We start from the raw sequence: 69,427 nt of genomic DNA on the forward strand, positions 1-69,427 counted from the left end.
TAAATTTATCGATCGTTAAATTTATTGTAGCTCCAACACTACTTTTTGATCGGATAAATTTGAATTACAATTGTTAAATTTAGTAGCGCTGACAAGAATTGGGCTAATAATTTCTTATGCTATGCGGTTAAATTTATCGATCGTTAAATTTATTGTAGCTCCAACACTACTTTTTGATCGGATAAATTTGAATTACAATTGTTAAATTAGTAGCGCTGACAAGAATTGGGCTAATAATTTCTTATGCTATGCACCGGTTTAGTTGCTTCCATATCATCATGTTGGATATATAAAATAGAGTTGCAATCGATCTACTGTGCGATCAGTATAAATATGATATGCATGCATGTCTATAGTTACACACACGGTCTATACATACGTACATGCATATCATAGTTATACTGATCGCAAATTTGATCGATTGTTCTGAAAATTATGAACTAATGAGGTATTTCAGTTGAGATTATTATAGTGCATTTGATAAGGACCAAAACGTTTACACTTTGCGTAGAGATAAATTGGTTTGTAACTCCTAATTTTTTTTCGGGAATGCTAAGGAGGAGCTCTTCTACCTTATAGTCTTTTCAAGAAAATCTCCCTCCTTAACGCACTGAAAAAAAGTTGTTTTAAGAGATACGAATTAATTTATCTGTACCCAAAATGTAAACGATCGATGATTTTTTATGTGCTAAAATGTGATTAGAATCCAATGCTGAAAAATAAATTGTTATTTTTTGGTCTTTACAAAGCTTCGGTCTTTATAAACAAAACTATCTTCAATATAAAATAATCTGAGGCGCAGTTATTAAATGTAATTGATACTGGAATCGATATTACAAATTTGATTTTCTATGAGTCTTTTAACTTTGCAAATCTGGTTTAAAACACGTTGAAGTTAATTGCGGCTTGTCAACTTTCGGCACCCTGGGCTTTACTTAAATCGTCGAGGAATGCCTCCAAATCAATTTCTAAAAATCTAGAATTCCGTTTTGGATTTTTAGAAATTTATTTGGAGGCATTCCTCGACGATTTAAGTAAAGTCCAGGGTGCCAAAAGTTGTCAAGCCGCACATAACTTCAACGTGGGCCAGGTTATGGTCTCATATATCGCACAGATGTAAGGGACCATAACCTGGCCTTAAGAACGATTATTCAATTAAGGATTAAAAATTTAAAAGAATGTTTTAGTTTAGATGCTGTTGAAATTCGGACATAATTCATTTTCAAGGTAAAAATTGTTTGTACTCGCCTATGCTATTTCATAATGTAAATAAATCATTCTAATTTTTGAAAATTAAAATAATTCCGACTTAGAAATTAGTGCGCAAATTGTGCACACATACAATATCATGTGTACAATATGTTTAGTTTTTGCGTACAAAATGTGCACAATTTCTATTGGCGCTTAAACAATGTGTATACTTCTGACAAAAACTTTGCACACAATCTGTATATTATGCGCGTACCGATTGGCAATAGGGACTATGCTTTTTTAAAAATGTTAAACCTTTTACCAAACGGGAAGTAGATATCCAAATAAACGCCAAACGGTCACACACGAAACAATTTCATCATTCTCTCAGAAGTAGGTCTTCAGTTTTGGATTCTTGCAAACCTGAACACTGAAATTTATACAATTAATCGGCGTCGTCTTCATTCGCAAAAATTCACACAATCGATTGAGTCCATTGTCCAATTGATATTTTTATCTTCTTCAAGATGTATAAAATGGTATAAATTTCACGTGAAAATGGAGGCTGGTCGCTACATTTAGGGAAATCAAAATGTGGTTTCTTTAGGGAAGTTGTGTCATATTAAATACGAAACAATAATTTAAAAAGAAATTTTTATTTTAAAATTCGTTTGTAGAAGTTATCTTTAAACTTAAATTTAAATTCTACAGTCCCTAAACTTTAAAAATATTTGATTTCAGTATATTTAGCTAATCCTTCTGTCACATCTTTTGACAGCTTTTTACGTTTTAGTACGTTTTCTCTCCCAGCAGCAAAAACCCTATCCCAGTACAAAAAGTATATCGAATGCCGCAAATGCATTTAAAAACGAACATTCGTTGAAATACTTTTTTATCACACCAAATCTTTATCATTTTATACAAATATGTTCATCTTTATAATAACACAACATCGGTGATTTGCATGCAATTTAAACAAAACCAAATCAATTGTTCATGTGTTACATTTACATTATGGAAGAGGAATGTCTTATTCTTTATCCAAATTTGTGCACAGCTAACTGTGTTTTTCTTTCTTTGTTTAACAAGTGTAACTTTCTGCAATAAGTCACTAAATAAACATTTCGATAAACTACAAAATAATTCAAAAATATTGTATTGTGGCTTGCCTACGTCTACGATATGCAAATTTATTAAATTTTTGTGGACGAAAGAGCGACCGCAATCTCAATAAACTAAACAGACATCTGAAACAAATTATGATCGGATCTACTACCCTCTCGTTTTCATACGTTTTGTTCATTATTTCATTATTGTTCCTTGACATTAGAGATTTTTTTTTTTTTTCATTGTGCAAAAGTCAAACCGACAAGAGGACAGCGAATTATAAAACTTGTTCTTCAATTTGTAAATTTTAATTTAATTTTTGTGCTTTATTGTGACTTTGATATCAATTTCTATCAGTATTTTCGAAATTAGTTCAGCTAAATGCAAAGGAGGTTGCGTGTTCAAATGTTGGATTTGTTGTATTAAATCAGTAAAAATGTTTTCTGTTTTGATCGTCTACAATCATTGTTTGGAATATTCTGTTTCGAATAGTTAAACAATATTATTAACCAAGATGGCTCAGTATGTTCTCAATTCGTCGGTCCGAAAATCAATAAATTGAAACAACTTTAAACATTTTGTGACCTTAACGCCATAATATCAGCTGTGGCTCAAAATATAAATACAAAAATCAAATTAGAATTTCTTACGTGTAGTCGAATTGACTTCAGACATAATTTTGTCATTTCGCTTGCACGTAAGGTGCGAGTTTTTTTAAAAGGAATTTTAACGTGATCTTATGTGTTTAAAGATTGAATTAATAGCTGATGTGTTATGTGACAATAAAGTCACGAAGCGTCGGAAAATGTTTCAATTTTGGATATTTTTGATCGACAAATCGAGAGACATGAAACCTCTAAAATGTGCAATAACTATTCGGTATAAGTATTACCGCTGTGCATTTTATATGTGATTATGATGGCCAATAATATTGATGATGTCTCTAATATCTGCAAGTTCGAACAAAACGCCTTTACGTTGCAGTTTGTAAATGGATGAATTCCCTAAGATGAAACAACACGCCTTTACGTTTCTCTTCGTAAATGGAATTGTACAAACGCCTTTATGTTACATTTCGTATAAGGATGAATTCCCAAGGATTGTACAAAAATACTTTACAGTAAAGGCTTTACGTTACATTTCGTAAAAGGATAAATTACTAATTGATAAGATTAACAATAAACAGATTATCATTAAGAAAAAAAAATTAACAAAATGTTTGTTAATCCTAGCGATTTTTTGATTTTGATTTTTTGGTGAGATTTGGTGACATCACAAAAATTCGCATCACAAAGATCCGCACTGACTTAAACACCTCTTTGTCTTATTTTGTCATAAATTGTTCACTCCTTTTATTGATTGCAAAGAAATTTTCAGAACAAACAGAAAGATGCTTTAAAGAGGAGGTATTTCTTGTCTACCTCTTGAATAAAATTTAAACTCATGTGAATACGGCCGCAAAGCTCACAGTAGTTGAAATTTTCTAGATTAAAAGACTTTTTTAGCAAATAAATCTACTGAATTGACCCGATTTGCTCATCAATAAGGTATGCAACTAGTGTGTTTACGGCCCTCGCTTCGCTCTGGCCGCAAAGTTCACACTCGTTGATTTTTTTTTCTAGCATAGACAGCAAGAAATCACTCATAGAAGTCTTTTCAGAACAAATCATAGATTATTGATCCATCATTTTCCATTAACGTTAACTTCGTTAGTAATTTCAGTTCTGTCGAAATTACTCCGTATGATAAGGAGACAGAGCCATCACAAATTTCATTCTTAGTCGAATAATTTTTTTTGTTGAGGATTATTCAAGCTATCGAGCAACAAGCAAGTCGAACTTTGATGTGAGACAAAATATTGCGTTGCGTGTTTCTGTCTTTTTTACCTATGCATAAAAAATGCATATAAATCGACGACATATTTTCATGGTCGGCAATTTTGTCAATTTTAATTTTGTTTACGAGATCCCAAAATTGTTTCTTCCCCCGAAGTAATCCATGAATCGTCTGTATTCAATTCTATTTGCATTCAATGCAACACTTTCAAAATGGATCTTATCGATATAATTTTAACATTTAATGAATTTTGTAGGCGGATTAGCTCAAAAAAGACAATTTTTCTTTTAAATAATTGCGCCAATATATTTCGTCTTTAGTTCAAACATTAAAAAAAAAGTCAAAAATGTAAAAACAACTGATTTTGTCATGCAAAAATATAGATAAAAATTGACAAAATTGCCGACCACGAAAATATGTCGTCGATTTATATGCATTTTTTATGCATAGGTAAAAAAGACAGAAACACGCAACGCAATATTTGTCTTACAAGCAAGTCGAACTTTGATGTGAGACAAAATATTGCGTTGCGTGTTTCTGTTTTTTTTTACCTATGCATAAAAAATGCATGTAAATCGACGACATATTTTCATGGTCGGCAATTTTGTCAATTTTAATTTTGTTTACGAGATCCCAAAATTGTTTCTTCCCCCGAAGTAATCCATGAATCGTCTGTATTCAATTCTATTTGCATTCAATGCAACACTTTCAAAATGGATCTTATCGATATAATTTTAACATTTAATGAATTTTGTAGGCGGATTAGCTCAAAAAAGACAATTTTTCTTTTAAATAATTGCGCCAATATATTTCGTCTTTAGTTCAAACATTTAAAAAAAAGTCAAAAATGTAAAAACAACTGATTTTGTCATGCAAAAATATAGATAAAAATTGACAAAATTGCCAACCACGAAAATATGTCGTCGATTTATATGCATTTTTTATGCATAGGTAAAAAAGACAGAAACACGCAACGCAATATTTGTCTTACAAGCAAGTCGAACTTTGATGTGAGACAAAATATTGCGTTGCGTGTTTCTGTTTTTTTTTTACCTATGCATAAAAAATGCATGTAAATCGACGACATATTTTCATGGTCGGCAATTTTGTCAATTTTAATTTTGTTTACGAGATCCCAAAATTGTTTCTTCCCCGAAGTAATCCATGAATCGTCTGTATTCAATTCTATTTGCATTCAATGCAACACTTTCAAAATGGATCTTATCGATGTAATTTTAACATTTAATGAATTTTGTAGGCGGATTAGCTCAAAAAAGACAATTTTTCTTTTAAATAATTGCGCCAATATATTTCGTCTTTAGTTCAAACATTTAAAAAAAAGTCAAAAATGTAAAAACAACTGATTTTGTCATGCAAAAATATAGATAAAAATTGACAAAATTGCCGACCACGAAAATATGTCGTCGATTTATATGCATTTTTTATGCATAGGTAAAAAAGACAGAAACACGCAACGCAATATTTGTCTTACAAGCAAGTCGAACTTTGATGTGAGACAAAATATTGCGTTGCGTGTTTCTGTTTTTTTTTACCTATGCATAAAAAATGCATGTAAATCGACGACATATTTTCATGGTCGGCAATTTTGTCAATTTTAATTTTGTTTACGAGATCCCAAAATTGTTTCTTCCCCGAAGTAATCCATGAATCGTCTGTATTCAATTCTATTTGCATTCAATGCAACACTTTCAAAATGGATCTTATCGATATAATTTTAACATTTAATGAATTTTGTAGGCGGATTAGCTCAAAAAAGACAATTTTTCTTTTAAATAATTGCGCCAATATATTTCGTCTTTAGTTCAAACATTTAAAAAAAAGTCAAAAATGTAAAAACAACTGATTTTGTCATGCAAAAATATAGATAAAAATTGACAAAATTGCCGACCACGAAAATATGTCGTCGATTTATATGCATTTTTTATGCATAGGTAAAAAAGACAGAAACACGCAACGCAATATTTGTCTTACAAGCAAGTCGAACTTTGATGTGAGACAAAATATTGCGTTGCCTGTTTCTGTCTTTTTTACCTATGCATAAAAATAGTCATTTGTGTACCTGTTTTGGACGATTGATTTTAGGCAATTTCGCGGATTGTAGGCCGAACGAAGTGAGGTCTACAAGCGAAAGTGCCTTAAATCAACCGTCCCAAACAGGTGCACATGTGAGTTTTCATGCAGAGGGCCGGAAACCCGAGAAAATTCGAAAAATTGCCCTCATTTTCGGCCCCGAAGCATGAAAATGCATATAAATCGACGACATATTTTCATGGTCGGCAATTTTGTCAATTTTAATTTTGTTTACGAGATCCCAAAATTGTTTCTTCCCCCGAAGTAATCCATGAATCGTCTGTATTCAATTCTATTTGCATTCAATGCAACACTTTCAAAATGGATCTTATCGATATAATTTTAACATTTAATGAATTTTGTAGGCGGATTAGCTCAAAAAAGACAATTTTTCTTTTAAATAATTGCGCCAATATATTTCGTCTTTAGTTCAAACATTTAAAAAAAAGTCAAAAATGTAAAAACAACTGATTTTGTCATGCAAAAATATAGATAAAAATTGACAAAATTGCCGACCACGAAAGTATGTCGTCGATTTATATGCATTTTTTATGCATAGGTAAAAAAGACAGAAACACGCAACGCAATATTTGTCTTACAAGCAAGTCGAACTTTGATGTGAGACAAAATATTGCGTTGCGTGTTTCTGTCTTTTTTACCTATGCATAAAAAATGCATATAAATCGACGACATATTTTCATGGTCGGCAATTTTGTCAATTTTAATTTTGTTTACGAGATCCCAAAATTGTTTCTTCCCCCGAAGTAATCCATGAATCGTCTGTATTCAATTCTATTTGCATTCAATGCAACACTTTCAAAATGGATCTTATCGATATAATTTTAACATTTAATGAATTTTGTAGGCGGATTAGCTCAAAAAAGACAATTTTTCTTTTAAATAATTGCGCCAATATATTTCGTCTTTAGTTCAAACATTTAAAAAAAAGTCAAAAATGTAAAAACAACTGATTTTGTCATGCAAAAATATAGATAAAAATTGACAAAATTGCCGACCACGAAAATATGTCGTCGATTTATATGCATTTTTTATGCATAGGTAAAAAAGACAGAAACACGCAACGCAATATTTGTCTTACAAGCAAGTCGAACTTTGATGTGAGACAAAATATTGCGTTGCGTGTTTCTGTCTTTTTTACCTATGCATAAAAAATGCATATAAATCGACGACATATTTTAGTGGTCGTCAATTTTGTCAATTTTTATCTATATTTTTGCATGACAAAATCAGTTGTTTTTACATTTTGACTTTTTTTTTAAATGTTTGAACTAAAGACGAAATATATATTGGCATTTATTCCCTTGACTGAAAGTCATGGGTCTTACGGATGATAAACACTCTAAAATGTTTGTCACAAAATGTTCACTATGATTGAAAATACATGAATGTATGACCAAAAATCTTAAATACAGAAAATGTTTGTCACACTTTGTTCATTCTTTGATAACACGATAACTCGAGTAATTCTCAATGGATTTCCAATTTTTTTTTTATTCGACGGGGAATTAAATTCCTGAGGTTAAGTTCGAAGATGGGCTATGATGTACCGATGATCTTAAAGATATTCCCAAAAGAATTTTTGTCTCATTGCTTGATAACACGATAACTTGAGCAATCTTCAACTGAGTTCCAAATTATTTTTTTTATTTGACGAGGAATTAAATTCTTTAGGTTAAGTTCGAAGATAGGCTATAACAGACTGGGGAGCTCGGAGATATTCTCGAAAGAATTTTTGTCTTGTCTCTTGATAACAAGATAACTCGAGTAATTCTTAGTGGATTTCCAAAAACTTTTTTTTATCGAAGAGGAATTCAATTCCTCAGGTCAAGTTTGAAGATGGGCTATAACGGACCGGTGATCTTAAAGATATTCTTAATAGAATTTTTGGCTCGTCGCTTGATTCCACGATAACTTGAATAATCCTAAACGGATTTCCAAAAACTTCTTTTTAATCGACGGGGAATTCAATTCCTCACGTTAAGTTCAAAGATGGGCTATAATAGACCGGAGATCTCTGAGATATTCCCAAAAGAATTTTTGGGTCAACGTTTGATAACTTGAGTATTTCTCAACAGATTTCCAAAACTTTTTTTTAATCGAGAGGAATTAAATTCCTGAGGTTAAGTTTTGAAGATGGCCAATAACGGACGAGTCACCTTAGAGCAGGTCTTAGAGATATTCCCAAAAGAATTTTCGTCTCGTCGGTCGCTTGATAGCACGATAGCTTGAATAATCCTCAACAAAAAAAATTATTCGACTAAGAATGAAATTTGTGATGGCTCTGTCTCCTTATCATACGGAGTAATTTCGACAGAACTGAAATTACTAACGAAGTTAACGTTAATGGAAAATGATGGATCAATAATCTATGATTTGTTCTGAAAAGACTTCTATGAGTGATTTCTTGCTGTCTATGCTAGAAAAAAAATCAACGAGTGTGAACTTTGCGGCCAGAGCGAAGCGAGGGCCGTAAACACACTAGTTGCATACCTTATTGATGAGCAAATCGGGTCAATTCAGTAGATTTATTTGCTAAAAAAGTCTTTTAATCTAGAAAATTTCAACTACTGTGAGCTTTGCGGCCGTATTCACATGAGTTTAAATTTTATTCAAGAGGTAGACAAGAAATACCTCCTCTTTAAAGCATCTTTCTGTTTGTTCTGAAAATTTCTTTGCAATCAAATAAAAGGAGTGAACAATTTATGACAAAATAAGACAAAGAGGTGTTTTAAGTCAGTGCGGATCTTTGTGATGCGAATTTTTGTGATGTCACCAAATCTCACCAAAAAATCAAAATCAAAAAATCGCTAGGATTTAACAAACATTTTGTTAATTTTTTTTTCTTAATGATAATCTGTTTATTGTTAATCTTATCAATTAGTAATTTATCCTTTTACGAAATGTAACGTAAAGCCTTTACTGTAAAGTATTTTTGTACAATCCTTGGGAATTCATCCTTATACGAAATGTAACATAAAGGCGTTTGTACAATTCCATTTACGAAGAGAAACGTAAAGGCGTGTTGTTTCATCTTAGGGAATTCATCCATTTACAAACTGCAACGTAAAGGCGTTTTGTTCGAACTTGCAGATATTAGAGACATCATCAATATTATTGGCCATCATAATCACATATAAAATGCACAGCGGTAATACTTATACCGAATAGTTATTGCACATTTTAGAGGTTTCATGTCTCTCGATTTGTCGATCAAAAATATCCAAAATTGAAACATTTTCCGACGCTTCGTGACTTTATTGTCACATAACACATCAGCTATTAATTCAATCTTTAAACACATAAGATCACGTTAAAATTCCTTTTAAAAAAACTCGCACCTTACGTGCAAGCGAAATGACAAAATTATGTCTGAAGTCAATTCGACTACACGTAAGAAATTCTAATTTGATTTTTGTATTTATATTTTGAGCCACAGCTGATATTATGGCGTTAAGGTCACAAAATGTTTAAAGTTGTTTCAATTTATTGATTTTCGGACCGACGAATTGAGAAACATACTGAGCCATCTTGGTTAATAATATTGTTAACTATTCGAAACAGAATATTCCAAACAATGATTGTAGACGATCAAAACAGAAAACATTTTTACTGATTTAATACAACAAATCCAACATTTGAACACGCAACTCCTTTGCATTTAGCTGAACTAATTTCGAAAATACTGATAGAAATTGATATCAAAGTCACAATAAAGCACAAAAATTAAATTAAAATTTACAAATTGAAGAACAAGTTTTATAATTCGCTGTCCTCTTGTCGGTTGACTTTTGCACAATGAAAAAAAAAAAAAAATCTCTAATGTCAAGGAACAATAATGAAATAATGAACAAAACGTATGAAAACGAGAGGGTAGTAGATCCGATCATAATTTGTTTCAGATGTCTGTTTAGTTTATTGAGATTGCGTCGCTCTTTCGTCCACAAAAATTTAATAAATTTGCATATCGTAGACGTAGGCAAGCCACAATACAATATTTTTGAATTATTTTGTAGTTTATCGAAATGTTTATTTAGTGACTTATTGCAGAAAGTTACACTTGTTAAACAAAGAAAGAAAAACACAGTTAGCTGTGCACAAATTTGGATAAAGAATAAGACATTCCTCTTCCATAATGTAAATGTAACACATGAACAATTGATTTGGTTTTGTTTAAATTGCATGCAAATCACCGATGTTGTGTTATTATAAAGATGAACATATTTGTATAAAATGATAAAGATTTGGTGTGATAAAAAAGTATTTCAACGAATGTTCGTTTTTAAATGCATTTGCGGCATTCGATATACTTTTTGTACTGGGATAGGGTTTTTGCTGCTGGGAGAGAAAACGTACTAAAACGTAAAAAGCTGTCAAAAGATGTGACAGAAGGATTAGCTAAATATACTGAAACCAAATATTTTTAAAGTTTATGGACTGTACCCTTAAATTTGACAATGAAAATAGAAAACGTAATAATGTGAATGGTCTGGCCGATTTTAAGTAAATTTTGCTAAATAAACAAAACAGTATAGTAGAAACTTTATGGCAATTATCGAGGGGGAACTACATTTTGTTTGAATCAAATTATGTATTACACGAAATGCCAAACAAGACAAATTTTCAAGATTAAATTTATTGTAAATGAATCGGTGATAGAATACACAACAAAATCCACCCGCCTGAAGTAGTTGCAAAAGAAGTTGCAAAATTCGTAAAAGGAAAATGTTTTTTGCGACAACTTTTGCAACTACTTCAAACGACTGGGAGCAACCTGAAGTAGTTGTGAAAGTAGTTGCAAAATTTGTAAAAGGAAAATATTTTTTGCGACAAGTTTTGCAACTACTTCAAAAGGCTACAAAATCCTGAGACTGGTGTGTACACATCCTTAATGATTGTCCTTTCTACACCCACCAGTCTTAGGTTTTGCACATACGGGTATTACTGAAAACTTCGAAATTCCCCTGCAAGCTGAAGCAAGGCCAGGGAGTAGCGAACAAAGGACTTTCGATCTGGTTTTATGTCACTCACGATAAATTGATTGGGTTGATAAAAAAAAGGAATTTAAACTACGAAACCACGAAAAAAAAATTACATTGGATTTGTTGTATCCGGGGACTGCTCGGGCTCGGAGACTGTACGGTCTGACGAATCACTGCTGCTGCGTTCCTGTTAACGATAGATAATTTGTTAGTCTAATCTTAGGATATTGCAACCCAAACCCAAACATGTTAAACCAAAACGTAAAACGAAGTTACCTTTGATCCCACGCTTGCAAGCATTCCTTTTCACCTAAACGAAACGAACTATTAACATTTAGACTTTCTTTGAAACGCAGACGTGCTTTGACATGCACAGACCACACACATATACCAAATCATGCAAGATACATACCAAATCGGAAACACGTTCGGCTAGCTCGTCTACACGTCTCGCTAAGTCGGTATTCTGCTGGACCAACCGCCGCACCAATGCATAAATGTCGCCTCCACCTTGTGCGGCCATTCGGTCTATGTCCTCAACGGTGAGATCCATTATTATTCTACAAAATAAGACGGAACACCAAAAACTACTGAAAAGTGTGTTACACAAATTTTTCTTGTTAACACGATAACTTGAGTAAATCTGAACCGATTTTTGTCAAAGTATCGATTGAATAATATAGACAGTTTGATAGCTGACCGTGGGTGGAGTTGGACATTAAAATTTTTCTCTCTCTGTGGCTGAAAACCGTTCAAGTGATCTTCGCCATCAAACAAAGTAACAACAGCCACAGCATTAAAGTGTTCCGGCTAGAGTTGCATCGACAAATTCTGAAGATTTTTACAATCTTTCGTCGAGTGGGTTTTCGGAGCCGACAAGAAAAGGAAACTGTTAAGGAATGGATGTTAAAATGGTTCTATTCGATTTATTTTGCTGTAAATGATAAGACGAACGATAAAATATTTTCTGCTCAAGTTGCTGCAATGGCCATTGTTGGCTCGTTAAAACTGTTGCATATACTTTGGAGGAAACAGGAAACACTGGAGCTAATGAATGAAATTTGTGATTATTGTTTTGAAAGATTTACGTGTCCAATAAACTTAAAATTGAAAAGGAGAAAATAGACATTTCGTTGCTGTTGAGTAGCCTGGTAGGACTGTGGATAGTATCAACTTCTTGCAGTACAAAATTACGATTCCTGTTAGTAAACATAGTGCTATAATGTTGATGGACAATTGGCCAGACGGAGTTCGAATACGTGACTTTGTTCATAAGCATAAGCAGAAGAGTGTGAATATTGTTTCGAGCGATAAGTTCTTTTTATGAACTGGATTGATGAATTGATACTGAGATGAATTGTGTCGACGCTTCTGAATTTTATGATGGAACTTGTTTTCTTTTAAATGCTTCGTGGATTTGTCCAATCTTGAGAACTGTGCTATTATTGTCATGATTGATTTGTTGTGTTTCAATTGACTTGTCCAAAATTGAGTACTCTCAGTTCTAATTGTTGTCGACCAACTTTTGATATTTTGTTTGTTGAACTCGTTATTGTAACATTGACAACTGTAATTTCTTGTACGCCAGTAGGGGTTTGACCCCGTTGGTGGTAATAAAATAAAATACTTACATTTTTTATCGAGCGGATCTGTGGGAAATGGAAAGAAATTGGGGAAGCCTACATCCAGCAGTGGATAGAAACAGTCTGAAAAAGAAGAAGAAGAAGGGTCTGTGTGAATCGACAAGATAAGTGGGACAATAGAGGAATAGAGATCTATTTTTTCCGATATGTCATTGGAGCTGCTGTTTAAGTCAATCAAATATTTTCTGTTTAAATAAATAGCTTTAGTTAATGGTTTTGAAAAGGTCTATCCACTCAAATTGCAAACATATTGACCTTAAAATAGGGCTTAAACTGGAAGCAAATTTAGTAACTCATTAAGACTTTGAAACTTCGATTTTAGTCCCATCGTTAAGGGGCGTGATTAGGTGACCTTCCATTTAAATTCACAATTGTCACTTTCCACAGTAAAAGTTGCACAATGTTTTCACGAAGATTTAAACATTTCAATAATTGATAATGGCGTAATAAACACAATTAGAACAAAATTTGTTCTTTACTCTACCAAACTGTAGCAATTTTTAACGAAAATCGATAGATCTTTATTATGTAAAATGCAACTAAATATGAGCGGTTTGCGAAGTATATGACCACACATTTCGCTTTATTTGTGATAAAATGGTCAAAATTAACAAAATATGACTAATGTCCTTAAGTTCTTGCATAAATTTGTAACCAAACTGTCGGAATCAATTTGTCAAAATTCACATTTATTTTTATAAAAACAAGTTTGCAACATCGAGGTGAACAAGAAAATACAGACCAAATTATTGTGAATTTGGACGCATACTGGTTATTCGAATTTCGAAAACACATAACCACAAAATTCTAGCAAACACTGATGTTCCTAGCAAACGCAAACACGAAGGAAAAACCTTTTTCTTTGGAAATAGAAAACGGGGACGCGACCACAGCAACAATTTTCACAGCAAAAAGTCGACAAAGTAATTTTATTGAGTACATTTACAAGCCTTTCCTGAAATAATTTGTGGTTTCTAGTACGACAACATCCAACGGAAGCGAATTATCTACAATAGCAATAGAACCATCGTTTCAAGAAAAAATAACCCAAGATGCTGAGTTCAATGCCGACGAAGTATTTATTGAGCTCGAAGATATGTCGTTGTACAACCATTCCTTGGGACTATATCAAGAAACCGATGAAAGTGCGGAAGTATTTACGGAACTTGATCCAAGCAAGGAATACGAGCTTTGTGATCTAGAATCAGCAGCCATGAACATTGATGTTGAAGCAGCACAACAATGCCGGAATGAAATTGCATCAATTGAAAACATTGAGATACTTGAACTGGAAGATGACGACCGAGATGACAATAGTGAAATCGACTTTGGAGAATTTGTGAATGGGAATGAAGCATGTGATCCTGTTCAACATGAAGGTGCAAAACAATTTCGTGCAACGATCACTACATAATTCAGACGTTTCTTTATTAGGTATTGACATAGTTGAGAACGAAGAATTTGAAAGACAAAACCAGCAGACGACGTCAATCGAAGGAAATCGAATTGTCGATTTGAAAAAACTGTTCGACGATATACGACGGCTGAACAGTCATTCTGCCGATGATTCTTGCAATTTCAACGATATGGTGCTCGCCAGAGAAACCAAGTTTGGATTCCAAAGTAGAATTGGATTTTGTTGTGAAAAGTGCGGCTATTTAAATCATTTAGTGACCACGACAGAAAATGATGAAACACCGAACATAAACTCTGTTGCCGTATTAGCTACACTGTCGGTCGGTTTGACCTACTCGACAATGGTAGAATTTCAAAGTGCGTTCAACATACCATCAATGACCAAGTCAACATTCTACAAAAAAGAGCGAGAGTGGCACTCGATCATTAATGATGTAGCGGAGGAGTCTATGAATAAAGTTGCGAAAACCGAAAGACAGGAATGCATTAAAGAAGGAAGTGTCGATGAAGTTGGAAACGCACTGGATAAATGTTTCATCGACGCCGCGTGGAGTAAACGGTCATATCGATCGTCTTATTCAGCATCTTCGGGATCTGCAACAATCATTGGAGCTCACACGAAAAAGGTGATATGGAATGGTGTTGCCAACAAACGTTGCCGTATCTGTGAAAGTGCCCGTTCAGCTCACACGAAGCCAGCAGAACATAAATGCAACAAAAATTTCGTTGGACCGTCGACCGCAATGGAACCAAAGCTAATCAAAGATGGTTTCATTGAATGTGCGAATAAAGACAAGATCAGATTCAGTCATTTTGTTGGTGACGGAGACGCAAGTGTCGTTGTTGCGCTAAACAATGCCCAAATTTATCGGTATCCGTACTTACACATCGAAAAACGTGAATGCTGTAATCATTTGTTCAAGGGCTGCAGATGCAGCCTGCATAAGTTGGCTGAAAAAGCTGCGTTCAAACCATATCTGTCCTACGATAAAGTCGAAAAGATCATCTACTACATCAGATGCGCCAGAAAACATTGGGTGGAATCATCGGAGACTTATGAAATTCAAATTGAAAACGTTCGAAAGGACATCTTCAACATACCATACCATTTATATGGCGATCACACACGATGTGCTAAGTATTTCTGTGATGGTGCTAAAGAGGGCGAGAAAAACTTCGTACCTACTTTGGAACAAAATAACTTGATGAGTCAGATCCAGGATTCGTTGGCCAGAGTTCGCTTAAACGCTAAGAGCGTTTTAGCTGGAGAAAGTACGAAAATTGTTGAGCAGTTCAACTCCCTGATCGTGAAGTTTACAGGAGGAAAACGAGTGGACCTCACATCCAGTGGTTCATTCAAAGCTCGAAATCAATTGGCAGTTATACAACACAACACCGGGAAAGTTCTTTCAACAATATTAACAATATTCCAGGCGATCAACAAAAAACCGAATCCTAACATACAACATGTAGAGAATCTGAAAGTCGCTCACAACGAATACAACTCAGTGCACCGAAAAAACCATTCCAAAAAGAAGGCCTTTATCAATGCGACTAGTGGAGACGAGTTCTATGGGACCCTTACATGTCAAAAATTGGATATGGACCAGCCAAGCTATGATTTCGAGAAAAAACGGTATTTAGATGATCTGGCTCGTCGACATAGCAATCGCACTAAAACTGAAGGTGAAACAAAATTGCACGAAGACAGTGATAAATGGAATAGTGCGATTCATGGGATGGTAACGTGCTCCTCTTTTGGGAGCATTTGTTCAGCTCGAAATGCAAAATCGTATAGAAATATTGTGGAGGCAGTGTTGTACCCTGGTCGGAAAGGAGAAAAACAAACTCAGCACAACTTGACGTATCAACCTGTTGCTGCTGAAGCGTTTGAAAAATCACTGGGGCTAACTGTTGTAAAATCTGGATTTCATACGGATGATACGCTTCATTTCGTAGGAGCGGCGCCGTATGGAACAATCAACGAAGATGCAATCATCGAAATTATATGTCCACTGTCATATTTCAACAAAAACGTTTTGGAAACGGTTCAAAAGGACACATTATGGATAAAAGATAAGAATAAGGCCAATATTATTGGCATGAACTCTAAACATAAGGAGTACTACAAAGTGCAAGGCATGATGCATGTTACAAATCGTCAATTGTGCTATTATGTGGTATGGCCGGGAAATGAAGGAGTCTTAATTTGGTGTGTTAAGAGAGACAATATGTTTTGGATGCGAGACATGGAACAGAAATTGAAGGCTTTCTTCGAAAAAGCCCTTTTACCGGAGATTGTCGATTCACGGAAAAGCAGACTTATGCCGCTACGAAACTTAGACAGTGACGGTAATGCGGTTGTATCTAGTGTTGAATCCACGATCTAGCCGATTTATTTTTCGAAGCTCACTTTTTTGTGAAACTGATTCATTTGATATGAAATTAAACGTATTAACATTCCGCAATTTGTTATTTTGCTCTTTAGTAAACATTCCATCAGTTCTCCCTTCACTAGGATTCACTAGGACCAACGAATGACAATTTTAACTCTGAAAGTATGAGAATTGAGAAATCCTTTGAGTGATTCTTTCGAAAAACAACCTACGGAAATCGGACTCATTTTCACCGGCTCGTGTAAGGTGTAACTGAAGAAATTTCTGTAAAAAAGTGCGTGTTTTCGATCGCCTCTCGCTAGACATACGAGCATCGACAAATTTTCAAAAAAAGGCCTCAGGTAACCAATACCTACCTAGGCAGAAGGCTGTAAACTTGGGGATGTCACGCAGATCGCCATTTTATTAGATACGCGGGAACACACCACTTCTGATGATTTTCAGAATGTGAATTTTTGTATGAAATTTCCCATTTTATCATCAACTGTGGTGTTTCTAGAGATGAGCGGGCCGCCCGAAATACATCGGCCCGACCCGACCCGACCCGGCCCGATCGGGTTCGGGTCCGGGTTTTGAAAATTCATTCGGGCCGGGTCGGGTCGGGCTTTGAAAACAAAAATTCGGGCCGGCCCGACTTAGAAATACAAATTTTAAGTAAGCCAATAAAAGCTATAAAGCATGAAGCATTAACTTATTTTATTATTTTACTTCGCTTATAAGATTATTGCAAAGCTTTTATGCGTAGAAAATGATTTTTCATTAAATTTCTTATAGTAAAAAAAAGTCGGGTCACGTCGGGCCGATGATTTTTTCGGGTCGGGTTGGGTCGGGCCGCGAAGAGAAAAGTCTTGGGTCGGGTCGGGCTCGGGTTCAAAAAATTGGATCGGGCCGGGTCGGGTCGGGTATTGAAAAAACGTCGGCCCGCTCATCTCTAGGTGTTTCCCAAGTTTACAGTCTTGCCTAGGCACATACAAAAAATTCCACTGGTAAATGCATCCGATTTCGGTAGGCTGTTTTGCAAAGCATCCCTCTTTACAATAATAAATTTATGTAATAGGTAAGTGTTCCTAAAGTGCGACATAGCACAGTCAACAATTTATTCAGAGCATCATCTCCGACGTAGCCCAGATTGGTTTCAAAAACTTAAAATTCGGGGTTGTAAAACGCTAGGCTACACAAAATCAGAATTTTTTATTCGCATTCCATTGTATGTCAGGGAAAATTTAGAGATTATAGCTCTCCCATCTTCACATATGCAGATTTTTATTATTTCGTTTTCAATAGAAATGTTCCAATCTATTGTAAATTTTTTGGTATTTAGAAACACATTCACTAACAATGTTTATACGTTTCTCAATTATACAGTGCCGATGATTATACATTTTATTCTAGCTCAACCATAGGAATCGGTAATAAGAATAGAGCTCATATTATTGTAAAGACAATGGGGCTAAATGTTGTAAAATCATGATTGTATACGGATATCAGTTATGGATAAAAGATAAGAATAAAGCAAATACTATTGTAATAGAAGTGGTGTGGTATGACTGTAACATCAAAATAAGCTCTATGTGTAGGTGAAACCGTATTTATAATAAAAAAATGAGATTCTCACTTTGAAGTAGCAGCATGAAAAAACAATATTTTGTGAAGGATCAGAATTGCTCTTATATTTAATTTCAAATATTATCCGCTTACGCTTTCGAAATTAAATTTCGAAAATTCGTGTCGTTCGAATTATTTAAATTAATTTTTCGAAATTAAGTAGAGGGAGTGGACGTACATATACTCGCGCCTTAATCCAAAATGATTCAAAGACGGCACGGAACACGGCACAATTATAATAATTTTACGTGAAAACAAACTAAAAAATGCGTTTGGAGTCGATTCAAATACTCGCTTTCCATTCTCTCTTCGCATTCTCCATTCATTGTACGTCAAGTTCACCTTTTTTTAAAAATTACAACTAAACGTAACGACTTCGATCGTGACTAAAAATCTGCTGTTGCTCACGTGGTTACTTTTGCGTCTAATGTAAATGTAGAACCTTCAAAATGTATGAAAAATGTTTAAATTCAAAAATGGAAGATAATTACGGCATTTCTTCTGCCAGTATACAATTAATATATTCCTTATCGACCGATACAAACAAGTATCGTTAAGTCATTTTATTAGTTTCTTGGTAGATAAGTGACCCACCAGCCTTTTATCGTAAGTCGACAGTTCACAATTGTTTTCTTCGCACAAACTTGTTTAACTGAGTCGATAAATTATCATCCGAAAAAAAAATAGTAGAGGAAGTTCACATTATCACGGCAATGTGTTATTGCACCATACGCCGACAATATTTGACTTTCGTAATTAAAATGAAAAACTGATGAATGAACGAACGAATTTATGATGCGCATTAATACATTATACGAACTCACGTCACTAGACAGCGAGAATGTATAGTTTTTCCGACCGACTGTACCTTCACACCATCTAGAAGAGAAAAATCAATATTCTGGCCGGCAAACACAACCCGCTTGGGTGATTAACGTACGGATTCGATGAAATTTACGATACAAATAAGCAATTCCCGCATGAACGCAAGCGAAATTCAAAATTATTGAAGAATTCTGACATTAGATTAAGACGATTTAGCGGGAGCGAAACTTTTTTAGGGGGTGACAGCCCATTGTTATAATATTCTCGTCTTCGATATCTCACGCACACATATGTATCAAACGCGAAGCTAACTTCATTGGAAATGAATGACTTTTCAAATTTGTTTATCTTTAACGTTCGATCCGTTTCATACATTGAATAAACCTAAATGGTTCTTCAATGTTGCGTGCGAGGCTGCGAGACTGTTGGAAAGAGTGGGTTTCACAGTTTTCCGACAAACAAAGTGTCGGCAGAACGGTGGATTGTGGCAACAAAATCGCACCATTTGATTGATCGACTTGCAGCAAATAAACTATCGAATTCATTCTACAAAGTTTGTAGAAAGCATTTTGCTGATACCGACTTTACAAAAAATGGAAAAGGGCAGATCATCATCAAGCAAGAATCGACGCCAAGCCTTTTCCTGCCCGATGGAGTAAGTTAACCTCAAATGCATTACATTTCACATGACCCTGCTGATATCAAATGCATTTTAAATTCAGTTTCCAGTTCATTTACCTACACGAATGTCAGAAAAGCCCGTGAATACTGAAGAACGTTCGCATTTGCCAATAAACGTGAGTTTTCAAAATTATCTTAAAGTCCGATGAACTAACACAGAACTAAAACTAAAAACATCTCAGGATACCTCAATGAATCAATCGAGAACCGACAGTGACATTGTAGATGACGACAATTACATTGACGTGGAAGGCCTAAGCTCAGAAGAGGAAGTACGCGAAAAGACTGGTCAAAAGCGAACGAAGTGCTCCAAAGAAACGGTTTGTGGATTAATTGGATTCCGTGGGCAGTCTACCTTTTATGTGTTTTGTTTTGTATTGTGTTCGTCTTGTATGTTGTAAATGTTCAATAAAATTAGAGGCAATGATAACAAGAAACAAATGAACTAAATTTACAGCTCACACCAAGGATTTTTGAAAAGCCTGAAAAATTTACATTTTACCAGCTGTTGACGCGGTTGCGTATACCAATATTTGTGTTCTTCGTACTTGATATAAAAAGCGACTTTGTGTTTCACTAATTAAATGAGTAAAGAGTGGGCATATTAGTACTTGAAATCGTATTCTAAAACGCTAAAAAAGACTTTTAGTCCTAGGTACGAAATGTACTATTTCATACCCAGGACCCGAAAAGTGTGACTTCGTCGCACTTTTTCTCCGTCCAATATGAAAAATACTATTCGTACCACGGACTAAAAGTCTTTTTTAGCGTATTCGATTCCAGACCTCGCCTTCGGCTCTGTCTGGAAACGTCTCACACACTAAAAAAGACTTTTAGTCCTAGGTACGAAATGTACTATTTTGCGCTAGCAGATAAAATATTGTATCTAACTGCTTCAAAATTGTTATTTGTCCTTGGCTCGAGCATACTAGCCTTTGGCCAAAATAAAAATTTGGAAGCAAGAAGGTAGTATTACTATTTCCTCTTAACCTGAGTAAGAATTCACAGCCGTTTCAAAAGAACATTTTTTACTCCACACGTGGTTGAGTATGGACTGGACAACAGCCGACGAATTTTCTCAGCGTACTCGACAAAACAAATTGTGTCAGAAGTTTGCTAAAAATTCGTTTCACATTTTCTTTCTGGCAACTAACGATAAATGATGATATTTAATCGATTTTTCTAAATTTCAAAGAATTCTTTTACGGGATTTCATGAAGTCTGCGACATTTAGTATAATTTTATACTTGTTTCTTGCCTGTCGCCACACATGCATCTAATATATTACTTGAAGGTGGGATTAATTGAATACCTAAACTGACGCCTTGATAACGTTCGAAAATAACGATGGTAAGTTTGATTTTTTGAATATTAAAGGTCCATAGCACAAATGACTAATTTTTGTATATGATGACGTGTTTTGGACCAGTGCACCTCTCAAAAGAAACCACCCATCACCCACAACAGCGATTTAAATGGTAGACGTTCTTTAAGTGAATTATTGTGAAGTCACTGTCCATGCTGTTCATATCACTGTTGGTATAAATCTTAAACGAGAGGTAGAAATCCATCATAGTAGTTCATGTGTCACCTTCTTTTAATATGAAGGATCCATCCCGAGTAAAAATAAAAGTCTCAAAGATTCGAAAAGAGACGTCTCACGTCTCACAACACAAAGGATTTGAGACCGTGAGACGTCTCTTTTCTTGAGACTTTCATTTTTACTCGGGATATCAACATTCTAGCATGAGCAGAGGCTTCACAATAATTTGCTGGAATACTTACATCATTGATGGTAATAGTGGGTTTCACCTCTTCCAGACCTAGTTTAAGAATGTACGTAGTGCTTTTGTCTTATATAGAAGACAGAACCAGAAGGTAAGTAGTTGGATCAACTCGATGGTTTGTAGCTTTCAAATGAATTTCTTATTCAAAAAGCCACAAACTGTATATCGAATATAATACATCATTGACTTTATTTTTGTGTTCGTACCTGCGACGATTCTTATTTCAAAGAAAAGGTAAGTGTTTTAGAACGTAGGAAACTATTTTAGTGAATTGATAACAAAAAACTATTCCTAATCCGCAACGATTTTTTTTGCTACATATCGCCATGCTAGCGTGAACAACAGCTTCACAAGTTCGCTAAAATGACCCTTAACACTGATAGTAGATTACATAAGGTCCTGCGAAAGTAATTCATTACCTGAGGGATCAGTTTTGTAGCACGAGTCGATACCACAAGTGTGGTTCTAAGCAAAAAGCTGCGGAAACAGATATTTTGAAACTGTAGTAGGAAGCGAGGTATGCAATTACACGTGTAAAGTTTTCAATTTAAGTTATCAGTTTTCAAAGATGTTTGCTCAAAACTGCACGAATGACTTTGAGAGTCTACAAATTGATTCCGAGTTAATGAATTACTATGCAAAGTCCTATGTATACTGCTTTGTGGTCTACCCCTACAAAAGTTACACCGCCCCATCGCGAAATTTGAACAAAAGTTGAAAAGTTTGCTCAACCTGAAAAGACTCACTTTCGCAGGGGGCAGATTGCTATGTAATGATCAATGTTACGTTTGTTACATAGATTTTCGTATTTTTTTATTTCAGATTGGGCTTCCCAAACCGCGAACGTTAAGCTATTACAAAAGACGTGTAAAGCACTTACAAGAAAAAGTAAATAACAATCAGCTGAACGACTCTAAAGTCATCAGCTATTTGCAAACAAAGTTCAATGAACAATTGATGGAATTCATTGTTATGCAGCTAAAGAACGCCAAACGTTCGAAGTTTGGTAGACGCTATACGCCGAAACAGAAAAGCCTTTGCTTGGCAATGTATAAGCAAGGGCCGAAAAGCTACCGATTCAACGAAACGTGGTGTTGCTTACCCACGAAAAGGACATTGGCGCGATATAGCGCACAGCTAATTTTCCAGTCTGGTGTCGATTTGAAGTTGCTGGAGGCTGTAAAAAGTGTCGTGACTGATTGGCCTGAAGAAAGTAAATACTGCTCAATTGGGTGGGACGAAGTGTCTTTAAGCGAACATCTGGATTATTGCCACTCTCTCGACAAAATTGAAGGTTTTGTAGAAATGTGCAAGCCAAAAGGTCCTGTTTTCGCAACCCACTCATTGACCTTCATGATACGAGGCATTCAAGTATCGTATAAACAATCAATTGGCTATTTTTATACGAACGGACTGAAATCATACGAATTGGCAGAGCTGGTCAAGCTGATGGTTGGCAGAGTCCAAATCATAGGTAACATCATCATTTGACTATCGCCAATGAAATTGAATCTTGTGATGAGGATAATTTGGTATGATTCGGACCACTATTTTATTCAACAGGACTAAAGCCTATTCTGTCAGTTTGCGACACTTGCAGCACGAATGCAACTGCAGTCAACGAACTAGCATATCCAAATGTACATCAAACGAAACAAACCGGTGACTTGCTTCAATACACCGTCAACGGGCAGAAGATCACTCATGTATACGACCCATCTCATCTCATAAAAGTAGTGCGCAACAATTTCCAAATTAAGAATTTAGCACACTTCGTAACTGAACGATGGCATCCAGGGTTCGATGAGTACGATGATGGCTTTTTGCAGATCGCTGGTTGGGATGATATAAACGTAATTTACCAAATGGACCTTCAATCCACAACGGAACGTTCGTTGAAGAAACTAACCGACGAACATCTAAAACCTAGTAGATTAAAGATGAAGGTATCGGTTGCGGCACAGGTATTTAGCAACGCTTGTGGATCATATATGCTGGAATGCGTCGAAGAAAAACGTGTAACAAGTGACTTTACGAGTACGGCAAACCTCATCCTTTTCGTGAACGACCTGTTCGACAGTATCAATGGATCTGAAAAACACGCTGCCGATTCGCTTAAGGGTGCTGTTATGCCGAACTCTCTGCATTTTGAGTTTTGGGACTACGCTTTGGTCATGTTGGAAAACATGTTTTTTTTGGACAAAACGACCGCATAACGGAATAACCGATCGTCAGTGCTCAAAAAATTTGAGTCTACCATTCGAGGATACAAGGAAATAGCTGAGACGTGTTTTAAGTCCAACATTATGAAAGTCAATATAAGGTACAGATTTATTCCATTTCACTCAAACATTATTATCGGCAACGGGTCACAAGAGCACATATGGGTTCAATCTAAAATTAATCCCACCAGCGATTATCTGAACAGTTTTTCTATTTTCTCTAACTTCGTCGTACAATCGCTAAACCGAACGTTATTTTGCACCAGTTGGTCACATACAATTCCAAATAGGACCAGTTGGTGCAAAATACGGTTGCACACCAGTTCGGTTTAGCGATTGTAAATAGAATTTCATGATTTTCCTTCTCAGTAAAGGAAAATTCATGTCAGTTCGACCAGTGATTGGTGGCATCATATCTCAATAGAAACAACCCTTCACCCACATCAAGGATTTTTATGTTAGAAGTTATTTAAGTGAATTATTGTGATGCTCCTTTCCCCTTTTCAAAAGAAATGGACGAAAGTCATTAAACCAGACCTCCCACCACCTTAACTGATTATACTGAAGCAAAGAGAGTATATAGAGCGAATCGATCGTGAATGGAATGACATTTTCCAGTGTGCTGCTTCCTGAATACTTAAAGCAGCCTCTATATACCATTTTCGTGATATTAAAATTCTGAATTTAAGTAATTCTAGACGACGATGCTGGAATCGGACACATCAAGAGTAGCTTTTTCATAAAAAAATCTCACACACACTTAATGGAAGGGTGGTAGTTCATGCATCATCTTAGCTTTTACTATGAAATATCCATATCAACATTCTAGCATGAACAGCGGCGTCATTCATGGGGATTGTGGATGGTTTTCTAGAGGTGGAATCAAGCCACTGATATTAACTACTCGTCCAGAGCACAGCATTCTACCCCATTCTAATTTCACATTTTTTGTTTTACATGAACCTCTAATACAAACTAAAACAGCAATTTAGGAACAACTGCGTGCTGGTATTATAAATACCAGCGGGATGTAAAGCTCTTTGTCTGACGTAACATAGATTTTGCAGCTAATACGACTTAATTGCCGCTAGTAAATGCAAAAATGATAAATTTTCCTGAAACTGTGTTTCTTTCCTCTTATGCTTTCAGAGATACGACTCAAGATGGTCTTGAAAACTTCTTCGGCTGCGTAAAGCGTGTAATCAAAGTACAAAAACGACAGCAACTCAGTACCGAACCGGCTATGCAACAATGGTTATCAATAACATAACCGGAACCAATTCATTGAAATCGAATTGTCAGCCTGATAGTTCCACTACAATTCTATCAAATATACATGATTTCATCTCTGTGTGTAAAGAGCAGCCACTTCATCCAGTCATCGTATCGTATCCTGAACGTAAATTGTGTGAGGATGAAAATTTTCTGGTAGAGTCGGAATCGGATGATGTAGACTCAGTGATTAGTTTTGACCCGGAGACCGAATCTGATTTTAGTTCCGCGGTCGGTTTCAATAATCGAACGGATGCTGGAGCGGCCGATTTATATTATCCATCGGTTGATGTAGCCGGTTTAAATAATCGATCGGATAGTGGAGCGGTCGGTTTAACTAATCGAACGAATGTCGGAACGGTCGGGTTCAATAACGGAAGGTATGCTGGAGCGGTCGATTTATATTATCGATCAGTTGCTGGAGCGGCCGGTTTAAATAATCGATCGGATGGTGCAACGTTCAGTTTAAATAATCGAATGGATGCTAGAACGGTCGGGTTGAATAATAGAAGAGATGCTGGAGCGGTCGATTTACATTATCGAACGGTTGCTGGAGCGACCGGCTTAAATAATCGATCGGATAGTGCAGCGGTCGGGTTAAATAATCGAAGGGATGCTGAAGCGGTCGATTTACATTATCGATCGGTTGCTGGAGCGACCGGCTTAAATAATGGATCGAATGGTGGTGACGTAAAGGTGGATTTATCGCATGTCTCATCAACTGACAGCAACCGGATATGTCAGCAACTGTATAAATCTACTAGCTGCGTGACATGTAAAGAGAATTTCGAGTTAGCAGATCGGAATGCGACACTACGAAGCATCGAAAAGCTCGTCATCAGTTTGAACAAGACAATTGCAGGTATCTGTTATCAAGAGTCGATTCAGTCTAAGCTTCTTGATAGTGTTAAAGACGCAAAAGTTCATGTCGTTGGGTGTTCGGAACATATCGATGTTCTTGAGAGAAAAATCAAAAATATCGCAGTCGATCACATTATTCTTTGTTTTTGTAACCACATCAACAAAATATTGTCTGGAAAAATAAAAGAATTACCCGTTGAACCCAGCTACATGGAGCGGCTGGCCTTTGAACACCGAGCTAAGAAAAGAGGCATCGGCAAATTTTTCAGATAAATTTATTGAACAATAATTGTACTCAAAATTTTATATACAAAAAAACTCCGATTTTACGTAATTAATTCTAACATGAACGAATGAAATGATAACAAAATTTGTATTAACAAAATTGAAAAGACCTATGAGGTTGTATTAAGATTTTTGATATCGAAATTGTGTAAATATAAACAAACACTGCACTCAATTGAACATAAAATATGATTTTGGGTTATTATTTGAACGACTTGCAGCAAATAAACTATCGAAATCGCTCTACGAACAACTTTTCCAGACTGTGGCAGTTGCAAAAATAAACGGTAAGTACTGCAAGCGGTGCTCTTTGATAGCAAAACAACAAAAGGTTGATTTGTTTAGAGCTAATAAATTCTCAGAATCGACCAATATTTACGATATATTTGTCACACTCACTCCACAACCGTTTCCAGGATGTAAACATCCACTTTAGAACTAAAGTTTTCCCACAATTTTGCTAGGATTTGACCATCCGATTTGTTGTTTACGTTGAGTTACCAAATATATGTTGACGAATGGTTGATCTATGTATAGAAAAACAGGTTGCAGTCAAAATAATTATCAGGCTATGCTCGGGCGGTTTCAAGTATACCGATGCTACAACAATTCGCAAGCTTCACGAAAATGAAAAATATGCATTTGGTCTTTGCCTGAAAGTCGGCGATCATTTGAACGGTTATACTGATTAAAGTGTGTTAAATTGTTGACCGCTGGTTTCCTGATTTGTTTTTAAACTACCGCAAGCATTACTGTGAAGTAATTTTGTTACTGCATCTCAGTTTTGATAGTCAATAATATCACAAATATTATTCGGACACAGCCAATTTGTTTTATCAATAATAATAATTCCGAGTTTACCAACAGAAAAAAATATTGTTGACAGATCTGACAGCGTCATTTTTTTGTATTCCGAATAGCAGCCAACTTCAAGTGAAATATTCCTTCGAAAAATGAGATCCACGATTGAAGAAAGAGCCGTCACGGCTCGACTAGGAACAAAAAAAAGCCGCTCGGCTCGCTCATTAATGAGGCCAGTCACTCGGTTAGTCAAAATTCAACTAGATCCAATACAAATGAACTGAAACTGCGAACAACAAACTGAAAAAAAAACAAAGCCTTCAACTACTTACATTGGGAAAAAATCGTTGAAATAGCACAGAATACACAAATTTATTAATCAATGGCGTCGCGTCGTTTGTAAGAGGAGGTTTCTGGAAAATACAGCCGTTCACTAAGCACGACGAAAACAAACTGAACGAGAACGGGTCTACCTCTTTTTATTCTGTCCATGCAGCCGGCTCAGTGCTGGATGCGTTGACTTGACCTTATCATAAAATTGAATTGGTTTTTAAACGTTCGTAGTCATCTGTTTTTGACAACGACGACACGATTAAGTGATGAGCTCTGGTATTCTCGTATACACAGTGAAAAGACGTATTTGTTCATTTTGTTACGATGTGCTTACTGTCTCTAAAAGTTTAACAATAATCAGGCTTAAATTGAAATAAGGGAACGACTGAAGCCCGGGTCGAACCTGGCATGTTACCTGGAAAACCTGGTCAGGTCAAGTTTTTTTTACCTCTAAAGTTTGGGTCAGTGGGTTTGTCGAAGTTTGATTTATACAAAGAACTCTCCATCTATCCTCGCAGTTAGACGCATAGCACAAATTGAGTCTATATTGTTCTCGTAATTATTTGCTAATGTAAGATCAAATTACCAAAAGCTCATCGGTTGTTGTGGTGGTTCCTCGCTGTCGATAATATTGCTTGAGAAAAAAAAACAACAACAATGACCGATCTGAACTTGATCTCTGTATACAATAATTGACCGAAAGGTCAAAGTAGTGATAATATTTCCCCCTTTTGTTCCAACAAAAAATGATTTATTTATGCACAACATTGGTTGTTTGCTGTTGCATTCAAAGCGCTTCAATTGTATAATGAAATTAAATGAAGACCACCGTGTCCGTTGCTGCTCATCTTTTCACTTTACTAACAAAATTTTAAAGTATAATTTATCATCGCCCGTGAAACACTAATCCTGTCAAACACATAATCGCGTGAAACACATCTCGTCAAACATCTTACATCGTCCAAATGTCAAAATCCAAGATGGCCGCCATTCTCTTGGGAACACCAAAAAAATATTCTACCAACCATCCTCTATCACTGACACTTTACCCGAACTCTCTACATGCCCAAATACCGAAAATTTCGTCGAAATGTCAAAATCCAAGGTGGCCGCCATTTTCTTGGGAACACCATAAAAATATTCTACCAACCATTCTTTATCACTGACACTTTACCCGAACTTTACCATCTGTCTCAACATGTCAGTAAGGAACTTACGATCAATTGTCATAGCTGTAAATGTCAAATTCATCTGCCGTGCTATGGAGTAGATAACAACAGGACCGAAGCACCTCATGACCTCATGCTTGAACGTTTCGTTCCAAAGTTTACCGCTTTAATTGAAAGTGCAGTTTCGATACTAAAATATAGTATGAGCAAGTGGACGTCGTTGCTACACCCTCGGAAAAGCGAAATTGAAAATGTTGCCGATTCGGGAGCTGTTATGAAAATTTAGACTTAGTATTTTTGCTTTCCGTTGCAAGTCGATTTTAATTCTTAAATCGGTGATAAAAATGTAAGCATCTCAGAACTGTATCAGTCAGTGTAATTTAATAAAATGAAGCAAAATCTTATCAGTCAAGGGGTCTGACCCACCCAAGTAGTACATTTAGATACACGACCTTTGTCTGAATCAAATTGTACGGTGAAGAGATTTATTCTCGGCCTCAACAATTTCAATTGGCTGACAAGCGAAAACAAGTTAAATTTCGCATCTGATGCTCAACCGAAATTGTTTCCGATAGTTAATCGCACAAAAACTGCGAAATATAAATAAGTGACGCTGGTTGCGTCCATCAAACTTCCAAAACATCTGCTATGAATTTTGGTGATGTATATAGTACAAATAACAGTCAATAACAGTTACAATCGAAATTTGAAACAAAAAAGTGTAGAAAACATGCACAAAGATCATACAAAGCTTCAGCAGATAAACTAAATACATATACGATTTGCGACATGTCTTCGACAAGGACAACAAACTTTCACAACGTTTTTTTTTTACTTTATACGTACATTAAGTGTTTAAAAATGGACGAATGGGTTGGGAGAAGGACGAAGACGAGCACAAAGGTAATCGAAAAGAAATGGACTGGTAGTAGGAACGTGGCAATAACCATTGCTATCCATATTACATTCTTTCTATTGCGTTCAATGCAAGATACATTAGCTATCCACATTACATTTAAGGCCAGTTCATGGTCGCATATATCGCAAAAATGTATGCGAGTATGAACTGGCCTTAAGTGAACGCACTCAATCAAACAAGTGAGAAAGAGACAAATACAGTTCAAGAAGTAAAGTGTGAAAGAGACGGAAGACTCACACGCTGCATGGAAATTGCCGGGAATGTGAGCATCAAATTTAAATGCTACCCATTTATGATTATAAAGACGCCGAAAAGTAAATTTGATTTATCATTCTATAAAAAATTGCAGTGAAAAGTTACGAATATACCTCTGTCTTGCAGCTCACATTCAAACACTTTCAGCTATACAACAATTTAATGAAACAAACAGTTACGGGCAAATTTTTCATTAAATCTCATTTTCAGTAATACTTACGTCAATTACGGGGTATACAAACGAAAATTTATCGCCTCTGGCACTTTGTTACAACTCGACTCGATGTGGATATGTTTCGAGCAGGGGCAACTTTCACATGAAATTAGCTATGAAACTTATGAAAGGAAAAAGGTATAGGAGATAAACTTGGCAATGTCAACAACATGCAATTTAATTCCAAATCCTGACAAATTAATGCCATCAATCTAGGTTTAAATGGCAAGGAGACGAGATATATACCGTTCTGTTTTTGGTTTGGCTATTGGAATTGACATGACATTACAAAATGAATGGTAATGTTTAATACATTCCGTTTTGTGTCAAGTGATCGGCATGTATAATTACAGTAAGTTTTTGTGACTCGAATTGCAGAAGTAGAAAAGAGAATCAAGTGGAGAACGAATAACATTAATTGGGGACGCCAGCTCTCGGGCAAAAACAGTAATATTCCAACATAAACGAAAACGTACACGGTAATGTTCCTGTCAAAAAACTTCGACCATTGTGAATCGTTCGAATTATGCGTTCGATATTTGAGTGTGTTCAAAATTTTGGTGGTAATATTTATGATAAATTGAGCCGGGGTTGTGGATGTGAGTTTTTGAAGGGTAAGACTTAGTACTGGTACATTTTCTCATAGATTTGATGGATTACATTGAATTTTACTGGAATTTAGTTCGACAATTAAAAAAAAAGAAACTGTTCAGATAAGTTGTTGTCGCAGCAATCTTTATTTTAGAAGATTTTCAAAAGTTCCAATATAAAAAAGAAGTGATGAAGGCTGAAGCAGAGAATAAGAAAGAAGAGCTTCAAATTTCTCGTCTCAAAACTGAGGCAGAAGAGCGAAAACAAATGCTCGCATTACTGTCGAAACTTATCAACAAAGAAAATTGATTTTACACGTGTATTGAAAATTTTGAAACTCTTCTAAAATAAAGATTGCTGCGAGAACAAATTATCTGAACAGTTTCTTTTTTTTTAATTGTCGAACTAAATTCCAGTAAAATTCAATGTAATCCATCAAATCTATGAGAAAATGTACCAGTTCAGCGGAGCAGAGTTCTCTCTCTCTCTCTCTCTCTTTGAATTTTGATTCCGATTCATTGAACAAAAAATGAATTTAAAGGTAGGTCGTCGAAGTTAAAAGTTGTCCCCAAATCGTCAGTCACCTTTCACATCAACGGGGCTAATGATACAAATTCGGACTAATTTTTTTTTTCCACTTTCACATCCAACGCTCTCTTTATCTATTTCCCTATAAAGACTACCGCTTCGGCCCGCTAGTTTTCACAACAGTATATAGCCTCCTTGAGGAGAAGCGGAAGGAAAAAGGGTATAAGACCAATTGAAACTTACTTGTCGTTTACTTTACATTTCACTTTCCAGAGTATAGTGCGATCTACGCTTAATAACCGTTTATACAACCAACGAACACATCAATTTACAGTCCCAGAAAATAAACTTTCGACATATTTGAAGATGCTAATTCTACTTAACCCAAAATCCATATAGATTCCACAATTTTAAAATTACTTTATAAAGTGGCCACGATTACGGCGCTGCAGTCTTGCCTTTAAAACATAATTAGGGCGGCTACGCGTGAATACGATTTTGATTCAATATTTTCGATTTTTGTTTTACATATTTGTTAACATTAAGGCTAATTTTCAGTAAACATAACCCAATTTTATTTATCAAAATAGCCAACAGAAAATTAATGTATTTTTTAACGCACGCCAACTTGATAAAAAAAAATCACGTCGGAATGACCAACACAAAAGTACAATGAATTTGAGCGCCAATATTTTGATTTTCTAGGTAAAGCGTGATGTGTTGTGTATACGAAATTCCGCAATTGTTTTCATACAGCAAATGAAAATATCTATGCATAAGTTGTCACATGAAACTATTAATCAAACGATAATTCATGAATCATGAAATGTTTACTCCCTGTCAATATTATTTCAACGTTCAATCTTATGGTTCTCAAAAAGAAATATCATATCCAGGTGGTATGTACCTGCAATTCAACTGAGAAGACCACAATTTTGCCGGAAACTTTTTATAAAGAAAAATACTTTGTGCTCTCAAGTATATGTTCAAAACCTTCTTTATTCGCATAAAATTCAGAGTTAAAACATAAAAATTTCGTTCGATATACAATTCAGAGTTAAAACCTTAAAATTTCGTGCGACATAAAAATCAGAGTTAAAACGTTACCAGAAGTTATTAAAAGTGAAATTTAAAGTAATAAAAAAATGGAGTTATCGGTTGGCTCTAACAATTTTTGGAAGAAATCGATTCTCAAAAAAAGTAATAATTTCTGGCTCAATTTCCTTCGTCCAAAATGCGTCATCCTTTTCGATTCTTTCCGTTTTGATGTTCTTCGATGTCCAAACTACAAACATCGCGTATTTACGTTGGGTTATGTGTAGCATACCCTGAATCTGATAGAAAAACTGATTCTTTTTGTTGAAACCAAGAATTTCTTTTTGAAATGGTGGATTGACAGTTACAGTGGAGGTGGATTGTTCTTCGACTGGTATTAGTTTCTCTTTTAGTTTCTTTTGTGGTTTTGTTGGCAGTTCTTCAACGTTTTTGTTTAACTTTCTTGGTTTCCTGGTGACTGTCCAAAATTTTATGCAGCCGTTAAGAACACCTTCTTCTACAGATACGTTTTCGGCCGCCAAGGGACAACTGACCACAACGATGCCATCCATACCGATCAGACCATCCGGAGATGCTGTCATATATTCAAACTTTTCATCAATGAATATGCCACACTGATCAATTTTCACACCCATTTGAACTTCTAAACTTTGTAATGCTTCTTTACGGTGAATTTGATCATGTCTCACTTGTGCCAAAATATCGAAACGTTTGTCCATCAAAATGTTCTGTACGATTTCTTTGTATCCGTTGTCAGACCGGGCGTTGGCAATTCTTCCGAACATCGCTGCATTTACTGTGTAAGAATGAATTTGCATTCCCAAATCACAATCCGACTGACCAATAGTATTTCTTTCCATGTTGACACGGTCTTTATGCCACGTCTTAAGGTCAGCCAGATACATTGCCTTTCGCCATTTAACCGTTTCGTCATCTAAATCTCCTTGATGACACGTATCGGTACCATAAGATTCATCTGGTGAATAGGCGGATTTATTATAACGATGAGTAACAGTTCGGTTTAGGTTCAATCCAATTCGTCTAGTCTCCAACTTATGAATCCACTTTCCCATTAGACGAGACTCAGTTAATTGTTTTTTGTAGCTCAGTACTGTAGAGCCCAAACGATGAGTGTTAAAATCGATAACACTAGCGTCTACGCGTCCTTCCCAGCTACCGGCAGCTGACAAGAAAAGTCGTTTGCAAGCTGTGTGTTTGTTCACTACCGAATTGAATTGTTCGACCAGGTTGGTGTTTTGGTTGTGTAGAAGACTTTTCGCATTATCGGTTAGTCTCGTCAATGCTGTGCTAATTTCCTTCAGTTGCCCTGACTTTCGCATTTCGGGAATTTCGTTCTTGTCATCTTGATGTTTTTTCTTATCGCAGAAGTACGAGTCACAGGATTCATGATTGCCGAATACATGATGAGGTATATACTGAAAGTTTTCTCGAAGTTTTCCAACCTTTTCATGAAATGGTAAGCTTGTTTCAGCCCAATGCTTACGTGCACATTGAAATCCGAGGATAATCTCTTTTGCTTTTGCGGATGATAAATTTTTTACTTTGAAAAGTCGACTCCGTCCACAGCGATACAAATGTATAACGCATTCTCGTTTGTCAACTTTTAGTGGTGGATTCATATAAATCATTGCGTCTGTAATCGCACTGAAAGTTTTCGAGTCTCCATCAGCTATGAGGTTGTTGTATCTGACACCATACGTTTTTTCGCTTTCTTGGAAAGCTTCTAGTAAAAGCTCTGATTCCATTCCTATGATTGAATTATTGCAGAGCTTAGGATTGAAAGTTAATTTTACATTTTGAATTGATTACCAGTAGGGGGGCCGTGAAAGTTGGTGTTACAAACATGATCTGACTCGATACCACGAAACTTATTATTGGCGCATTTCTTGCAGTACTTATTTTTCACCCGGTTCCAAATAACTTTTTTCGATTCATAACCAACCAGAGTCGCTGTACCAGATTTTGAGCTAAAATTCGCTCCATAACTACGTTTCGACCAACAGCCATCTGTAATAACCGTCAACAATGGAAAATTGGCTTCGCTCGCATCAATGTTGTCTTTCATGGCCGCAATCACTTTTTCTTCATCGATTGCTTTTTCCATTTCCTTTTTGGCACACTCCTTCAAGTCTTTCTGAAGCATTTTTTGGTATTTGTCATAGGTTGATGAGGACATGAAAGGCACCTCCAAATTAGCTAGAAATTCTTCTGATTGGTAACAACCAACTCCCACTGCATATGACGCCAGCGCAAGTGCATAATTTATATCCAAAGAATCACTTGATTCTTCTGCTGTTGCTATCGTTTTAGTTATTCCACAACAGGAGCATCGAAAATGGAAAATGCTTCGCAGTCCTTGTCTCGTTTCCTTGATTATTTCCATGTTCGAAAAGTTACAAATTGATGTTCCATGGTCATTCAGATCTTTAATTTGAGCGAACAATAGAGCAATATTGACAATACGACGACCTTCCACACATTCGGATTTATTAATTGCGATAGTATGTGCTTCATGCTCATTATTTTCCTGTAAATCCATTTCTGTTTCAGGCTCCTCTTCAACCTGATGGTCATTATCTTCTGTTTCACCTGTATTTTTAGTTATACGTGAAAAGATGCACTTTCTGTAAGAAATCTCAGAATTACCACATTTATCGCCGTCCATCAGTTGAAAATCAAATAAATCATCTCCACGCACAACCTTATAAGAATTATTGCAGTAATTGTGTTCTGCAAATGGATTTGGAATGCAAAATTTTTGCAATGCTTGGTTTTTTTGTATGATTCTGTTTGGATGAAAGATTTCCTTAGGAGGAGAAGAGATTATAATCAAAGTCTTTACATACCGTCTTAATGTCATATTTTTCGTTGATCTTTTCCTGGACCCTCTAGTAACTTTATTTGACTTGTTTCCCATTTTTTATTTTTTTTACGAAACAAAATTCGAAAAAAATGTGTGGAATTAGGTTATAAATGCAAATTTTGTAAGATAGACAATAGATGCGATACATTCAGTTAGCTACACAATCGATCATGTAACAGTGGAGGGGATACATATCTGTACGCATCAATTACATACACACTGGACATGATATAGAGGTCATAAAATCAAATCGACATAAATAATCGTTCCATGTAAGTAATTTGCATTTACAAAACAATTTTGCGTGCATTTTGTCTTTACCAAAATTTGTGATAACTTATCGATCTCTGTACCTCATCAAGTTAAAAAAAATAATATATTTTCATGCATCCTGGTATTAGAGTTGTGGATCAGTAGCACTAATTTTATTAGCTACAAAGACGAGCACAATTGCTGCAATTTTAAAATCTGGCGTTTCTATTTATTAGGCAGAAATCTATAAACGAATCTATAAATCAAAACGTTAGACTCAGCCTGTACATTACATAAACGGTTGTTCTGTGCAAGAGCATTATTTATGCAACGTTCGTTAGCTGTTGCAAAACTTTTACAATGCTTGGTTTTTTTGTATGATTCGAAAATTTTACAATTAGTTCATCATTGACTTTATAATAACTTTATTTGACTTGTTTCCCATTTTTTTTAAGCTAAACATTGTCAAAGTTACATTATGAAGATTCAAGTAAAGGTCGAGGTAGTGAATGTTGAGACGGCTGCACAATGTAATAGTAACTTGCTTGGACATTTTATTTGTGTCGAACGGTAGGGCTTTTATCCATTTATCCGAATCCATAAAATCAAGTTTTTGTTTTAATTTATTTCTTACAAACTAAGAAGAAGGAATTTCATTTATACAACAATTTCAAATGTTTGCGCGAAATTTTGACTTTTTTGTTTTTACGTTGGTACTTATGACTCATCACTCCCTAGTGATGATAGCGTTGACAGAGTGAATGTGTGGTTATGTTTTGTTCTGTATTTCGGCCATTGATCATGAAATTAAAATTAAATAGTACATAAATTTGATAAACGGAAAACCTCATTATGTCAATAAAATATTGTACTATCAGTGAAAAATGTTCATGTAAACCATGTTTAAGGGAAAAGACTAATTATTTAAGAAGAATCTATCGACCTGCAGAGTAACATTCAAACCAGAATTTCGGTATGCCTTCATAATAAAAATAAAAAAATACAACGTCATTGTGTTTTTAAAGGTTCTAAGTAGTTAATTATTTATCTCCTGACAAAATTTTCATAAAAGTGGCATGAATAAAATAGCTTTGAAAACCAGACATTTTTCACATAGGCGCCTTAAAAGTCGAGAGTCTGCTTCTTGCAATTGTATTTTGTAAGGACGGTTGAAAATAATGTCTTTCATCGGTGAACAATGCACAAATACACTGAATTCTACTATTTCTACTATTTTCCATATAAAGATATCGTTTCATTCAATCAACCTTAAAGCCTCGTACTCAGCAAGTCGCTGTAAATAAACCAAAGAGCTTAAATAACAGATTTTTCAAAGAAACACCTACACCAAAGCTTTTTTTTTCGCCAAAGATTATTTCCTCCAAATCCACACAGTTAGTGGTGAATTCGTTGAGCTTTTCTCTCTTTTGTTCTTGCATGTTAGTTCGCTTTTTTCTTGATTTTGTATGGAAATGAAGACAAAAATTGATAATACTTTCTTAAGAAAGATTTTTTTATGAAATATTGGATTGAATTGAAAATTATTATGTTACACAATATATGTAAATATATATAAAAGCTGTCATTAATATATATACAATAATATATTATGATGATGATGATGATGATGATGATGAATCAATAAATGAAATAAAATATTATATTCGAGTAAATAAATAATGTAACCAAATTCCAAACATCAAATGTTTCAAGATAAGTAAAGTTAAATGTTAAATGAATAGAAAATAGTAAAGAATTAAATGGAAGATTTGTTTCTGTTACATTTTGTTTTTTGGACATAATAAAACTAGAGAGACCAAATAATTTTAAAAACAAAAAACCAACAAAATTTTGAAACATCGCGCATTCAATGCATTATACATCAAATATGAAAAAAAGCTTATTTTTTTATAAAAATAATATTTAAATTTAGAAGAGTTTGAAATTGAAACAAAACAAACAAAACGATCAGAGTAAAATAAGATTTTTCTTTTATTGTTTTCCATACGTTTAGAACCATCAACAAAAATTAGTAAAAATGAAGACACAACTAATAGCAAATCAAACATAAACAATAAAAAGCAATATATTATAATAAATTCCAAACAAATAAATAGATAAACACACAACCAACTAAAATTAAATAAAACCCCAACCAATAAAATAAAGAGAAATGATCCTAACAAACGAATAATTTTAAGGATAAGAAACAACAACAACCAAATAAAACTTATAAACGAACTTATACACAATAAAAAAAAAACAACCAATTGCAATCTTTTCATAGTATTCTGTTTTTACACTTGAATTTTTATTTTTACTAATTTGCTTGTTCTGGAGCAGCTAATTTCATCTGTGATTTATATTTTGTTTTTATTTTTTACACAATTTTTATTTTGTATATTTATGATAGAAAAAAGACGATCGTTTAGAGAAAATTATTTATTTATTGATATTATAACTACTATCTACAGAAACTGTTGTTATTAATTTAATTATCATTGCATAATGTCTATTTCAATGTTTCCAAAAAAAAAAAAACAAATACATGTTTGTACTATCAAGCAGCTAATGGTTTGTTTTCATTATTGAAGGGAGTTAACTGTTCGCTGACCTTTTGCGATTCGAAACAGAAACTGAAGTTTCTTAAATTACTAACTATATTGTCAGCTTATTATTCGGAATTTTTTGGGGAAGAATTGCGAGTGGTGCAAACCGTACAAACACCGCTCTCACTTTGTTTCATAAAGAAAATATTGCAAAAAAAAAATCGTTGCAGAAACTTGCGCATGATTTCTCTAGGAATTTCGACTGATCAAAAAGAAGATACTGTTCGAAGGATGATTTTAAGATGACACTTACCTGAAAATGACTACTTTTTCTTTGCCCTTACTTACTTCATTCATAGACTTGAGCAAGTTACACACGGCTACGGCTTTGTCATCTGTTATCGACAACGCCGATCAAAATAAACTATGACTTTTGGTTCTGGTCTAATGAAGAGACAGGTTTCGTTTTAAAATCATCGATAATAATATTAGTACCATCCTGCCGTCTCTAATAAAACTAGTAGCTAAGCATGGTACTGTTGCATCATGAACATGAAATAAATAAATAAAAATTAGTGGAAGGGCCTAGCAGGGTTAGCATTTTAAAATTGCGCCCAAAGGAACTAAAGCTCATGATACATCATTCGAAAGGTCTTGGCCTAGAACTACTTTTAGTGGAGTATCAAACTCCAAAATGGAGTTATAGTGGAGTTATTGACGAAAATGTGAATTTTGTTTTTCATTTATTTCTGTCTGGTGTGTTGACGTAAAAATATGTAAAAATTCTCAAAAAATGTCTGTATGGAGGAACATCTGCATTTTTTTCAGATTTTTTGGACACCTGTTTAAGGGAAAAAATTCAGAGAAAAATTCGGCGATTTTTTTTTCATACGTTGGAGGTACAGAACTACCTCGGCATTTTGACCATTGATTGGTCTTATGGACTGGACATGTATATTACAATGTATTACATAATATTTTCAGATTTAAAAAAATGGTAGAACACATCCAATTTTTCAAAACAATTTTTGAATGAATTTCTTCACCCCTAAGGAGGGGTCCAAAAATTCTGAAAAAAAATCACAGATGTTACTCTCCATACAGACATTTTTTGAGATTTTTTTCAGAATTTTCAGTTACAGTCATCGATAGATATAAATTACAGACAAAACTCACCCTCATGCCCAAAAACTCTCCCCAAGCGTGCTTTTTAGGGTTGATACTCTACCAAAAACATATGTATTCCAGTCAAGTTTCCGATCATAACCGTTAATAATCTGTAATTAGCAATTATCTGGAATTTGATTTTTGGGTCATGTTAGGGGTGTAAAACCTGTGGAAAATGCGTCCGCGATAAGCTTTAGTTCCTTTGGGGGCACTTCTTACATGCTAACCCTGCTAGGCGCATTAGCTCTTTCTTACTCGCATTCCACTCTTTAATTTGGTTTGCCGATTCATTCATAGAGTTAGCAAATAGCCCTACTGTGACTTCCTTGAATTCATAAGCCGTTCTGTGCTTTCATTACACAATTGTATTTGATAATGATGGATTATTACAATTGAAATGCAGGAAACTTTGGTGAACTGCCCGCAAAATCGAATAGCATGTATATCACTCCAGCTAATCCTTCGAATAGTGAGAGTGGTCGATCAGGTGTTGCTGTGCTAGCTGTTCCATAATCAAAGCACCATTGAACAAATATGAAAGCCTGTTCCAAATATTTTTCGTCCTGTTGACATATTAACATGTTAGTTGACTCGACTAAGAATTTTACAATCGCTAACTCACTTTCGTCTGTTCATAAGTAGCCATAAAAGCGTACGCATTACCAGCTACTCCATGACACAAACTATAACTTTTCTTCAGCACTCCCCTCTTCCAAATAACATCAGCCGACTGAATCGCGGCATTTAGATATTGGTTGTCACCAAATAACTGAAAATTATTACCAAAATAATTAATTTTCCTGCAGAAGTGAATACACAACTACTTTGTAAGCTTCCAGGAACATATATATGGCACCAGGAGCTCCATGACACCAATGAACCAATTTATCATCTTTGGACCCTAGTGATGATCTCAAATTTCCGGAAGAAAAACATTGACCTAGGAGCCAATCTACAGTCTTTCGAACGTATGTAATCTGTGCTGAATCCAGAAATGAGTGAGCCTGGGGTAATACACAAGTTATACGTAAAAATTCAGTCAGAATGTATTTATCAACAAAAAAAACCTTCAGGAGAATGTACATAATTCCAGATATTCCATGAGCTGCACCAAGATAGCATTTGTCATGCCATTCATAGTACAGCACTCCATCGGAATCGGTTCTGTCCGTTCTTCCTTCATCTATCAAACGGTCAACAACCTAAATGAGTGGTCGACAAATTGTCCGTCAAATACATCTTCTTGAGTGTCTGTTAATAGGAAAATTACCCTTTTTGTGATAGTATCGTCGTTATACTGAGAAACCAATTTTCTCACTAGTAAGAGGGAGTAAAGGTAACCAGCTCTTCCATATAGGATTTCATTACAGATTGGAGTACTACCGTCTTTTTCGAAAACCATGTTTCCAAGTTCCAAGAGCCTATCATTAATGAAATATGAAATTGTGACATTTTATCTTCTCTCGCTCTCCCAACAAACGATTATACTTCTTCCAATAAAATTTTGCTTTTTCTGTTTCATTAGCTTCGTGATAAATAATTACTGCCATGGATAAAGGACCTGCATCACCAGCTAAGAATGACATTCGTTTTCGTTTCAATTTTGGTAAAATTCTTTCAATTCGTGCCAGTGATTCCTAGTAAAGAATAAATGAAATATCGAACCACCAATAAAAAACACAATTTATTTATGGGAACATTACTTGTTGTTTTTCCAATCTCTTTTCCATAAATCGTTTCGCTTCCACTTGGTTGACAGAGTCCGAATCTTGACTCAAGTTCAAGCTGGCAATCAGCCAATATAGTGCAACAACACCAGTCGTTCCGGTGTAGACAGAGTAGTCAGATCCATAGTCAACTGAACATTCCAATTTTATCAGATCCTTTTCAAATCGTTTGAGCAATTTGTTTGCTTCGGTTAATATATTAGTTTTAGTAGGAAGCGTTGAAACCTTGAGACAACTTTATGAATAGTGAAATTTCTTTAAAAATAAATGTAAAATGTACCTTAGATAGGTCGGTAATGTGAAGATACTGATTGGTGTAATATCTATCTGTATTAACTCTTTCATTCGATTCGTCCGTCATTACGAAACGTTTAATTTTTGATAACAATTTAATTTGTTCGGTGCTATATCAGAAAATATAATGAAATTAAATAGAAAACTCAGAATGATATTTTCCCGGCTTGATTGATGACACTATTCGTATAAACAAAACTAATGTTGTCGTTGTATTTCCGAATTTCGAACATCGTGTGAATTACGCTATAATGTTCTTCAATATTTAGGGAATTATCGACAGTAACCTCCAGATATTGTGATCTTTTATTATGTATACAAACATGTTTATGTAAATGAAGTAAAATATTTTTTAATTACTTGATGTCTGTTAAAGCTTAATTCATCCTTAGATCCTCATCAATATCAAACAAAATAAAATTGTTTTCTCTTCCTTCATCCCATTTGAATAGTTCAGAGGGATTCTTTTGAATTTCGACTGACCGAAATCGGCGCTATTTTTTCCACGATTTTTTTGTATATACCTAGTTAGGCCTTGGTGCCTAGGCCCCAAAACCAGTCTCAGATATTTTTGATCTTCCTTACCTGGTTGGTTGTAAGTGGCCAAAGGTCGAAAAATGGGGTTTCGTAGTCCGGATTTCATTTCCGAAAGGTGACGAGGACACGGGCGTGTGTGGGTTCGTTGGAAAGCTGAGTTCAAGTACTCCTGGGGCAAATATTAACTTCATAAAATTTGCTGATTATCGGACGAAAATATGACTTCCGGAAAATTTCTCAAAATCAATGTAACCTCGGTGAACTTTGATGAGTTCTGTGACCTCACTAATGCAATTATTTGATTAAATTATTACTTATTATGAATGTGGAGGACCTCAGCTTTACAGCGATACCCATATTTAGTAGTGACCATGGCCACTTACAACCAACCAGGTATGGAAGATCAAAAATATCTGAGACTGGTTTCGGGGCCTAGGCACCAAGGCCTAACTAGGCATATGTAAAAAAGTCCCGGAAAAAATAGTGCCGATTTCGGCCAGTCGAAATTCAAAAGAATCCCTCTCAACGCTTCCTAAATCATAGATCTAGGCTTACCAACGAAAATCCTTAATACCCTATTAAAATATAGGTGGTATTTACGTAAGATTTATATCTTTAACAGTTAACAGTAGCTTTATACTCACTGTACAATTACACAATCCTGTCACATACGGCTATTCATCTGTTATCGATAACGACGACAAAAAAAATGGCAAGTCTGAGTAATATGGGCTTTTATACAGTAAAATGCTTGTTTAAAAAATTGAAGTATTTACAAGATTTTACGTGTTACGGCATGTTTCATTTTTATTTACATTGCCTAATCACGTAAAGCATTGTACTTACGAGGTTCCAAGTTGTTATTTGACAAGTGGGGAATACAGCCCTCCCCTTCGGGTCGGGCTGTAATACCCCACTTATCAAATACACAGCTTGGAACCTCGGAAGTAATATACTATTAAATCAACAGATTAAAAATATTTTGATCGATAGAAGTAAAAGACCCGATAATAGTACTGGTCATGTGCTTGCCGTCTGTAAGAGGTTGATGTGAAGCAAACTAAATATGCCACATTCAGGAGGTACAATTAATACCCAGAGAATAAGGGCTATAGCCGAAACCTTAAATGGAATATCCCTTATCATTTCCCAAAATCCTTTTTTCGCGGTAAAATTTGAAAAGGAGTTTATCACTTCGCTAATTCGCGATTATAGCAAATCTACAGTCTGAACATCTGCTATAATTGTTGACAGTTGGGCAAGTCCTTTTTGGTCCTTTTTCATCGTAACAAAGAAAAAACAAAAACAAAAAGTAAATATTTGTAGTTGTCATAAACAGAATTTCATTCATATTATTAAGATACCTTTCATTTACATTCCATGAATAAAACCAGTGGAAATGAGGGAACCGGCGCAATTTCCTTAGTCCGTATATTCTAATTCATCGGAAAATATGCTGGATTGATTTTACATGAAAAGAAATTTTAAGCTTAAACATTTTTCCGTTCTCGAACTGTTGCTTAAAGATGTTAACAATTCACGTTAGAGGAGGTGGAGGAGGCTGTATTGTGAAGGATGACAAGCCCGAAGTCGACAAGGATAAACCGCCTCCAAGGTCGATAGACGCCAAATTGATATCGAATGAAATCATAAAACCATTCGAGCCTCCGAAATTCACTTCAAAACTGGAATTGACTTTAAGTTGCCGAAATTTGCTGAACAAGGACATTGCAACAAAGTCAGATCCATATTGTAAAATATCAATGATGGAATCGTGGCAGGGCAAATATTACGAAATAGCTCGCACTGAAACGATTGATGATAATTTGAATCCGGAATGGGTGACCAAAGTCATCGTCAACTACAACTTTGAAACCATTCAAAAAATGAAATTTGATGTGCGAGACCAAGATATTGGTGGACTGTACGAGTCGTTGGGAGTGTTTGAGACAACTCTATCCGACATTGCTGCCTATAGTGGTGGTCAGTTTGTTGGAAAATTAAAGGGTGCATCGATTCTGCGAAATTTTGGCGAAATTATCATCGTATCGGAAGAGGTCTCTAGTTGTAAGCAAATTTTTGATATAGAATTTGGAGCTGAAAATCTCAGAAAATTGTTGTTGTTCCGGAACAATGATCCGTTTTTGGTGTTTTATCGGGCAAACGAGGACGGTTCGTATTCAGTCGTTGCAAAAACCAACGTTGCTCAGTCAACTCAAAATCCAACGTGGAAGCCACTTGTCGTAAAAGCTAGGAATCTATGCAATGGCGATTTAGATAGATCTATTAAAATTGATTGTTATGATCGAAGGCGTAACGGAAATCACCAAAAAATTGGCACATGCTACACAACAATGAGAACTTTCGAATCGGCACCACTGAATCTAGTTCAAGGCCGAAAGAATTCTGGGTGCATAAAAATCAACCGGTTTAGTGTCAGGGAGGACTTCACGTTTTTGGATTATATTCGACACGGAACACAGATTCATTTTGTGGTTGCTATTGATTTTACAGTATCTAACATCGTTCACACTGATCCCAAATCATTGCACTTTATGACCTCGAGTCGTTCGAATCCATACGAAATTGCTTTGCGTAGCGTTGGCGAAATTATTCAACATTACGACAATTCACTGATCTATCCTGCATTTGGTATGATAACAATTGCTTTAAACAAAATGATTCCCAAAGAACTAATAGCAGTTTGTCTCATCCAGGTTTTGGAGCCAAATTACCGTCTGGTGAAATTTCACATCAATTTCCATTAAACGGAAATCCAGCGCATCCGTATTGCAAAGGCATTGAAGAAATCATGGACCATTACCGAAATTGCTTAAAAACTGTCGAACTTTACGGGCCGACAAACTTTGCGCCAGTAATAAACAGCACATCTGCGATTGCAGAAAAGTATCAGGACGGAAAACATTACTTTGTTCTCCTCATTATAACCGATGGTATCATCTCCGATATGCGTCAGACGAAGCATGCCGTTGTGAGTGCGTCTTCTTTGCCTGTTTCAATAATTATTGTCGGTGTGGGAAATTCTAAGTTTGATCGGATGAAAGACCTTGATTCCGATATTTTTAAATTGACCGTAGATGGTCGTCAAGCTGAACGCGATATTGTACAATTTGTTGAATTGAATAAGTTTGTGACGAAGAAAGGAAGTACCACCGTTCGATCGCAAGCTGATCTGGCTAAAGAGGTACTTGCCGAAATTCCACAACAGTTGACAGGTTTTATGGAATCACGAGGACACAAACCTCAAATAGTCCAAGAAATGGCACCGGATCCGACGGTTATAGTACCAACAGCACCGACAATGGATATGTTAGATATTTAACCGAATTACCTCTTTAAATAATTGGATATTAGGGTGTAGCGAATGCTACAAAAAATTTTAGCTGCTCCTCAGTACCTAGTTCCTTTAGGTTGAAAGTTTTTGATTAAAGTATGTTCAAAATTCCGTCTGCTAAAACTTTCAAGAAAATCGTCTTGGGCGAGCAGTAACTGATATTTTTGAAATTTTCGAGAAAGTCCACTGAGTCGAATCAGCCTTTTTACTATTTTAAAACTCGCTGCACCCTAAGGACTTATGTACGTGTTTTTTATGTATTTTTAAACCAGAAAGAAAGACACGGGGCTTATTCACAAACAGTAATGTACTTCAGGGAAATAAAATATGTGTCGATTACTGTGAGTGTATGTCTTGCAAAATTTATATTGTAAAATCGTTTTTGGTGACTGTGTAATATCCGAAATTTTCGATGTTGCTGATTTCCATGACCTTATGATGATAACAGACTGAGAGATAGACATGGCGATAGCACTAAAATTTAGTTACTGAGTGTTTGTGCTGCCGTGGTTCTAAATCTAAGATATATACAGCGAGTAACATGACATATCAGATCGTTGGCATCATAAAAGATCAATATAACGCTGTAATATCTTTAAAAATAAAAAAATAAATTCTCGTCTATTTGGCGCTACTTCCCTATACCTAACTACGCTAGAATTTTATAAGAAATTTTTAAATCAATTTTTAACAGATTTTAAATAAATTTTAATCAAATGAAATTTTATATTATTACAATTTTTTTCTCAATGTTACACAATGGGCACAAAAGATTATGAGTCATTTCGCGAATATTTATGTAATGAATGACATTCTTATTTTAGATGTATTAAATTTGATGTGAAATATATACAAGAATTTACCGGCAAACGGCTGATTTAGTCTTTCGATTTTTTTTTTTTTTTGAATAGCACTCCAGTCAAAAGTTATTAACAGTAGCCGCATACTACTTAAAAAAGTACTATCATTTCCATCTGCATTACCAATGTTCGGTCATTTACGTTTTAAATCAATTGGATTGTAATCGTTGCAAGTGTGACTGCTTTTCTCCTATTTTCTCCTTATGTAATTTTAATATATATATTACACACTTGTCACGAAGAAGTCGAGGCTTGCCGAGACTGATAGTGACAAGTGTGTACTTTATTTTATCACATAAGCGAAAACGGGACAACAACATAGACCTGAAGTGTAATTTTTGAATTATACTTCTAGTTAAGTAATTTTGACATCCGACCACCACGCGTATGCGATAAATGCTTTAAAATGTGCACTGGTTAGAGGTGTCGATCTGATCTATTTACGCTGGCTGCTCTATAAACTAATACAGCGAATATAAAGTCCCGATATTAGTAGATTATTCACCTCTGTCCACATGTTTATTTAGACACTTGGGGAGTTGTTGCATGAGCCGAAGGCGAATGTTATAACCCCAAGTGTCTAAATAAACATGTGGACAGAGGTGAATACGCTATTTTATCTACCGACGGCGAAATAATAGCACTTTTTCACTGCTATTATTTCACCTAGGTAGATAAAAATATTTAACATGATTTTGAGTTCCCAATTCGGGTTAAAAATAAAAAGTCACGTTTTCATCTGATTGATTACCTCGGATCAACAAACTTCACACGAAAACTGGACTTTTCAATTTTTTTACCCCTTGCCATGTAAATGTCCTGTTCAGAAGTCCTTACCTTGTTCCAATAATTTCTTGTTATTGTTATTTTGGTAGCTACTAACTGTTTGGCCACCGTAAAATTTATACCAAATAGCAAGTTAATACCATATTCTTTTCAGTTGAATAGATGATTGCACCCTTGTTGGACATCATTTGGATATTGGTTTGAATTAATTTAAAACAAACATTCCAACAGGAGATTCAATAAATTTAATTTTCCGTTGAAAAAAATCATCCAATTTCAATGTAAAATTTCCTGCTTAAACGAACTCAACTTATCAGACAGAGCTGTTTTTTCCACTTCACTTGTAAACGAGCTCAGGATAGCATTTTCCGTCAATTGAAGTAAATCCTGTTTGGTCAAATTAAACGTATTATGTGCAATGAGTAACTCGTTCGAATACGAAGTATTAAATACGCCTAGGTCATCAGTCTATAATGTCAGGACCATTGTGATAGAGTTGGTAAAAAAAATTCTAAAAACTTACCGAAATCACAACTGGATGGTTCAGGTTGAATAACTCTTTAAAGTGATGGTCCTCATACGTTTCAACCGTTTTTGATAAGACATTGCTAGTTAGGCAACATTCCACCGGAATTTTCAATGATTTCAGCAATTTAAACTCTTCACCTAAAGCAAAATTGATGTGTGTCTATAGAAAATAATCCCTTTAGCTGATTCGGATTTAGTAACTTTGGTGCAAACCTTTAATGAAAGTACCATGTCCCAATCTATCCATTCCGAACTGAAGCATCTCTCTAATCTCCATCGGATTTTCAACTTCACCACAGTGCAGTGCCAACTTTAGGCCATTCGATCTTGCTTTTTCGAGTATGATTTTGTAATCATTAAAGTTTCCATCTGTTGGTGAACCACTAAAATCAACACCGCAAATAATGTCTGGATACTCTCTTCTCATTTTGATGACAATGTCTAGATTTTCCTTGGCAATATTGCTTCCTTTCCCTCGATCGATAGATGGAAGCAATTTTACCAAAATTTGTGGGTATTTCGTGCGACATTCACTGAAATGAGAGTACAAAACAGTGACTATTTTATACGGAACAATGGTCCATCTGATTACATGATACTTGAAATTACAGCTCTCAGATAGTCTTCACATGTCGTCGCCTTTTGCAGAGGTCTTGGAGTTGTTCTCAGTTCCAAATAAATTACATTTTCTTTGCTAAAAGTTTCGATGACCATTACTGTAGCTAAAGATACAGCTTCAACGGTTTGCGTAAGTTCATGTGCATATTTAAACTTGGAAAAGCAACTATAAACAGTTTTCTAAATTAAAGGCTTCACGTGACCGAATGGATGTAGTTACGCTTTCAAATTGACGGGATCGCTCGATAGAATCTGATAGAACTGTTCATCAACTCTACTTCCATTCAGTACATTCAATGCCTGGAATGCAGCCTTATTTAATGATCCATTGAGATGGGCATGAAGCTCCTTAAAGCAATAATTTGAGGGGTTACGTGCATTCAGTGATCAAATAATGATTTGTGGTTCCTTACAACTTTTGGTATTCGTTTTATAAATTCGCACAGGTCTTCGGTATTTTTCTGAGCCATTTAACTAGGTGCACTGATACACTATGGTATACTTTCCACTGATATTTCTACCAAATTTAGATTTACACTCGATCGTACTGACCCAACGACAGAAACATTTTTCTTCGAATTTCACATTTTTATTCGAAAATAAACATTTAATCTTGAGGAATGTCAGTTGGACATTGTCCAAGTTATAGTGGTAATTAAGCTACCATTTTGAAAGGATGAAGGAGAAGAATTAACCTGTCACAGACATTCCACCTATTACTTCATTCGATCGAAGATTTTCAGAGATTGATTTCAAAAATCTTTTACTTCATTTGTTTTGAACATGTTTTTTGCTATATAAGACCTCATTAGTCAGAGCTTGTCGGTTACTCTTGCTGTCGTTGTCGATAACAGATGACAGCCGTCTGTAACAGGTTAATGTAAATGATGCAATTTACACACCATTCAAGCTTTCGACCCAAAATCAGGTTCCGATTTCTGGTTCTATTCTGATTGGAAATTCTTTTTAAAATTTCTCGCGCTAGGCTTTTTCGATTTTGAACTAATAAGTGAACATTTTTCTTAACAGCTGATTTGACAATGTCAAATTGGTCATAACAACTTTCTAAATTCATAAATTTCACTTTAATGTTTACAAACCTTCACCGACTTTATTTTGTATTTCATTCGGCAAGCATTATAAGACTAGACAGTATTTGGGAATACAATGCAACCATTACGATCAGTCGTCCCTAGAAACATCATAAATCATTTTAGAAAGACATTCGCAACAAGTGCCTTTAGTTCCGAAAATAAAAAGAAAGTTTGCATAGTCGGTGCTGGTCCGGCTGGATTTTACGCTGCCCAACATTTGATCAAGAACCTACCCAACTGTTGTGTGGATATTGTGGAGAAATTGCCCGTTCCATTCGGGCTTGTCAGGTTAGAAGTAAATTCTAAATCATTTGATGAACAGTCTTACTGCTGATAACAAGAGTTTCGATAATTTTATCGTTTTTGAGAGATAAAAATATGATTGGGGAATGATAACAGACCACAATTTTAAATGAAAATCGATTTGAGTTTTAAACAATGACCGATTTTTGTGTAGTCAGCAATACCCATTCACCATTCAAATTATTTACAGATTCGGAGTAGCTCCCGATCATCCAGAGGTAAAAAACGTAATCAACACATTCACAAAGACTGCTGAAAATCCGCAAGTGAGATTTTTGGGAAATCTTACCCTAGGGTTCGATTTTACAGTTCAAGATCTACGTGACCGATACCATGCCGTAATTCTGGTAATATTTTTTAGACTAATTGAATATTATAATAAAATGGCAACAATATCCATAAAAGCTTCCATTTACAGTCTTACGGAGCCGAAAAAGATCGTAAACTGAACATCCCAAATGAGTATCCTTCCAATGTTCTATCGGCGCGTGAATTTGTGGCCTGGTACAATGGATTGCCAGGAACCGAACAATATAAGCCGAACTTGAACGCACGTACAGTGGCTATTATTGGCCAGGGTAATGTAGCAGTTGATGTGGCACGCATTCTTTTATCACCGATTGATGTCTTGGCTAAAACAGACATAACACGTTTCGCGTTACAAACTCTGTCCGAGAGTAAAGTTGAAAATGTCTATTTGATTGGTAGACGGGGTCCACTACAAGCAGCATTTACGATAAAGGAGCTGAGGGAAATGACAAAGTTACCAGGAGTAAATATTCTGTGGCGTGGTGAAGATTTCGTTGGAATAAATGAAGAACTTCCCAATCTGCAAAGACCGCGAAAGCGATTGACGGAATTGATGTTGAGTAGTTTGTCGAAACAACAGCAACACGAGGTAGGGAAGAAATCATTTCTTCCAATATTCTTACGTTCACCGCAACATATCGACGGTTCGAATAATTTGGTCTTATCGATTAACAATTTGGTTGGACATTCTGCTGTGGCTACATCAGTTACAGAAACGCTAGAAACTGATTTAATTATGCGGAGCATTGGATACAAATCGATTTGTTTGGACAAGTCACTGAATTTCGACGAGAAGCAAGGCCTCGTTAATAATGTTGGTGGTAGGTTGATCCAATTTACGATGACAAGAATCGTTTTTCAATTGATTTATTTGTGCAGGTCGTGTGCTTAAGAAGCAGTTAACGGGAAGCGATAACTCCATTGACGACATTGAAGACAAATTCGAAAAAGGATTGTATGTTAGTGGATGGCTAGCAACTGGACCAACTGGTGTTATTTTAACAACAATGAACAATTCATTTTCGGTCGCGCACACCATATGTGAAGATTTTAAAACGGGAGCAATCTCTTCCAGTACTACTAAGCCGGGGATGGATGACCTATTAGTAAATAAAACTGTTGTCACATGGGACGGATGGAATCGTATAGACAAAGCTGAAATCGAAGCCGGTAAAATACATCAAAAGCCACGGGAGAAGATTGTTAATGTTAAAGAAATGTTGACACTAGTTTCATAGTCGGGTCTCGGCGGTTATTTTTGTTAAAAATATTTTCTATTTTGTTATGGCGATTTTTGCTCAGGATGATTGTTAGATTAGAGAGATCTGCTATATCCAAAATAACGAAAGTTAATTTCCATATTGACCGTTACATCACATTCGAACAAATAAATCAGATCTAATGAAAACCATGAATTTTATTTAGAGATGATCCTACAATATCCCAAGAATTCCGCATCAAATATTTAATTTGAAAATTGGCCTCTCAACCAACGCTTTGCATCCAGACTATCTGCTCCATATGTTTGACCAAACCTGAAAACAGCTCCAGGTACATGACCGCCATAGTTTGGAAGTAGTCCAATATTACGATGGTAGATTTGATGGCACGATTCACTCGGAATTGACGCTCCAACGCCTGTATGTACAATTGGTGCCCATTCGGTGCTTTTGTGATGATTGAAATTATTTGAAAAATCACAAAGAGCATCGTTTGTTATACGTTGGTGATCCTTTCCGAATAATGGCCAGGCGAATGGCTTGTGACCAGCATTACCTGAAATTTTGGAAGAAATTTAAATTTGAAAACTTTGAACTTTATGAAATTATGGTTACGTGTTGAATAGGACATTTTTCTTCTAAACAATTTTATTTTAAAGCAGACACAGTTTGTTTGTCTCGGTTACTAAGCAATTTTCGACTGATTCACTCACCAGACTTCAAATATTTCTCTGCTTCTGAGTTTTCCATAAAGAACGGTGATGTTTGCTTAGAGTATGGAATTGTTGGTTCTGATGGAAGTTTACTCTGCGCCACCTCAAGATCTCGTACGACTCCCTTGCATTCCGGACGAACACTGGTTAACGGTAGTCTGTATGGATTCGTTGTAAGCTAAAAATTGTCGATTTTGTAGACGATGCAGAATGGATAACAAAAACAACATTGTAAAAATAATGACTCACCAATCTCTCCCCTAAGCTTCTACCTTTGACCGATTTCTGTTGCAATGCTCCACGATGTCTCAAGACATTGCGTTTTCGTCTATTTTTCAAATTATCCATTTGAAATTCAGCCAATCCTTCTGTGGCTGCCACAAAAAAACGCTGTCCACAATTACCATTTATTCTGGGAACGAATCCTTCATACCCTGGTATTATCGGATATTTATAAATTGTGTCGCCAGATTCTCGTTCATGCTTTTTTACAATATCGATCTCTTGGAGGGTAGGTCTTTCTATGTGATAGTCATCAACGGTACGATCGGATAATATTAGATTTTCAGAGTGACCAGCGCACGGATCGATTAAAAGTTTATGTGTTTGCGAACCGAAAGTTTCACCAATGCGGTATTTGTACTGAGGACAGTAACCAGAGTAACTGACAGAAAATTGTAGTTATAAAAATAAGTTCTATGGTGCTAATCGTTTTAATATTTTACCCTGGAATGAAGGAGGGCTGCTCGGTCTCTAGGTTGGATAACATCCTAATGAAAGTTTTAATTTTGTCTCCAGGATCGAGATAAACAAACAATTTACTTTTGGTGGTTTATTTCTAATGCAAAGCTACTAAAACAGTCAATTAAACTCAAGTTCCTTTGATCATTACACTCTGTTATCCACTTCCGACAAAAATAAGTAAGAGCATTAAGCATCGTTAGTGTAAATCATATTTTTGCGCAAGATCAGCCGAATGTTAAACCTAGCCAAATATTAGATCCGCCAAAAAACCCTAAAGAGTGAAAGTGTGACGAAAGTCCATGTTTCTACTTACAAAATAACTGATATCGCTGAGGGTGACTCATTCTGCGCCTCAGCGCAAATGTTTTATCAACCAAAAATTGACCCATAAAATTTAAGAAAGAAAATTTTAGAAAAAAATTGCTCCACAAAGTGGCAATTCTATTTTCAGTAACTTTAAGTTAACTTTACTGCACGGACTCTGCACTTTACCTCAAGTTTTAAAAAATAATTCCTTACTTGACATACCCCATTGGAATGATGGAAATGGTGCTTTTTGTGTGTTTACCAACCTCGGCTACGCCTCGATCGGCAAATTTCACACATTTCCACCATTTGCCCCATTGTTAAGTATGTACTATTAGAAAACGAGTGGAATTTTTGGAATTGAAAAGTGGAATTTGAATTTGTATGATACATTTTTGGAGTTGTTTCCTCCTCGTCATTTTGGGTAAATTCAATGATTGTAAATGATAAGAAAAAAGTCGGATCATTTAAAAGACAAACCGTTGAACCGTCGACTGTCAAAATTCCTAGCATCAGAGGTATGTCCTGATCCTGATTTCTTAACAACAATCGAGGGAACCGAAATTCAGCCAGCCGCAATCATCTTCAGTGTGTTAAAAAGTGAAATGACATTGAAAAATTCACATTTTTAACATCAACTTAAAATTTGATTTGTTCAGAGGTGATAATACACGCCCCTCCTCAACAAAAAAGAAGTTTTTCCGAAATGCACCCAAAAACTAAGAACGCACATCGATTCAGGGACCTATTGGGAGCTCAGAACAGCATTCAGTAAAGTCGGACCAGTTCCTACCCCATACAAAATTTTTCATTTCATGAAATTTCATACACCTCTCTGAAACCGTTTTGTCACAAACGTTCAGTGAGTGGCCATATTTTGATCGAATCTAATTTTTATCTTGTAGTCAGAGCGTCAGAGGTCATACCTTTCTAACGATACCCCACTCAATGTATTTTATTTGAGAAAAATCACTTTGCTGACTTGAAAATTGTCGTGAAGTCGCCATCTCGAAAACAGGCTAAATAGTTAGAACACTCATACTAAGTCTTCACGCTTTCCATATTTTATTTGGCTTTGATAAAAGGAACGTAAGTAAAACGTTTTTAGAAGACAAATTTATGGAAATGAAAACTGTACTTTCTTTGATTACTCTATTTTAGAGTTGGCGACTGCACGACAATTTTCAAGTCAACAAAGTGATTTTCTCACACGAAATACATTGAGTGGGGTATCGGTAGATAGGTATGGCCTAGGGAATGTAACCGGGAAATTAACAACCGGGAAAAACCGGTTTACCATTTCCCGGGAATTTTTTTTGTCATTTACCGGTTAACCGACCTTCAAAAATTGAATGATTTTTTCATTTTTCCTTTGCAATAATACCTTGAACGGAATTACGCTTCTAGTTGCATTTAAGCATTACATCTGATTTGAACTCGTTGTGAACATTTTCAAAACCTTTTCATCGTAAATTGCAACTCAAGGTCAGCCCTAGTCTGAGAAAAAAGGATCAGTTTTGCGTTGCTGAGGTGGACAATGATGCTGTAATTTCTATTGTAATCGAATTTTCACCACCAGGCTAAACAAAAGAAAATGCAGCTAAGTTTGCGACTCCGAAATCGCTGTTCTTTAGAAAGTCTACAGAATTCGAAGTTTAGAAGATCGTGTAACTACATCTTTAAGAAACCAATTGAAACAACGTCCGTCAAAAATTCAAGAAAACAGTTCAAAAAGGAGCTTACCTTTCATTTATTTCCTTTTTCATGATAGTAAAAAATTCAATTTTTACACTGTTCAACAGAAATTTTGAAACTAGCTCACACGATCGATTTCCGATATTTCTGTTGAACTGTGTAGATATGGAATTCTTTATCATCCTGAAAAATGCAAATAAAGAAACGGTAAACTCATTTCTGAAGGGCTTCGCGAGCACAATAAGCCACTTAGTAGGGGTAGGATAAAAACATTTGCCATCGGTGCAAGCGAGGGGTAATCACTGATTTACTAGCTCAGTAAATCACGGTAAATCACGGTAAATCACAGTAAATCACAGTAAATGAAGTTTCTACTAAATTTGAATCTATTTACTTCAATTTGTATTAGTTCATGAAATTTATCCTATATGTTTACGGCCACGATACTTCGAAATGTAATCCAGTGACAATTAAAAAATTTTCAAAATTTTTTGTGATTTACCGTGATTTACTTGATTTACTGATTTACTAGTGATTACCCCCTTGGGTGCAAGTTAAAAACTCCCAACTCATCAAAAAAAAAATGTCTAAACGAGTACAGAATGTACTATTCGTTTCCTGGGAAATTTTTTTCTCATTTACCGTTTTTTCCGTTTCCCGGTTTTTCAAAATCGACGGTAAATGCATTCCCTAGTATGGCCTCTGACTTTAAGATACAAATTAGCTTTGATCAAAATATGTCCATTCACTGAACCTTTGTGATAAAACGGTTTCAGAGAGGTGTTTGAAATTTCATGAAATGAAAAATTTTGTATGGGGAAGGAACTGGTCCGATTTTACTGAATGCTGTTCTGAGCTCCCAATAGGTCCCTGAATCGATGTGCGTTCTTTGTTTTTGTGTGCATTTCGGAAAAACTTCTTTTTTGTTGAGGAGGGCGTGAATATAAAGTGGTGATAAATTAGGGACTAGTTGCAGAAATTTAAGAAATTTTGTTTTTGAGAAATTTTAAGGAATTTTGACAAAGTTGAGACAAAGTTGTAGTCCCCGGCAAAAATGTGGAATACTTAGAGCGGAATAATGTTAAGTAAACAGCTTATGATATTTCTACATCTTTTTTTTTAAACAAAACTTTATTTATTCAATGTTTTATAAATCTATCTGTAATTTCTTTTTAAACTCTTCATCATTTTATATTCTTTTTTTTTTTGTTTTTAAATTATTAATTTTTTACATCTTAAAAATCTCAAATATTGCGCTTTAAAAATGTACAATATCAATGTATTTTTATGCTTCCATTCATAATAAATTTTTTAGTCATTTAGATTAATGTTTTTTAATTAAAATTTTTTATAAATTAATTTAATTACTAGATTTTTATAAATATACTTTTTTCATTAATTTTAATTAATTCATTTTTGTATATAATTATTATACTTTTGTTATACGCACATTTTAAATCCACGTACACATTTACATTCTTCGTGTTACACTTTAAATGAATGATTTGCCAATTTTCAATTAAACTTTTTCTTTCCTTTTTTAAAAATCTCTGTTTCTTCGATTCAAACAAAAAAAAAATCTGATTTATTTTTACAAATTTGGGTTGTGATCCTATAACACGTCTTTTCCTTCAAAATAATCAAATTAATTTCACAAAACAAAAATGTCCGAAACATCTACTGAATTGAACTGATAGATAGCATCACAACACCTACCTAATATAGGCACCGAATTGATTTTAATTTATACTAAAATGTATTTTATTTCCATTTTATTTAATACTAAAATACTAAAATGTTTTTGTTTTGTTTTGCTTTTTGTTTGAAACAACACATCTACCACTCATTTTATGTAAAAACCATTTTCCTTTTGTTATAAATGTTGTAAATCTTGCGATGATTTGTACAAAGCCCTAACGCTAATAAAACTCGTTATTTAAAATGTGGTCTAATTTAATCGAATGTTCGAATGTCATTTCAATGTAAAAATCGGTTGTACGGACACAAAAAAAGCTCAATGAGAAGAAATCGTTAACTCGTTAGAATTCGTCTTTATATAGACTAGGTATACTTGAACTGATTCGATCACGATTGTATGTGTAAGTATCGACTAACCTCTTTTATCAACTTTCGTTCTAACTATTCGTTTGCAGGACAGAAGATCAAATGGATTAGTGTCAACATTGAAACAAGGGACGACGCACAATTTCAATAGCTTTGACTCTAGCATTACAAGATGATGTTAGTTGTCAGTTCAAGATTCCATAAAATGTTCACTGTTATAGCATTCGGTAACAAGTGAAAGCTCTTCTAATCGAAATAACTTCATTGCGCTTTGAATTGAAAATTTTTCAAGAGATATTTAACACAGCGACGGGAGCGTTTTTGAGAGATAAAGAAAGGACGCTACATTTAACTACATATCGTACACAGATGTGTTTTAAGACTTAAACATTATACCATTCCATAAACAAATTGAAGCTTTACAACACGTACACAAGAAACGTTTAGCAGAAATTTTATACAAATTGTTCGTCTACTCGCACGGTATTTTTCATTTTGTCAGATTGTTTGGATACGAAATCGATTTTTGTCATGAATTTTTCGACATTTTCCTAGCGTTCGTGCGATTTATAGAACGTTGACTCGGTCAATTTCGATTAATTAATGTTAACACAAAATAACCAAAAAACGAAATGTAAAAAAAAATATAAAAAATTATTATCACGGAAGTTAAAACAAAAAACTTTCTTGCGAAATCATTTCTCGACTAACGTAGTGATGATGATGAGTGCGACTTGAAGTATAACTATCCTGACAGCAATGTCAAATTGCGTGGTAAAACCATTCAAAGACCTTCATCATCATTTATATGAACGAATTTTATTATGAAAAAGGTGGGAAGGATCAAATTCGAAAAGTCATTCTGAGAGGATGGTCACAACTCGAAAGATGTTCCACTTAAAATCGCACGTTTTCTGATTTACGAATCTGAGTCAAGACCACGATAAAGAACGTAAACCAATACCAAAACTCTAATAGCTTTCAGGCATCACGCATAGAACGGTGCGACGTAATTTATCGTATTTTAACCTACGGTTGGACGCCTAATACAAATTGATAAAACGATCACTTTGACTCAGTTTTCATTGACTATTTATACGCACTAATTCACATAATTGCGTTGTTACTTACAATCTAAATTTGTGTACGAAGAACTTCGTCTTCAAAAGGTGTGCAAGCATTTCGAATTGGAGTTTCATCCCTCAGTGGAACATTTCGCTGATCGTTTTGTTGTGTTCCATAATTAGTCTACGAATCACTCGATTTCGGCACTTTCAGCGTAACACCGAGATTATCACGAAGTTCTTTGATTTCAGTTGTACCTTGTAGCAAACGTTTGAAACCGCGTGGCAGTCCTCGACACGACGACAAATTTATCGAATTGAGATCAACGCAATTCGTCAGTATCTCTTTGACCGCTTCCAATGACACAGAAGATCCACATAAGTTGAGATGACTGAAAATTGAAACAGTTTGTTAGCTCTACGTTTTCATCACTGCGATCAGTGAAAACCTACTGCAATGGTGACTCGGAGCCTTTTTCAGCTATCGCCCGTATTGCATTGTCCAATGGTGTTTGTACATTTGCCCATGCCAAATCGAATTCAGTGAGACTGTGCGCCCATTTCGATGCTATTAATTCTAGACCGCCACTGTAACACATATGAATTCACGATAAAACATTTTCACGATTTACTTTCAGTCTAAACAACTTACCCGGTATCTCGCGTTACCGAACAGCCAGACAGAAATAAATGTTTTAAGTCCCATGTGGGCAATCGGATCAGACTGTCATGTGTCAGTCTAGCACAACCTCTAACATCTAGCAATTGCAGTTTTGTACTTGTTTTTAGAATTCTTTGAATGAAATCATCGTTTATTAGCCGAGATTCATCAGCCAGCGATGCGATTGACAGTTCTTCCAGTTCCGGAAAGCCAGGCGAATCCATCTAAGGAATAATATTTCAAATGAGCACAGACGTTTGGTGTGAATGACTAATGCAATTAACCTGTTCCTGGAGTGTAGCCGGACTAAGTGTAATGTGCGAGTTCGTTATCCGAAGAACTTTAAGCTTTTGGCAGCCCTGCTGAAGCTTTTCTATGTGCAGAAATCCGTGAGATGCGGCTATTGTGCTAACATTGGATAAGTCCAAAAGCGTCAAGTTTGGACAGTATGTCTGAATTAACAGGAAAATAAATTAATTTTTATCGAATAAACCACATGTGTGGCAGACGAATAAAAGGACGATTGAAATTATCGTTTAATGAGAATAAATGGTAGGTCTTACCGATAATGCTGTGACAATTTGTGGAACGCCAGCCAATTTATTGTGAGCCAAGTACAGGTGAGTCAATTTTTCGCCCATCGTTTGTATTGAGTGGCACAGTGATTGTAAACTCACTGTGCTTTTGTTGGTCATTTCAATCTGTTCAAATAAATCGATTATTTCCACCATTAAAAAAATATGAAAACTTTAATGAATCTCACATTTATGGAGCTTAAGTCTAATCGTTGCAGGGATTTAAACTGTTCTACAATGAATATTAAATGCTCAGATGCGAACCCCTTCCATCCAGCTAGTGAGAGACCGACTAGATCCGGACAGGAATTGGCCAAAATAGACAGGACACAGTCAATATTAGTAACTTTCCAATTTGCTGTAAAAGAAAGTTGGTCAAATTAATGACAAATCAGGCACCGACACTGTGATCTAACGTTCATACCTATGTTCAGATCTTTACAGGATTGCATACGATTTTCGATTAGCCATTTCAAATTCAGTTCGGTGCGCCATTTCTCTTTCGTCCACGCCGAAAAATCGAGACTGTGCCAGAGTCTCGGTGTAACGGACACTTGATTCCACTGTGAACACACTTTACCCAGACGAACCAATGCGGGCAGACACCCTTCCTGATTGACAACATTTTCGAAGATCTTAAGTAAAATTGGCTCGGGAATCATTAATCCCCAAGGAGACTGCTCTTCCGGTTCTTTTTCCACCGTTGTCGCTTTATTATTATTTACACGTCGTGGTTTCTTTTCATAGCTGGAATCGTCACTATCTGATGTGTTCTTCGGTTTTGATTTTCTCGATCTTTTGCGATTTGATTTTGCCACTTTCTTGCTTTTCGGCGCCGGTAAAACGGTTAAGACTTCGGACTTTTTCAATTTCAATTTTATTCCAATTTTGTTGTCAGTGATCTGACTTTGATACATTGCAACCAACGCCTTTCGTTTCGGTTTGGCCCGAACTTTGGTGGTTTTCTTTTCCATTGCATATGCTGCCGGTTTACCGGTTGGATGCATGCTACCGTTCGGTACACGTTTGACTTTAACGGGAAGCACATGTTGTTTGGGAGATTTACTACATGACGTTTCCTCATCAATTCGATTAGGTGGTCTTATGTCAGGATTCGGTGCCGGTACGGTATTCGAAAGGTTATCGGTTTCTCGTTCTGTTGGAGACGATTTGTCTGGTGATTGATTGGTTGAACCATCTTTTGGACTGATTATATTTTTTATTTTAAACTTTAGTTCGCCTTCGTCACTCTCACAATTATCAGAAAATGTGTACACACTATCAGCTGGAGGCTTAATGTCATTCAGTGTATCCGTTTCGGAAAATCTACTCTCGGAAGATTCGTTCATTATGTCGTGTTTTGATGTATAAGGTGAATTAAACGGTTCCTTTGCGGTTAATACATGCTAATGTTTGAGCTGGTAGATCTGTAAAAGAGCGGAAAACCAAAATGTTATTGCTGATTTACGTGACATGTATTTCACTGAGACATTTATGATATTATGCTGGCTGTACGGAAGTGTAATTGTACATTACTTACCAATGGGAGAAATGGTTAAAATGACACTTTCGCCTGTTTACCGACCTCGGCACACAAGAAGTTCCATTTTCACCATTTGTCCCATTGGTAAGTAACTCATAAACATGATTTCAACTTTTCATTAAGAGTTATATCGTCAAGACTTCAGGTAATTTTTTAACTTTGGGAACAAGTGGTCTCTCATTTTTATGAGTGATAGCTCGCTGGATACGTCTTTCAATTCTACGAAACACTAACTTTTTCGAGAAAAAAAAAAATTCTGTGAAAAACGTTCAAAAGTAAAGACATGTCAGAGTTATGACTAAAAATATAGTGCATGTTCGGAAAGTCCGCCTTCCCTGCAGCTTCGATGTTCCACGGAACTGAGTATAGGGTGTTGTAGCTTCACCCACTATCGTGCCACATATAAATGAACCCAGTACTTTTGTGCTGCAAGCGTACAGAAGTTTCGGAAAAAAAAGTTGGTGCCAAAATGTAGATTTTTTTCTTCTTTCTGGGGGCCCAACTACTGGAACAGTGTCTGGAACGGTTATACGGTAGTCATTTTTTATCGTTCACTATTCTTTTACCTTATCAATACCAATACGCTTCGCTATGTCGCGAATATATGTCGTTAGTTATAACAAGGGAAAAATTATTAAATTTTTGTAGGAGGATTTCAGTCAAATAAAGTGTTAGCGTATAGCACATGACCTCAGGAGTCCGGAACAGTAATTAGTTTCTCAATATTTGCTACGCGACAGGAGTTTGGAAAAACGATTTGATCAAGTGGGAGCAAACGGTTCCCAGTCATTTATGTGGAACGATAGTGGGAGAGGCCAGCTACAACAACGTGGAACATCGAAGCTGCAGGGAAGGCGGACTCTCCAAACATTCACTATATTTTTAGTAATAACTCTCGTGGATCTTCTCGCACCAAGCAGTGCGTATACTCTAACTGTAGCTCTTTCCAAGGCCGACATTCGTACAACATTACAAAAATTTTTTTTTTAAAGATACGTGTTTCCTAGAATTGAAAGACGAATCCAACGTGCTATCATTCATTAAAATCGGAGACCGCTTGTTCCCCAATCGCCTGAAGTCTTGGCGATATCACTCTTAATATAATTCCCTCTATACACTAAACATTATACAAATAAGTTCTCGCTTGGTTTTTTTGCGTGAGGACCAACGTAAATAAACAAGAAATCACTATTAGTATATCTCTCGGCATTTTCATAAGAAAATACCGTTGCGTATTTCGTTGAGACTTCAATTTTGTAAATTTTTCTCTAGCTTTTGATGCTACAATATCACAATTTTTGCATTCGTATATCTGAAGCCACTCGTGTGCTGCAAAGATTTGAATGAATTTGATAATTTTGTGCGCATGAAACAGGTAAATATTTTTAAATACTTTTCTTTACGAAACCTCATGCAACATACCCAGCCACTTTTATGTTATTATGTCCTATACTCTTAAACAATGTGAATTCGACGAAAAACGCTGCGGGAGCGATTTATTTAAATGTAAAATTCCACTGTTAATGCGTCAAGTGTAAAAGCTACGAAGAACTAGCTGTAGTAAATAAAGTGAATTACTAAGCAAATCTGACTATACTTTCGAATAAAGTCTTCAGCGTTGTTGATCGAAAACACTTTTGTAATATAGCCCATTGATATAGTGGAATTATTCCGAAGACTAAAATGAACATGTAAAGGTTACCATGTAAGAGTATAGTACACGTTATGAAAAAAATCTCAACATGGAAAACAAGGAAAACATCGAACACTTTCATCTTATATAAAATGAGAACAAAATTAACGATACAACACAATTTTAATCATAAAAAAGGTCAGAAAATATAAATGAAAAATTTCGTCTATTGAAAGTAAATGCGGCAGTGATAATATGAAGTTTTTTTTGTGATTTTTTTTTTATTTGTTGATGTTACATGGTATGCCTACATATCAGAAAAAAAAATACATGCGCGGCAACCAAAATAAATAATAATAACACGAATCAAATAAATAAAAATAAAAGTATCACCTCTCGTTTCCACTCGATCGACTGGCAATGTTGCATTTCATCTACCAAAAATGTCATAAATTGTAAACACAACACAGTAAAATTGACAGCACCCCTCAATTTTTCATTTTTTCACCGATTATCACTTCAATTTCTTTTAATTTCACTTTATTGCAACAATAGTTTTGGTCTAAATTTCCTTTTTCCACAACATTTTCTAATTTCAATCCACTCGAATAGTAAATATTACACAATTTTAATTTACTAACAGAAAAAAAAACTCCACAGCAACAATTTATTTTTCTGAAGTAACCACTACATCGATATTTTTACTGTATAATTAACAAGTTCTTTCTCTCTCTCCCCCCTTCTGCATAGGAGAGGATATTTTTCAATAGGCTATTCTTGCTTTTTCGTTTAAACTCACACAATTTACTGTTCCATTGAGTATGTATATGTGTTGTGTATCAAACCCGAGTTTCGTGAATACATTCGTCAAACGTTTTTATATGGAAGTTTCTAATACACACACAGTTTTACATTGAATGTATGAAGAAAAAAAAAACTTCATTCGTTTGTTGTCTTAATTATTTTTAGGTCAATTCAGGCGTATATATCCATTTCCAGTTATTGCACTTAACAATTACTTTATCATTTTAACACAATCGAAACACTTGATAATGTGAACCAATTTTTCCACCATTCCAATCACTTTCAATCCGAAAAACAATGGTCTTATTCGATTATTTACATCGATTCAACGCGTAGCCGAACTAAACGAATGTACAAGTGAAGTGAGGTGCTCTGTAAGGTTTTGGCCTTGCTTCTCTGCTCTGCGCTTCTTTTTTGAACATTTCAAATGCGATTCGGAATTTCTCTCTAAATGACCCCCCCTATATAGATTTCTCTTTTCTAGCTATTTTGGATGTGGATGTGTTGGTTTTCATATTTGAATAATGAGGTTTTTTGCGACTGAAAAGAGAATACCTGTGTGTCGGCTTTCAGTTTCTTGTTCGAGGCGGTTGTTCGAAGACGAGTTATAGTTGAATTCGAGCACCATGTCAGCGTTAACCTTTTAGAAACGGCTATGTGGTTATCAACAATTCGCACGTAAAAAGACGGTCTCAGCTCGGAAAAAAATTTTCAAAACGCTTCAAATAAATTTTGCAAATATAATTGTTCACTGGGTTGCTAGGAATCTCGCGCCGCGTCATTCACAATAATTCACATTTTGATACATTTTGTATAAGGAAGATGTCACTTTGTGAATTATTGTGAATGACGTGGCGCGAGATTCCTTAACACCGTTCACTGTTTAGAGATATTTTTTTATCTCAAAAAAATTTGAATTGTTCTAATGTGTTGCTTTGCACAGCTACCACAAACTGGATAAGAGCTCTAAATATGTGTGTTTTGCTTACCGTGTTTACCATCAAACCTAGATTTTCGACTTAGAAGACGAAAAAATTGAGGGTATGATCAAAAATGATGTTTAGTTGAAATTTTCTCAGATGTTAGTTCCCTAATGTTAGTTTTACACCGCGAAAATTACATCATCTCAACAGCGTTGTGTCGCCACAGTGTTCCAAAACGTTACTGCCACATTCATAAATCTATTTTTGATATCAGTACGTCACTTTGCGACCCCTTTATGTCCGGAATTACCCTACAGTAACAGTAGACTTTCGAAAAACCAAGAAAAAATTTTGTTGGTTTTTTGGGTTTTGGAGCCCATTTTCCCCGTGAGGGGTTTGTAAATTTTCCATGTTAAATATAAAAATCCTAAGGACGTTGCAACTTGCATTGAGACACCTCAAGCATACTCCTTATGGTATTTTCTATGTTCCCCTGCCTCTCGCCTTCACTTACTACTGCAGAAATGTTAGAGACAACGATTTTATTTCATGAGGCTTTTTTGAATTTTTTTGGTTATTGATGAAAATGTGGAATAAGAGATCTGTTTTACAGCGATTGGTGAGCAGGTAGGTTCGGGAACATAGAAAATACCATAAGGAGTATGCTTGAAGTGTCTCAATGCAAGTTGCAACGTCCTTAGGATTTTTATATTTAACATGGAAAATTTACAAACCCCTCACGGGGAAAATGGGCTCCAAAACCCAAAAAACCAACAAAAAATTTTCTTGGTTTTTCGAAAGTCTACTGTTACTGTAGGGTAATTCCGGACATAAGGGGGTCGCAAAGTGACGTACTGATGTCAAAAATCACACAATCAAAAAAGTTTTTCAAAATTTTTCGTAGGACACTAGTACAATTTTTCCATTTTCTTTTCTTCTACTACTGGTAAATGTCAAAACATAACCTTTCTCTACATCACACCGTATTTGACTCAATACAAGCAGTTGTTTATTGTGATGAAATATTTGTTAAGATTTGAGATTGTTTATTGTACAGTTTAAGTCATTCGTTGCACATTGTTGATTACTGCTTCTTCACCATAGCAATGTGGATTTTAAGCAGAGTTAATAATGGTATGTAACAATCGTGTGCGTATAACAATGAGCGAGAGATTCAAGCTTAATTTTAATGTTTCAGAAGACAAAGTCTACCTCCTTTGTGATAAGCCCCATTACACGGTGGGTCGAAACAAGACATGTGACATTGTCGGCGAACAGACTCAATCGTCGTTGGGTAGATTTCATGCCACTCTTCATCCCTATGAAGATCGTGTAGAAATTATCGACACCGAGTCAAAATACGGCACCTATATCAACGAGCAAATTAATTCAAATGTACGAATTGATCCGAAAGTACCGGTTCTACTGAAGGACGGTGACACCATACGATTTGGATTCATTGATTTTACGTGGAAGCTGGAGAAAGTGGATATTGTCGTTCTGACTTCAACATTGAACGAGCGTGAGAAAAATAACTTGAAAAGAGACATTACCACTCTGGGCGGTCAATTTGTCGATCAATGGTCGGACACTTGTACTCATCTGGTCGTGAAAAGTTTGACACTAACTGTGAAAGTGTTGCAAGGCTTGTGTCATGCCATTCCAATTGTTAAACCCGATTACTTCAGAGCTATGTTGTCGTCCATTCGTAGTAACGGTACTATGCCCAAAGTGGAAATGTTTCAACCAGCTATTGTGGAGCGTGTGGGTGGAAACACCTGGTCGATGGAGGCGAACATTGACCGAAAACGGTTATTCGTTGGAAAAACATTAGTTTTCATGAACAGCAGACAAATGGAAACGTTCAAAGGCATCATTGAATGTGCCATGGGAAAATGTTCATCGCTCGATACGAAAAAGTGGCAACGAAGGAGCCTCGTTAATCCAGGGGTAATTGTGATAAGTGATTCATCGGGCTCAACCCAGAGTCAAGTAGCTGTGCAAACTGCGAATGAATTGAACGATTTTTTGATATCAAAAGGAAGTCGGATGGTTCCGGACTCGGAAATCAGTCTTGCCATTTTACACTGTTCGCTGAATAAATTCTGCAATCCTAACCACACGTTGAAAGATAATTTCGAAAGCAAGCCTCGAACGGTTCCGTCTAAATTGTTAGCTAACGATACACCAGCTAATCAAAATGGAGGTTCTGCAACATCATCGACAAGTTCTATAAATGTACCTGAGACAATCGACCAGCCGAATACACTGGCATCAACTGTTCCCAGTAATTCCGAAATAATTGAACTAATGGATGACGATGATGATGCCATGTTAATACAGAGTGTCGATTTTGCCATGTCGATGGAAGAGGTTAACAATAAAAAGCGGAAGAATTCAAGTGACATCGAAGAACGGTCGGTAAAAAAACGGAATTTGAACAAGAGCGCTGAGTCAGACGCTCTTTTGGACAAAAATAGTGCGCCGGATGAAAGTGCTGCATCGAGCAAGAGAGGCTCGACGGACAAAAGTGTTGCATCGACCACCAAAGCCAGCCAGAGCTCGGATATTCCACAGCGCAGTACGAGATCCGCTTCAAAAATCCAAAGTTTCTCGAAGACAAAACATGGAATCGAAAGTCCAATAGAAGGAATGAAGAACCAAAGCGCTAAGCTGAGTACTGCATCGACCACAAAAGGTCTGCTGGATAAAAACACTGCACCGGATGAAAGTGCTACATCGAGCAAGAGAGATTCGTCGGACAAGAGTCTTGCATCGGCAACCAGATCGAACCAGAGCTTGGATATTCCACAGCGCAGTGCGAGATCCGCTTCAAAGATTCAAAATTTCTCAACGACTGAACATGTAACCGAAAGCCGAAAAGAAGTTATAGAAGGAAGGGATAGTCTGAGCTCTAAGCCGAGTACTACAACTAAAAACACAAACAATCAACATACGCGTACTGTCCAACAAAGTGGAAATAAACGTGATTCTACGGAGAAAAACTCCGAAACTTTTCCTACAGAAATCTCAATTATCCAAGGAAGTCAAATGCAATCACGTGCCGCAAATAATTCCCAGCCAAAGTGGACATCAACTCAAATCGATACACCCTCGAAGCGTAAACGAACCGCTCATCGTGGTCCAACCTCAAGCATTTTTGGCGGCAATGATTCGGATAGCGACGATGATCTATTCAAATTCAACAACGAACCATCAGTGAAAAAGTCACGACCAGCCAAAGGCAGTGACTCAGATTCTGATGATAATCGAAATTATCCTCGATCAAGCGGACCAGTTGCACCAGTTCCGATGCTACCACCCATACCCATCACACAACCTCAGTCTCAAATTGCACCAGATAGTTGGTTGAGCAGACCAGCACTGACACAAACATTCACAGGCAACACAACTATCCGTTCAAGGCCAAGGAAACGAAATGATCGCGCCGACAAGGCGAAATCGAACAATGTTTCAACTGGATGGCAAATTGGCCAGTTTTGCATTTCGACTCCTCCCGTTGCGATACCGACTCAAGGCTGGTGCTCAAAGGATACCATAAAATCGGCGAGTTTGGAGAATGATATGAAGCAGGAGGATTCGAAAGGGAAGTCTATGCTGGAAGCATCTAATGATTCTCTCAAATGTGGTATTCAAGTGATCACTAAGAGTATGAATTTGATGAGTACCAGCGGTAAAGTGTTCAAGGTGAGTAGTTTGTCGATGATAACAGTAAAACAAAAATTACAAAAATTATTTCCGCTTTTCCTTTACATTTCCACAGAAGCAGAGCTTCATCGTGCCATCAGAAATTATAAAAACTACAAAAATCTACGAATTTTGATCAGCGAATTGCTCAAAAATTCGTCCTATTTTTTTGCGAAGTTAATTTTCATTTATCAAATAAATTCTCGTTTACTCTTTAATAAGTTGACGCCTTTAACTTACCACAAAACTTTGGTCATTTGAAGCCGCCTCCCGCTGCACTTGGAAACTACTACAACCAAGGTTTGTTTAGATATGAAAAGTGACCAAAATATTTATTTTCCACGTAAGTTTGTTCAATATTCCTCAAAATGTATAGTATAACAGTACAAAATATAAAAACTTAATCCCAATCTTCATCTGACGATGCTACTTGGCGTGGAAGCGCATCAACACAATTGGCGGGCATGTCGTCTTCTTCGTCACTTTCCGTGTCCATCGGTTTAATGAGAAAGACATCATCCTCGTCGATTGTGTAGTTATTTTTACGCATAACGTATCTGCAAGACACATTCGATTGAATCTTCTTGTTCGAATTGACTCGACGGCTTTACAGAAACAGTAAAGTGCAAACGTAAGATGAACGGCGGAAGCTTACCTGAACTCGTTTATATCCGAAGTAAATTTGTATACCAATTCGAATATTCGCTTGACAGGAACTTTTATAATATCGTTGTCGGCATCATAGTGATCATCATTCAAGTTCATATAGCGACTGAGATGGAAACAGGCTTCATCGAAAATCTTCTGCTCCTGAGATCTGTCGTCCATATTCTTTGGATAAATGCAAGTAGTGACCAATCTGTAACTTTCCATATCGATATGTGTTGTGGCCATGTCAACAATCATTTCTTCGACTTCATCACTTATAGAGCGGTTGATATCATCTGTAGTAGATTTTTCTGATGCACTTTCTTTATTAATGATGACATGTTCTGTTAAAACCGATTCGCTTTGAATTTTCATAACTTGTGGCAGGTCAAGCTGGTTGCTGTTATAGGAAAATCCCTCAGCTGTGGTGTCACCACAGCCATTCGACGTTAGGTCGTAAAAATCGCAACGAACAAATAAGGCCATTTGACTGCAACATCCCAGATGTTCAGTGCCGTCAGGTCCAGGACCAATGCCGTAAAAAGCAACTTTATAATCTGGAAATCGTGTACATATGTTGTAGGCCCTGTGGATGAATGAATGTATAATTGGTGGAATGCATAGCAGGTCGACATCTACAATCGAGTCTTACCAGTCTTCGAATTGCTCACGCGTCCATTCAAATTTGTGGTCGTCGTGGCGAAATTTTTCTGTCATATTGAACAGAACATTGCACTCTGAATTGGGAGTCGTGAACAGGGCAACTTTTGGTTTCATGAAGCCGAAAATATTGTAGGGTACATTTTCGATGGTTTCCGGGTAAAGATGTTCGATTCTATTGATGTGTAAGAAAATACAATGGTATTAGTAACTAGAACATCCAACATAACGAGATGGAAATTTGTTGTTGAACGTTTGACCATTGCAGAAGTTGGGAGCTTGGGCAAATCAAGTCGAATCACTAATGTCTTGCTGTACTTTTCGCATTCTCATTATTACATTTCATTGCTGTGAGAGTTCACTCATCATAAGCAATGATTACGGTGATGTTTCGACCAAAATTTGGTCGACTAAAAAATTTTCAAAGTAGTCTCATCTAGCCTTGGCTAGATGTTGAAACAACATTTTTGGTCGACCAAAAATTCGTCGATTTTTTGCATTTTGCTTGTGTTTTCCTCTATAAGAATAAACAACATTTTTGGTCGACCAAAATTTGGTCGTTTACTGAAGGATTCGAAAGAATTCAAATGTTAAGCGAAATCGGCCAAAATTTCGTCGACCAAAATTTGGTCGTTTACTGAAGGGTTCAGAAGAATTCACCGTTCAAGAAGAATTCAACGTTAAAATTAATTATTTTCCAAATGATGAATTTTAACGTTTAAATTAATTATTTCCAAATGATGAATTTCAACGTTAAAATTAATTATTTTCCAAATGATGAATTTTAACGTTTAAATTAATTATTTTCCAAATGATGAATTTCAACGTTTAAATTAATAATTTTCCAAATGATGAATTTCAACGTTTAAATTAATTATTTTCCAAATGATGAATTTCAACGTTTAAATTAATAATTTTCCAAATGATGAATTTCAACGTTTAAATTAATTATTTTCCAAATGATGAATTTCAACGTTTAAATTAATTATTTTCCAAATGATGATAACGAAATTTTTGGCGGCAATGATTCGGATAGCGACGATGATCTATTCAAATTCAACAACGAGCCATCAGTGAAAAAGTCACGACCAGCCAAAGGCAGTGACTCAGATTCTGATG

At 35.7% G+C, this 69,427-nt stretch overlaps 9 protein-coding genes and 3 long non-coding RNA genes across 16 annotated transcripts in view; 4 read left to right on the top strand and 8 right to left on the bottom strand.

Annotated features, from left to right (window-relative positions):
- Positions 1 to 11,397: 11,397 nt before the first annotated feature.
- On the bottom strand, positions 11,398 to 12,194 carry LOC119070235. The gene is made up of 5 exons (XR_005086485.1): positions 12,180 to 12,194; positions 11,926 to 12,114; positions 11,638 to 11,815; positions 11,502 to 11,535; positions 11,398 to 11,412 (listed from the first exon to the last, which is right to left on the bottom strand). It is a non-coding gene; the product is annotated as an uncharacterized LOC119070235 (long non-coding RNA).
- Positions 12,195 to 19,498: 7,304 nt separating this feature from the next.
- On the top strand, positions 19,499 to 20,221 carry LOC119070238. Its single transcript, XM_037174508.1, has 3 exons — positions 19,499 to 19,765; positions 19,833 to 19,907; positions 19,974 to 20,221. The coding sequence occupies exons 1-3, from the start codon at positions 19,499 to 19,501 to the stop codon at positions 20,190 to 20,192; spliced, it is 561 nt and encodes a 186-aa protein (XP_037030403.1). The 3' UTR covers positions 20,193 to 20,221.
- Positions 20,222 to 26,604: 6,383 nt separating this feature from the next.
- LOC119070244 lies at positions 26,605 to 27,169 on the bottom strand. The gene is made up of 2 exons (XR_005086488.1): positions 26,960 to 27,169; positions 26,605 to 26,745 (listed from the first exon to the last, which is right to left on the bottom strand). It is a non-coding gene; the product is annotated as an uncharacterized LOC119070244 (long non-coding RNA).
- A 12,085-nt stretch (positions 27,170 to 39,254) lies between these two features.
- LOC119070237 (lanC-like protein 2) lies at positions 39,255 to 41,183 on the bottom strand. Its single transcript, XM_037174507.1, has 8 exons — positions 40,944 to 41,183; positions 40,640 to 40,888; positions 40,425 to 40,573; positions 40,207 to 40,357; positions 40,004 to 40,138; positions 39,761 to 39,940; positions 39,559 to 39,705; positions 39,255 to 39,499 (listed from the first exon to the last, which is right to left on the bottom strand). Exons 1-8 carry the CDS (start codon positions 41,022 to 41,024, stop codon positions 39,323 to 39,325), a joined length of 1,269 nt encoding a protein of 422 aa, XP_037030402.1. The 5' UTR covers positions 41,025 to 41,183; the 3' UTR covers positions 39,255 to 39,322.
- A 1,549-nt stretch (positions 41,184 to 42,732) lies between these two features.
- LOC119070234 (copine-9-like) lies at positions 42,733 to 44,848 on the top strand. Of its 2 annotated transcripts, XM_037174506.1 has the most exons (3): positions 42,733 to 42,806; positions 42,889 to 44,146; positions 44,212 to 44,848. In XM_037174506.1, exons 2-3 carry the CDS (start codon positions 43,021 to 43,023, stop codon positions 44,835 to 44,837), a joined length of 1,752 nt encoding a protein of 583 aa, XP_037030401.1. In that variant the 5' UTR covers positions 42,733 to 42,806; positions 42,889 to 43,020; the 3' UTR covers positions 44,838 to 44,848. The 2 variants fall into 2 exon arrangements, with proteins under 2 accessions (XP_037030401.1, XP_037030400.1); XM_037174505.1 differs by lacking the exon at positions 42,733 to 42,806 and having other exon boundaries at positions 42,819 to 44,146.
- Positions 44,849 to 46,739: 1,891 nt separating this feature from the next.
- Positions 46,740 to 48,231, bottom strand: LOC119070241 (adenosine deaminase-like protein). The gene is made up of 6 exons (XM_037174515.1): positions 48,055 to 48,231; positions 47,862 to 47,989; positions 47,616 to 47,807; positions 47,237 to 47,556; positions 47,019 to 47,161; positions 46,740 to 46,963 (listed from the first exon to the last, which is right to left on the bottom strand). The coding sequence occupies exons 1-6, from the start codon at positions 48,109 to 48,111 to the stop codon at positions 46,772 to 46,774; spliced, it is 1,032 nt and encodes a 343-aa protein (XP_037030410.1). The 5' UTR covers positions 48,112 to 48,231; the 3' UTR covers positions 46,740 to 46,771.
- Positions 48,232 to 48,680: 449 nt separating this feature from the next.
- On the top strand, positions 48,681 to 50,752 carry LOC119070231 (NADPH:adrenodoxin oxidoreductase, mitochondrial-like). Its single transcript, XM_037174502.1, has 4 exons — positions 48,681 to 49,023; positions 49,229 to 49,385; positions 49,457 to 50,168; positions 50,227 to 50,752. The coding sequence occupies exons 1-4, from the start codon at positions 48,809 to 48,811 to the stop codon at positions 50,583 to 50,585; spliced, it is 1,443 nt and encodes a 480-aa protein (XP_037030397.1). The 5' UTR covers positions 48,681 to 48,808; the 3' UTR covers positions 50,586 to 50,752.
- LOC119070232 (UPF0605 protein GA14893-like) lies at positions 50,753 to 52,150 on the bottom strand. Its single transcript, XM_037174503.1, has 4 exons — positions 52,006 to 52,150; positions 51,530 to 51,944; positions 51,281 to 51,458; positions 50,753 to 51,123 (listed from the first exon to the last, which is right to left on the bottom strand). Exons 1-4 carry the CDS (start codon positions 52,047 to 52,049, stop codon positions 50,813 to 50,815), a joined length of 948 nt encoding a protein of 315 aa, XP_037030398.1. The 5' UTR covers positions 52,050 to 52,150; the 3' UTR covers positions 50,753 to 50,812.
- Positions 52,151 to 55,419: 3,269 nt separating this feature from the next.
- LOC119070243 lies at positions 55,420 to 60,109 on the bottom strand. 2 transcript variants are annotated; one of them, XR_005086487.1, is made up of 2 exons: positions 60,045 to 60,109; positions 55,420 to 55,549 (listed from the first exon to the last, which is right to left on the bottom strand). It is a non-coding gene; the product is annotated as an uncharacterized LOC119070243 (long non-coding RNA). The 2 variants fall into 2 exon arrangements; XR_005086486.1 differs by having other exon boundaries at positions 55,420 to 55,555; positions 60,045 to 60,102.
- Positions 56,777 to 62,774, bottom strand: LOC119070242 (F-box/LRR-repeat protein 6-like). The gene is made up of 8 exons (XM_037174516.1): positions 61,959 to 62,774; positions 58,814 to 59,816; positions 58,578 to 58,747; positions 58,378 to 58,515; positions 58,099 to 58,266; positions 57,806 to 58,038; positions 57,607 to 57,741; positions 56,777 to 57,545 (listed from the first exon to the last, which is right to left on the bottom strand). Exons 2-8 carry the CDS (start codon positions 59,736 to 59,738, stop codon positions 57,338 to 57,340), a joined length of 1,977 nt encoding a protein of 658 aa, XP_037030411.1. The 5' UTR covers positions 59,739 to 59,816; positions 61,959 to 62,774; the 3' UTR covers positions 56,777 to 57,337.
- Positions 62,775 to 64,226: 1,452 nt separating this feature from the next.
- LOC119070239 (nibrin-like) lies at positions 64,227 to 67,221 on the top strand. Of its 2 annotated transcripts, none has more exons than XM_037174509.1 (3): positions 64,227 to 64,426; positions 64,491 to 67,000; positions 67,077 to 67,221. In XM_037174509.1, the coding sequence occupies exons 1-3, from the start codon at positions 64,399 to 64,401 to the stop codon at positions 67,134 to 67,136; spliced, it is 2,598 nt and encodes an 865-aa protein (XP_037030404.1). In that variant the 5' UTR covers positions 64,227 to 64,398; the 3' UTR covers positions 67,137 to 67,221. The 2 variants fall into 2 exon arrangements, with proteins under 2 accessions (XP_037030404.1, XP_037030406.1); XM_037174511.1 differs by having other exon boundaries at positions 64,276 to 64,426; positions 64,500 to 67,000.
- LOC119070240 (small RNA 2'-O-methyltransferase-like) overlaps positions 67,061 to 69,427 on the bottom strand; it is a 15,284-nt gene continuing 12,917 nt past the window's right edge. Inside the window, exons 4-6 of one of the 2 annotated variants that reach the window (XM_037174513.1) lie at positions 68,301 to 68,483; positions 67,656 to 68,234; positions 67,061 to 67,557 (exon numbers count right to left, since the gene is read on the bottom strand). In XM_037174513.1, the coding sequence (XP_037030408.1) occupies positions 67,401 to 67,557; positions 67,656 to 68,234; positions 68,301 to 68,483 (919 nt within the window). In that variant the 3' untranslated portion in view covers positions 67,061 to 67,400. The remainder of the gene's footprint in view (positions 67,558 to 67,655; positions 68,235 to 68,300; positions 68,484 to 69,427) is intronic. The other variant, XM_037174514.1, reaches the window with a different exon arrangement.

The sequence above is a fragment of the Bradysia coprophila genome (assembly GCF_014529535.1).
Source record: "Bradysia coprophila strain Holo2 chromosome X unlocalized genomic scaffold, BU_Bcop_v1 contig_590, whole genome shotgun sequence".
NCBI lineage: Eukaryota > Metazoa > Arthropoda > Insecta > Diptera > Sciaridae > Bradysia > Bradysia coprophila.

Coding starts and splice junctions, on each gene's coding strand:
- LOC119070238 (XM_037174508.1), top strand. CDS start 19,499: ATGGTTCTTCAATGTTGCGTGCGAGGCTGCGAGACTGTTGGAAAGAGT. Junction 19,766..19,832: donor GCCTTTTCCTGCCCGATGGA/GTAAGTTAACCT, acceptor TTTTAAATTCAG/TTTCCAGTTCATTTACCTAC. Junction 19,908..19,973: donor GTTCGCATTTGCCAATAAAC/GTGAGTTTTCAA, acceptor AAAACATCTCAG/GATACCTCAATGAATCAATC.
- LOC119070237 (XM_037174507.1), bottom strand. CDS start 41,024: ATGACGGACGAATCGAATGAAAGAGTTAATACAGATAGATATTACACC. Junction 40,574..40,639: donor AGAGATTGGAAAAACAACAA/GTAATGTTCCCA, acceptor ATTCTTTACTAG/GAATCACTGGCACGAATTGA. Junction 39,500..39,558: donor CTACTTATGAACAGACGAAA/GTGAGTTAGCGA, acceptor ATATGTCAACAG/GACGAAAAATATTTGGAACA.
- LOC119070234 (XM_037174506.1), top strand. CDS start 43,021: ATGTTAACAATTCACGTTAGAGGAGGTGGAGGAGGCTGTATTGTGAAG. Junction 44,147..44,211: donor ACTGATCTATCCTGCATTTG/GTATGATAACAA, acceptor TGTCTCATCCAG/GTTTTGGAGCCAAATTACCG.
- LOC119070241 (XM_037174515.1), bottom strand. CDS start 48,111: ATGGCTCAGAAAAATACCGAAGACCTGTGCGAATTTATAAAACGAATA. Junction 47,990..48,054: donor TAAAACGAATACCAAAAGTT/GTAAGGAACCAC, acceptor TATTGCTTTAAG/GAGCTTCATGCCCATCTCAA. Junction 47,808..47,861: donor GATCCCGTCAATTTGAAAGC/GTAACTACATCC, acceptor AACTGTTTATAG/TTGCTTTTCCAAGTTTAAAT.
- LOC119070231 (XM_037174502.1), top strand. CDS start 48,809: ATGCAACCATTACGATCAGTCGTCCCTAGAAACATCATAAATCATTTT. Junction 49,024..49,228: donor GTTCCATTCGGGCTTGTCAG/GTTAGAAGTAAA, acceptor AATTATTTACAG/ATTCGGAGTAGCTCCCGATC. Junction 49,386..49,456: donor GATACCATGCCGTAATTCTG/GTAATATTTTTT, acceptor TTCCATTTACAG/TCTTACGGAGCCGAAAAAGA.
- LOC119070232 (XM_037174503.1), bottom strand. CDS start 52,049: ATGTTATCCAACCTAGAGACCGAGCAGCCCTCCTTCATTCCAGG. Junction 51,945..52,005: donor CAGCCCTCCTTCATTCCAGG/GTAAAATATTAA, acceptor ATTTTCTGTCAG/TTACTCTGGTTACTGTCCTC. Junction 51,459..51,529: donor GAAGCTTAGGGGAGAGATTG/GTGAGTCATTAT, acceptor GACAATTTTTAG/CTTACAACGAATCCATACAG.
- LOC119070242 (XM_037174516.1), bottom strand. CDS start 59,738: ATGAACGAATCTTCCGAGAGTAGATTTTCCGAAACGGATACACTGAAT. Junction 58,267..58,377: donor AAATTGTCACAGCATTATCG/GTAAGACCTACC, acceptor CTGTTAATTCAG/ACATACTGTCCAAACTTGAC. Junction 57,546..57,606: donor GGCTCCGAGTCACCATTGCA/GTAGGTTTTCAC, acceptor TTCAATTTTCAG/TCATCTCAACTTATGTGGAT.
- LOC119070239 (XM_037174509.1), top strand. CDS start 64,399: ATGTGGATTTTAAGCAGAGTTAATAATG. Junction 64,427..64,490: donor TTTAAGCAGAGTTAATAATG/GTATGTAACAAT, acceptor TTAATGTTTCAG/AAGACAAAGTCTACCTCCTT. Junction 67,001..67,076: donor CCAGCGGTAAAGTGTTCAAG/GTGAGTAGTTTG, acceptor ACATTTCCACAG/AAGCAGAGCTTCATCGTGCC.